The following is a 72,089-nucleotide window of genomic DNA, read 5'->3' as shown; positions in this document are numbered from 1 at the left end:
AGCAAGGATCTACACTACTTATGCATGGGTATCTGTGTAAAGGGGCAATATCGGTGGACTGAACTGCAGAATGCCAGAATAAGAGGGGGATACCTAATCCTGTCGAAGACTACGCTTCTGGGAGCCTCCATCTTGCAGCATGTAGAAGAGAGTAGAAGGTAAGTTCACCAAGTATCATCGCATAGCATAAACCTACCCGGCGATCCTCCCCTCGTTGCCCTGTGTGAGAGCGATCACCGAGTTATATCTGGCACTTGGAAGGGTGTGTTTTATTAAGTATCCGGTTCCAGTTGTCATAAGGTCAAGGTACAACTCCAAGTCGTCCTGTTACCGTGGACACGACTATTCGAATAGACCAACTTCCCTGCAGGGGTGCACCACATTACCCGACACGCTCGATCCCATTTGGCCGGACACACTTTCCGGGGTCATGCCCGTCCTCGGAAGATCAGCACGTCGCAGCCCCACCTAAGCACAACAGAGAGTTCAGCACGCCGGTCTAAATCCTATGCGCGCAGGGGTCTGGGCCCATCGCCCATTGCACACCTGCACGTTGCGAGGGCGACTGGAGAGCAGACCTAGCAACCTCCATTACAAAGGAAGTTGCGTTACGCGGTCCAACCCGGCGCGCGCCGCTCAGTCGCTGATGTCACGAAGGCTTCGGCTGATACCACGACGCCTGTTGCCCATATCTTGTCCCACGTGGCGGTTAGTGCGTATAAGGTCAATGACCCAACTCAGATCAAATACCAAGATCTCGTTAAGCGTGTTATTATGAAGTAACCGCGGACGCCGACCAGGGCCAGGCCCACCTCTCTCCTAGGTGGTCTCAACCTGCCCTGTCGCTCCGCCACAAAGTAATAGTCGGGGCCGTCGAGAACTCAGGCCCACCACTACCTGGATGGAGCCACCTGTCCTTTTAGCCCCCACATCGGAATCACATGCGGGTACTCAACGAGCCGACCCGACTTTAGTCACCACCTGTATAGAATGTATGTATATATGTATATACCCGTGATCACCTCCCTAGTGATCACGGCCCGATAGTATAGCATGGCAGATGGACAAGAATGCAGGGCCACCGATGGAATACTAGCATCCTATACTAAGCATTTAGGATTGCAGGTAAAGGTAACAACAATAGTAGCAAAGATAGGCTATGCATCAGAATAGGATTAACCGAAAGCAGTATCATGCTACACTACTCTAATGAAAGCAGTAGAGAGAAGGAATAGGCGATATCCGGTGATCAAAGGGGGGGGGGGCTTGCCTGGTTGCTCTGGCAAGAAGAAGGGGTCGTCAACACCGTAGTCGTACTGGGTAGCAGCAGCGTCGGTCTCGGTGTCTAGCGAGAGAAGAGGGGGCAGAAACAACAAATATAAAGCAAACATATGCATGACGATGCATGACATGACAATGAACGGTGCTAGGTGTGCCCTAACGCGGTATTAGGTGATACCGGCGAAGGGGGGAAACATCCGGGAAAGTATTCCCGGTGTTTCGCGTTTTTGGACAGATGAACCGGAGGGGAAAAGTTGCGTGTTTGCTATGCTAGGGATGTGTGGCAGATGAACGGGCTGCGTATCCGTATTCGTCTCGTCGTTCCGAGCAACTTTCATGTACAAAGTTTTTCCATCTGAGCTAGGGTTTATTTTATATTAATTCTTAAAGTTTTAAATCACTTTCTAAATTATTATTATTAAATTAATTCGAAATTAGTATTATTGCATCAGCATGACGTTAGCATGACGTCAGCAGTCAACAAAGGTGTTGACTGATCAAACTGACGTGTGGGGTCCGCATGTCATACACTGTTTAATTAGCAGGTTAATTAAACAGAGTTAATTAGTTTACCTAATGATTAGGTTAATCTAAACAGAATTAATTAAGTTAATTAATTAATTAATTAGTTTTTAATATTTATTTTTAATATTTTTTTAATAAAATGTTCTGGGGCGTGGGGTCCCCTAGTCAGTGGCTCTGGGGGAGCCTTAGCGGGTGAGCGGGCAGCGGGCGACGGGCGCCTGGGCGTGGGCGAACCCGCCTGGCGTCGGGGAGCCCGCCCAGGAGGTTGCGGCCGCGGCGACGGGCGCCGGCTGTGGTGGAGCGGAGCGGCGCGGGCTGAGCAGAGGCGAGGCCGCGCGCGAGCGCGGGCGAGGCGCGGTCGGGGCATGGCCTGGACGCGCGAGGGGCGCCCGGTGCGCGCGGTCGGGCGCGGCGACGGAGCGGCCGAGCGAGCAGGCGGGCGGCAGCAGCAGCGAGCTGGAGCATCCAGCGGCGAGCGCGATGAGCGGGAGGGTACGACAACGCGCGCGCGGACAGAGGAAACATGGGGGAGATGGGGTGCTCACGGGGGCCGTAGGGGTTCGGGCAGCGGGGCGTGGGAAGGTAGACCGGGACGACGATGTCGAGGAGGCAGTCCGACGAGGTGGCTGTCGACAAGGCATGCCGCGGCCATGATGTTCCGGGCGGCGGCGGCGGTTCGATCCCATCCGATCCAATCGGGGGCAGAGGAGGGGAGAGGGGGAGGCGCCCGGAGGGAGATGAGGCGATGGCAGCAGGGCGGCGCCGGCGACGGGCGCCGTCGTCGAGGTCGCAGGGCGGCGCGGGATCGGGGTGATCCCGATCCGGATCGTGGGGGGTGGGGAGAAGTGGGGGAACGTGGGAGTGGTGCTAGGGTTCGGGGGAACGGAGAGGTAGGCCATATAGGCCAGGGGCGGGGTGGGCCGGCTGGCTGGCCAATTGAGCCTCACGGCCCAGCGGGGGGGGGGGGCAGGTCTTTCGTTCTTTTTTTTCTATGTTGCTTTCTGTTGCACTTTTAACAATAATCCATTTTTGTAAAATGTGTGGCTGGTCTCAATATTTAGTATTGAACATACCTCACTGTCACTAAAAGTTTGGGAGTGATTAGTAGGTGCTTCGTATTTTTATTAAATGGAAATGAAAAAAATGCGGCGGTCTTGGTTACCGTTTTCATATCCAGGGGCATTTTAAACCTTTAGAAAAATGTTGATTGATGCACGACAATTATCTAAGGAATATATACAACCTAATGAACATTTTTAATTCATTGTTTTATGAAACTATTATTTGATTTGTTATTTGAATTTGTATTTGAACTAATTTTGAAATGAGCGAGGTTTAGCAAAATTTTAATTACGATGACCTGGCATCATTAACAGGGGTTTACTGTAGCTTGATTACCCGGGCGTCACAATTCTCCTCCACTACAAGAAATGTCCTCCCAAGATTTAAGAGGGGAGTAAGGAGGAAGAATAGGTTACGAAATTCTAACGATTCTTCTCGGTCTTGGTTGCTCTTCTCGAAGAGGTTGATCTATTACATTAATGTCTTCATTTCTCTGCTTCGGGTCATCATGATGAAGTCATCACCCTTTCTTCAGGATCTCCGTCGTAGTTAGGGAAAGTTAAGTGGAAAAACTCGAGAAGGACGGAGTTCCACACATGTTAGGTACCTAGGGGCTATCTTGGTGAATGAGGTATAGAGGCATCTCTCGAGTTGACATTCAAGAAAGTCATCAATAGTAGAGTAAGCAGCTGTAATAAGAAGTTTCAAGCAGATAGGCAATCGTTCATTGCCTGATACGAAATGTGAAAGGGGTTGAGAGCAATGGGAATAAGTATTGCGTCTGATACCAGAATAGATTACTAGGCAGGGCCCGTGAATTACATACGAAGTCAAGTTGAAGGAGTATCTTTGGCAATAGGGTCTACAGGAGAGTCAAGTTTTGATCTTGTGGAACTGTGGGTTATGGGCCCACCATGTGGGCCAAAAGTAGGAAGGGCGGTGACGTCTTGCACGATCATGTAAGCAAGGCATGTTAGAGGATAGCCTGTCAGCTATGCTGGCAACAACATCGGTACCAAGGGCGAGGGACGAAGAGAACCATTTCCCTGCTCGTTGAACGAGGCTGACCAATAGGCAAAGTTCTCGTCCATCGGTGGCTACCGGAATGTCATCAATAATATTAATAGGGTCTTACTGACGGAGTGGTACAACGAGGTGCTTACCTAAGCAGGGAAATATTACTGCTTATATCATATAGATCACAAGAAAGGTTAAACAAAACAATGGAAAGGAAAATGTGATCATCAGATTAAACAGAGAAAAATGGAAAGGAAAATGTGTTTAAACACATATTTCAAGGGTATATCCTTCCCAAGGACAAGCAGAGCATGATATCCATGATGGGATAAAAAGTAGAAAACTCTTTAGGTAGGGGAGAGAAATTTCATGACATTACCCATACAACGGTGTTTGGATAATTGATAAGGAAAATTTAGCATTGTGCATCAAATGTTCTTTATTGAAAATTCGAGTACCACAGACATGCTTCGAGATAGCATTAACATGTTCTTCAAGCAAAGGTCGGACTTTCGATACTCAAGGGATTCATTAGGAACAACTTATAGTATAAGTCTTACACTTTCCTCATGGAAGAATGGATAACATTGCTAAAAGGGAACTATAACAATAGGGCCTCCAGCCAGGTGTGCTAGGATCGACATCATCTTACCTGGTCATATAAAGACCAATGTTATAACACTTGGAAATATGTCCCAATCATCATATCTGACCGAGATCCAGATCTGATTGGTGCCAGGATGCCTCGGACTCAGGATGCCTGAGAAGAAAAGGTGCAACACAAAGTGACGAGATGTCATTGTAAGATTCTCGGGAAATGAACTATGGAAGCGAGTTCCAAAACAAGAGTTCATCATTTAACCAAGGAGAGGACGATGAGGTGGCTGATGGACTCAGCGACAATTCCTTAAGATTTCCAAAAGGATGGATTTCCACAATTATGTGAACAAGGGGATAACATTTGTCAGATCAAATGATATAATGATGTATGCTCGAGGAAAACATACACAATTAAACATTGGTTGAAAGGTGCACCCAAAATATGGGCTTAGGTAGCACGATCAATGTTTAGAATGGTGATTCGATAACCAATGGTCTAAGAATGAAATGTCGACCATTAACTTCAAAGCAATAGGGTTGCTAGAAGTTTTAAATTCGCACATCATAGTTCAATTGTCGTTTTTTTATTGGCTAGAAACAACACGGGGACCAAGGAATGAACGGAGATGGCAAGAAGTATCACTTGTATCAAGAATTCTTAAGAGGTGGTGAAACTCTCACGACATGCTTGTCATAAAAGTTGACAATACTTAAAGGTAAGGAAGAACAAATGCTGGATAGCAAGGAACTCAAGGTATAACACAAAACACGAACAATTTTGTGTTGAACGGAAGGCAATAAAATGATCGATGATAAAACAAATCATCGAGGGCAAGGATGGTATTTCTCATCATGAATTCAATTGATATCCAGGAAGGAGTCAAGATGTTGATAATGATCATGACAAATTTTATCGAGAGGCTCCACGAAGAAGCAGTCGAACAACGACTGCATCAAGCATAAGGACTGATGCAGTGAAAGATTATTGGGTCTATGGATACGACACCAACTCGGAATCAAGCTTGTTGTTCGAGGTGAAACGATAAGACAAGGAAGATCGACGTAAGCTTAGCTCATCGCCGAAAGTTATGCTCCGGGAATAAGGACCAGGTAGCATAGTTAAATTCAGCACGATAATGATATAGCCAATTAGGCTAGGAACGATGTGATCGAGTATTAAATTTGTAAATAATGAAGGTTACCAAGAGTTGTTTAATCGCGGTGCGAACTCGATTCAGTTATCGGTGTCTTTGAGTGTTTAATAACTTAGAGCCCGTGAAAAATTTGGAATAAGTGAGAATGTAGTACTTGATGAAGAACTCATAAGAAGTTATGCAGTTCCATGATAATCTCAAGATACCAGGGGGGGTAATACTCGACGACAGATCAAAGTAGAGGTTGGACTGGGGTATTGCTCTACAGAAGACAAGTGCTTAAACTTGCATGGGAAATGGTATTTAAAGGAGAACATAGTTGAAACCACGATTGCAAAAGCCAGATTCCAGATATAAGAGGAACTTATACCAAGGAAACAATTAATTTAAGAGAAGCTTTAATGATAAGATCTACATTGTTTCAATGGGCATGAACACAAGTTCAAGGTCGACTCCCACTACTCCAATGCATGACCATTCATTCACTATTCTAAATAAAAATGATTTCAGTGTCAGAACCTACCTGGTGAATTACCAGAGGAGTATGGCCCGTGACAACTTTCGGGTTCACACAGATTAAGGAAGGCATAGGTTCAACCCATCGGGGCATCTTAGAACATATACCATGAACTTTAGGATCAATTAACACATGCTCGAAGCAGAGCATGGTCGAGAAGAGCAGGGGATACAATTTACCAAAGGCATTATGTATCAGGGAAGGAACTGCTCGAGGTTTTTTTACGAAGGACACTGTCGGATGATATTTCAACAAAGGATCTGGTGGTCCATAAGGGATCTGATGTGAGCATCGGTACTCAACCAGAAGAAGAAAACATGCAATGAGATCAAATGACAGAAACAACTGACTACTTCAAAGCTCAATTGCAAAGGAATTATGAATTCCAAGACAAGGGATCAGAAGCAATGTTCTGATTAGGGATGGATAAGTTGAATAGCTTTAGGGGTACAATCGACGACAATTGGATTGGTTGAGAACCAGCTCACGTTTAAAATGACGTCTGAGCCGGAAGGATAATTTTCAGGGAATAACTGATGATTGCGTGCATTCACACACATGTTGAATCAACAGGATCAGAATGTCAATCACAAGGATTTTAATGGTTATTGCTAGACAAATGGAATTGTCCAGACTGCAAGAAGACAAGTATTTGCAGAGCAATAGTTGGCAGAGGATTACCGAAAGATCGGGTAGTATTTCAATGTATCTAGTGAATCCTATGAACAACTAGTAATGAACGGTTCCGCGATAAGTGTGAAGAAACAAATCGTAGGGATATTTTTGCGGCAAGGAACTGCAAGGCAGTAGGCACAAAGTATGCTCGGAACATTAGAGAGAATTTCGGGGTATGTTGTAATAACAATATTGACTGGGTATAAAGTATGCACGCAAACGTATACGATCAATATTGACTGGGAACGTGGGAGTGGTGCTAGGGTTCGGGGGAACGGAGAGGTAGGCCATATAGGCCAGGGGCGGGGTGGGCCGGCTGGCTGGCCAATTGAGCCTCACGGCCCAGCGGGGGGGGGGGGCAGGTCTTTCGTTCTTTTTTTCTATGTTGCTTTCTGTTGCACTTTTAACAATAATCCATTTTTGTAAAATGTGTGGCTGGTCTCAATATTTAGTATTGAACATACCTCACTGTCACTAAAAGTTTGGGAGTGATTAGTAGGTGCTTCGTATTTTTATTAAATGGAAATGAAAAAAATGCGGCGGTCTTGGTTACCGTTTTCATATCCAGGGGCATTTTAAACCTTTAGAAAAATGTTGATTGATGCACGACAATTATCTAAGGAATATATACAACCTAATGAACATTTTTAATTCATTGTTTTATGAAACTATAATTTGATTTGTTATTTGAACTAATTTTGAAACGAGCGAGGTTTAGCAAAATTTTAATTACGATGACCTGGCATCATTAACAGGGGTTTACTGTAGCTTGATTACCCGGGCGTCACAGAATGTGTTCATGGAATTGGTATATGACGACTTCGGAATATGCAAGAATCAGGGGGAGTATCTTCCGAAATTGTTCCTGTTCAACGCATCATATTATACTCTTTTTCCCTTCATGAGTGTACTATACATGTTCTCATAAAGGTTTTTAATGAGGTAATATCAACATGAGATCATATGTCATATTTTCTGTTTTCCCCACCGGGGTTTTTGGGAAAGTATATACGACATATTTATTGTTCTCTAAACTCTATGAGTTTTCTCGTATTGAGTTAAAAGAGACAATAACCATTATATGTTGCATCATTTTCTCCTTATTTTTCCCACTGGTTTTGAAGGAGTTTAGCAACATATCAAACACTATACTCCTCACATTTTCCCACAGGGTTTTTGGAGGAGAGTTTTCAAGATGATAATATTACATGGACAAGTGTAGATTAGGGGGAGGGTTAAAGCTTAATTAACTTGTGTTAATTATGGGGGAATCTCCCCTTGTACCAACCGCAGGCAGTTTCCTCTAGCAACTGTCGCGTCGGTTCTAGACATCTCTCCTGAATGGATGCATCGAAGAGGCATCCCTTCTGCCTGTATAAATACCTACAATCATCAAATGAAAGGACATCCATTCACTTTTACATCTGTGCCAAGGCTCTCTTGATTGTATCTCGTTTCCCTTTGAACACGAAGCAATTGTTGCCGGTGTCCCCGGTCCGGAGCATGCCCCTCTTCATTCTCGTCACCGTCGCCCGAGTCCCACTGCATCACATTGCTTGGATGCCAATCCAGACGAGTATCCCGCCGGCACCTAACCCATTTTTTCTGGCAAACTTTTGATTTATTTCATCTAACCCATCTTTCCCGGTGAAGTTTTGATTTATTTCATCAGCAATCATGACATTAAAATGAATGGTTGTTTAAATTTTGATTTATTTCATCAAGACAGTACAATGAACAGCTGTTTTGCTCGCGGTGGCGCCGAACCGTTTTGTTCGGCACCACACAGGCACATGTGGGCCCACGGTCAATCACTCTGTGCTGGGATATTTCGTTAGCCCGAACCAGGTAAGAGCGGGCGCAACGTTGTTCACGTGAGACAACTTGGGTTGCGAGAAATGCACCCGAGATGCTGGGTCTGCCAACTAGGCTGGCCCGTGAGGGGATACTCGGGGATGTTGTTGGGCCTGTGCGATTAAAGGTGTGCCGAGTCGTGGTGTTTTGTGGCATTTTGGTTTTCCCTAGGTCAGTTGCATTTTGCTATAAATCCGTTGTTTTACACCGCAGGTCGTGTGCGACATGTTGGAAATATGCCCTAGAGGCAATAATAAATTGTTATTATTATATTTCTTTGTTCATGATAATCGTCTATTGTTCATGCTATAATTGTATTGTCCGGAAATCGTAATACATGTGTGAATACATAGACCACAACGTGTCCCTAGTAAGCCTCTAGTTGACTAGCTCGTTGATCAACAGATAGTCATGGTTTCCTGACTATGGACATTGGATGTCATTGATAACGGGATCACATCATTAGGAGAATGATGTGATGGACAAGACCCAATCCTAAGCATAGCATAAAAGGTCGTGTAGTTTCGTTTGCTAGAGCTTTTCCAATGTCAAGTATCTTTTCCTTAGACCATGAGATCGTGCAACTCCCGGATACCGTAGGAGTGCTTTGGGTGTGCCAAACATCACAACATAACTGGGTGACTATAAAGGTGCACTACGGGTATCTCCGAAAGTGTCTGTTGGGTTGGCAAGGATCGAGACTGGGATTTGTCACTCCGTGTGACGGAGAGGTATCTCTGGGCCCACTCGGTAATGCATCATCATAATGAGCTCAATGTGACTAAGGCGTTAGTCACGGGATCATGCATTGCGGTACGAGTAAAGAGACTTGCCGGTAACGAGATTGAACAAGGTATTGGGATACCGACGATCGAATCTCGGGCAAGTAACATACCGTTTGACAAAGGGAATTGCATACGGGATTGATTGAATCCTCGACACCGTGGTTCATCCGATGAGATCATCGTGGAACATGTGGGAGCCAACATGGGTATCCAGATCCCGCTGTTGGTTATTGACCGGAGAGGCGTCTCGGTCATGTCTGCATGTCTCCCGAACCCGTAGGGTCTACACACTTAAGGTTCGGTGACGCTAGGGTTGTAGAGATATATGTATGCGGAAACCCGAAAGTTGTTCGGAGTCCCGGATGAGATCCCGGACGTCATGAGAGGTTCCGGAATGGTCCGGAGGTGAAGAATTATATATAGGAAGTCAAGTTTCGGCCACCGGGAAAGTTTCGGGGGTTACCGGTATTGTACCGGGACCACCGGAAGGGTCCCGGGGGTCCACCGGGTGGGGCCACCTATCCCGGAGGGCCCCATGGGCTGAAAGTGGAAGGGAACCAGCCCCTAGTGGGCTGGGCGCCCCCCCTTGGGCCTCCCCCCATGCGCCTAGGGTTGGGAACCCTAGGGTGGCGGGACTTCCCCCTTGGCTTGGGGGGCAAGGCCACCCTTTCCACCCCTTGGCCGCCGCCCCCCCAACCCTAGATGGGTTTTGGCTGCCCCCCCCTCCCAAGGGGGCCTATATAAAGGGGGGGGGGGGAGGGAGGGCAGCAAGACACAGCCTTGGGCACCTCCCTCCTCCCCTGCAACACCTCTCTGTCTCTCTCGCAGAAGCTTGGCGAAGCCCTGCCGGAGACCCGCTACATCCACCACCACGCCGTCGTGCTGCTGGATCTCCATCAACCTCTCCTTCCCCCTTGCTGGATCAAGAAGGAAGAGACGTCGCTGCACCGTACGTGTGTTGAACGCGGAGGTGCCGTCCGTTCGGCACTCGGTCATCGGTGATTTGGATCACGGCGAGTACGACTCCGTCATCCACGTTCATTGGAACGCTTCCGCTCGCGATCTACAAGGGTATGTAGATGCACTCCTTTCCCCTCGTTGCTAGTAGACTCCATAGATGCATCTTGGTGAGTGTAGGAAAATTTTAAATTATGCTACGATTCCCAACAGTGGCATCATGAGCCAGGTCTATGCGTAGTTACTATGCACGAGTAGAACACAAAGCAGTTGTGGGCGTTGAGTTTGCCAATTCTTCTTGCCGCTACTAGTCGTTTCATGTTTTGGCGGCATTGTAGGATGAAGCGGCCCGGACCGACCTTACACGTACGCTTACGTGAGACAGGTTCCACCGACTGACATGCACTAGATGCATAAGGTGGCTAGCGGGTGTCTGTCTCTCCTACTTTAGTCGGAACGGATTCGATGAAAAGGGTCCTTATGAAGGGTAAATAGAAATTGGCAAATCGCGTTGTGGTTTTACGTAGGTAAGAAACGTTCTTGCTAGAAACCTATACAAGCCACGTAAAAACTTGCAACAACAATTAGAGGACGTCTAACTTGTTTTTGCAGCATGTGCTATGTGATGTGATATGGCCAGAAGATGTGATGAATGAGATTGATCATATTCTTGTAATAGGAATCACGACTTGCATGTCGATGAGTATGACAACCGGCAGGAGCCATAGGAGTTGTCTTTATTATTTTGCATGACCTGCGTGTCATTGAATAACGCCATGTAAATTACTTTACTTTATTGCTAAGCGCGTTAGCCATAGAAGTAGAAGTAATCGTTGGCGTGACAACTTCACGAAGACACAATGATGGAGATCATGGTGTCATGCCGGTGACGTAGATGATCATGGTGCCCCGAAGATGGAGATCAAAGGAGCATGATGATATTGGCCATATCATGTCACTATTTGATTGCATGTGATGTTTACCATGTTTTTGCATCTTATTTGCTTAGAATGACGGTAGTAAGTAAGATGATCCCTTATAATAATTTCAAGAAAGTGTTCACCCTAACTGTGCACCGTTGCGAAGGTTCGTTGTTTCGAAGCACCACGTGATGATCGGGTGTGATAGATTCTAACGTTCGAATACAACGGGTGTTGACGAGCCTAGCATGTATAGACATGGCCTCGGAACACACGCAATACACTTAGGTTGACTTGACGAGCCTAGCATGTACAGACATGGCCTCGGAACACGGAGGACCGAAAGGTCGAGCATGAGTCGTATAGAAGATACGATCAACATGGAGATGTTCACCGATCTTGATTAGTCCGTCTCACGTGATGATCGGACACGACCTAGTTAAACTCGGATCATGTTTCACTTAGATGACTAGAGGGATGTCTATCTGAGTGGGAGTTCATAATCAGATGAACTTCATTATCATGAACATAGTCAAAAAGGTATTTGCAAATTATGTCATAGCTTGCGCTTTAGTTCTACTGGTTAAGATATGTTCCTAGAGAAAATTTAGTTGAAAGTTGGTAGTAGCAATTATGCGGACTGGGTCCGTAAACTGAGGATTGTCCTCATTGCTGCACAGAAGGCTTATGTCCTTAATGCACCGCTCGGTGTGCTGAACCTCAGCGTCGTCTGTAGATGTTACAAAACATCTGACATACACGTTTTGATGACTACGTGATAGTTCAGTGCGGTTTAGAATTGTGGCACCAAAGACGTTTTTTGAAACGTCGCAGAACATGTGAGATGTTCCGAAGACTGAAATTGGGATTTCAGACTAGTGCCCACGTCAAGAGGTATGAGACCTCTGGCAAGTTTCTTAAGCCTGCAAACTAAGGGAGAAAAGCTCAATCGTTGAGCATGTGCTCAGATTGTCTGAGTGCCACAATCGCTTGAATCGAGTGGGAGTTAATCTCCCAGATGAGATAGTGATAGTTCTCCATAGTCACTGCCACCAAGCTAGTAGAGCTTCGTGATGAACTATAACATATCAAGGATAGTTACGATGATCCTTGAGCTATTCGTGATGTTTGACACCGCGAGAGTAGAAATCAAGAAGGAGCATCAATTGTTGATGGTTAGTAAAACCACTAGTTTAAGAAGGGCAAGGGCAAAAGGGATACTTCATGAAACAGCAAGTCGTTTGCTGCTCTAGTGAAGAATCCCAAGGTTGAACCCAAACCCGAGACTAAGTGCTTCTGTAATGAGAGGAACGGTCACTGAAGCAGTACTACCCTAGATACTTGGTAGATGAGAAGGCAGGCAAGGTCGACAGAAGTATATTGGATATACGTTATATGAATGTGTACTTTACTAGTACTCCTAGCAGCACCAGGGTATTAGATACCGGTTCGGTTGCTAAGTGTTAGTAACTCGAAATAAAAGCTGCGGAATAAATTGAGACTAGCTAAAGGTGAGATGACGATATGTGTTGGAAGTGTTTCCAAGGTTGATGTGATCAAGCATCGCATGCTCCCTCTACCATCGAGATTTGGTGTTTGCGTTGAACATGATTGGATTATGTTTACCGCAAAACGGTTGTTCATTTAAGAAGAATAATGGTTACTCTGTTTATTTGAATAATACCTTCAATGGTCTTGCACCTAAAATGAATCTCGATCGTAGTGATACACATGTTCATGCCAAAAGATATAAGATAGTAATGATAGTACCACATACTTGTGGCACTGCCACTTGAGTCATATTGGTGTAGAACGCATGAAGAAGCTCCATGTAGGTGGATCTTTGGACTCACTCGTTTTTGAAAAGATTGAGACATGCGAACCATGTCTATTGGTATATATGCATGAAGAAACTCCATACAGATGGATCATTTGGACTCACTTGATTATGAATCACTTGAGACATGCAAATCATACCACATGGGCAAGATGACTGAAAGTCCTCGTTTTCAGTGAGATGGAACAAGAGAGCAACTTATTGGAAGTAATACATTTTGATGTACGCAGTCCAATGAGTGCTGAGGCATGCAGTGGATATCGTTATGTTCTTACTTCACAGATGATTTGAGTAGATGCTGAGTGTATTTACTTGATGAAACACTAGTCTGAATTATTGAAAGGTTCAAGTAATTTCAGAGTGAAGTTGAAGATCGTCGTGACAAGAGGATAAAATGTCTGTGATATGATCATAGAGATGAGTATCTGAGATACGAGTTTGGCACACAATTGAGACATTGTGGAAAGTGTTTCACAATTAATACCGCCTGGAACGCCATAGTGTGATGGTGTGTCCGAACATCATAACTGCACCCTATTGGATATGGTGCATATCATGATGTTTCTTATCGAATTACCACTATCGTTTATGGGTTAGGCATTAGAGACAACCGCATTCACTTTAAAAGGGGCACCACGCAATTCCGTTGAGACGACACCGTTTAGAGAAACCTAAGTTGTCGCTTCTTAAAAGTTTGGGGCTGCGATGCTTATGTGAAAAAGTTTCAGGCTGATAAGCTCGAACCCAAAGCGGATAAATGCATCTTCATAGAATACCCAAAAACAGTTGGGTATACCTCCTATTTCAGATCTGGAAGCAAAAGTAATTGCTTCTAGAAACGAGTCCTTCCTCGAGGAAAAGTTTCTCTCGAAAGAATTGAGTGGGAGGATGGTGGAGACTTGATAAGGTTATTGAACCGTCGCTTCAACTAGTGTGTAGCAGGGCACAGGAAGTTGTTCCTGTGGCACCTATACCAATTGAAGTGGAAGCTTATGATAGTGATCATGAAACTTCGGATCAAGTCACTACCAAACCTCGTAGGACGACGAGGATGCGCACTACTTCAGAGTAATGCGTGATCCTATCTTGGAAGTCATGTTGCTAGACAACAATGAACCTACGAGCTATGGAGAAGCGATGGTGGGCCCATATTTTGACGAATGGCTCGAGGCCATGAAATCCGAGATAGAATCCATGTATCAGAACAAATCGTGGACTTTGGTGAACTTTCCCGATGATCGGCAAGCCATTGAGATAAATGGATCTTTAAGAAGAAGACAGACATGGACGGTAATGTTACCGTCTATGAAGCTCGACTTGTGGCAAAGAGTATTTTCACAAGTTCAAGGAGTTGACTACGATGAGTTTTTCTCATCCGTAGCGATGCTTAGGTCCGTCGGAATCATGTTAGCATTAGCTGCATTTATGAAATCTGGAAGATGGATGTCAAAACAAGTTTCCTTACCAGTTTTCGTAAGGAAAGGTTGTATGTGATACAATCAGAAAGGTTTTGTCGATCCTAAGGATGCTAAAAGGTATGCTAGCTCCAGCGATCCTTCCATGGATTAGAGCAAGCATCTCGGAGTCAGAATATACGCTTTGATGGAGTGATCTAAGTTTTTGGGTTTATACAAAGTTTGTTAGAAACTTTTATTTACAATAAAGTGAGTGGGAGCGCTACAACATTTCTGATAAGTATATGTGAATGACATATTGTTGATCCGAAATGATGTAAAATTTCTGGAAAGCATAAAGGGTTGTTTGAAAGGAGTTTTTCAAAGGAAGACCTGGATAAAGCTGCTTACATATTGGGCATCAAGATCCATAGAGATAGATCAAGACGCCTGATGATACTTTCAAAAGACAGCACACCTTGACATGATTTTGAAAGAGTTCAAAATAGATCAGCAAAGAAGGAGATCTTGGCTGTGTTACAAGGTGTGAGTATTGAGTAAGACTCAAGACCTGACCACAGCAGAAGATAGAGAAAGGACGAAGGTCGTCCCCTATGCTTTAGACGTAGGCTCTATAGTATGCTATGATGTGTACCGCACATGTAGTGTGCCTTGCCATGAGTTGGTCAAGAGGGTACAGTAGTGATCCGGGAAAGGATCTCATGACAGCGGTCGAACTTATCCTTAGTACCTAGTGGATTAAGGAATTTTCTCGATTATGGAGGTGGAAAAGAGTTCGTCGTAAAGGGTTACGTCGATGCGAACTTTGACACTAATCCGGATGACTCTGAGTAGTAAACCGGATTCGTATAGTAGAGCAATTATTTGAAATGGCTCCAAATAGCGCGTGGTAGCATCCACAAGATGACATAGATATTCATAAAGCACACGGTTCTGAAAGGTTCAGACCCGTTGACTAATAACCTCTCTCACAAGCATAACATGATCAAACCAGAACACATTGAGTGTTAATCACATAGTGATGTGAACTAGATTGTTGACTCTAGTAAACTCTTTAGATGTTGGTCACATGGTGATGTGACCAGTGAGTGTTAATCACATGGTGATGTGAACTAGATTATTGACTCTAGTGCAAGTGGGAGACTGTTGGAAATATGCCCTAGAGGCAATAATAAATTGTTATTATTATATTTCTTTGTTCATGATAATCGTCTATTGTTCATGCTATAATTGTATTGTCCGGAAATCGTAATACATGTGTGAATACATAGACCACAACGTGTCCCTAGTAAGCCTCTAGTTGACTAGCTCGTTGATCAACAGATAGTCATGGTTTCCTGACTATGGACATTGGATGTCATTGATAACGGGATCACATCATTAGGAGAATGATGTGATGGACAAGACCCAATCCTAACCATAGCATAAAAGGTCGTGTAGTTTCGTTTGCTAGAGCTTTTCCAATGTCAAGTATCTTTTCCTTAGACCATGAGATCGTGCAACTCCCGGATACCGTAGGAGTGCTTTGGGTGTGCCAAACGTCACAACGTAACTGGGTGACTATAAAGGTGCACTACGGGTATCTCCGAAAGTGTCTGTTGGGTTGGCACGGATCGAGACTGGGATTTGTCACTCCGTGTGACGGAGAGGTATCTCTGGGCCCACTCGGTAATGCATCATCATAATGAGCTCAATGTGACTAAGGCGTTAGTCACGGGATCATGCATTGCGGTACGAGTAAAGAGACTTGCCGGTAACGAGATTGAACAAGGTATTGGGATACCGACGATCGAATCTCGGGCAAGTAACATACCGTTTGACAAAGGGAATTGCATACGGGATTGATTGAATCCTCGACACCGTGGTTCATCCGATGAGATCATCGTGGAACATGTGGGAGCCAACATGGGTATCCAGATCCCGCTGTTGGTTATTGACCGGAGAGGCGTCTCGGTCATGTCTGCATGTCTCCCGAACCCGTAGGGTCTACACACTTAAGGTTCGGTGACGCTAGGGTTGTAGAGATATATGTATGCGGAAACCCGAAAGTTGTTCGGAGTCCCGGATGAGATCCCGGACGTCACGAGAGGTTCCGGAATGGTCCGGAGGTGAAGAATTATATATAGGAAGTCAAGTTTCGGCCACCGGGAAAGTTTCGGGGGTTACCGGTATTGTACCGGGACCACCGGAAGGGTCCCGGGGGTCCACCGGGTGGGGCCACCTATCCCGGAGGGCCCCATGGGCTGAAAGTGGAAGGGAACCAGCCCCTAGTGGGCTGGGCGCCCCCCTTGGGCCTCCCCCCATGCGCCTAGGGTTGGGAACCCTAGGGTGGGGGGACTTCCCCCTTGGCTTGGGGGGCAAGGCAACCCTTTCCACCCCTTGGCCGCCACCCCCCAACCCTAGATGGGTTTTGGCCGGCCCCCCCTCCCAAGGGGGCCTATATAAAGGGGGGGAGGGAGGGCAGCAAGACACAGCCTTGGGCGCCTCCCTCCTCCCCTGCAACACCTCTCTCTCTCTCGCAGAAGCTTGGCGAAGCCCTGCCGGAGACCCGCTACATCCAACACCACGCCGTCGTGCTGCTGGATCTCCATCAACCTCTCCTTCCCCTTGCTGGATCAAGAAGGAGGAGACGTCGCTGCACCGTACGTGTGTTGAACGCGGAGGTGCCGTCCGTTCGGCACTCGGTCATCGGTGATTTGGATCACGGCGAGTACGACTCCGTCATCCACGTTCATTGGAACGCTTCCGCTCGCGATCTACAAGGGTATGTAGATGCACTCCTTTCCCCTCGTTGCTCGTAGACTCCATATATGCATCTTGGTGAGCGTAGGAAAATTTTAAATTATGCTACGATTCCCAACAGTGGCATCATGAGCCAGGTCTATGCGTAGTTACTTTGCACGAGTAGAACACAAAGCAGTTGTGGGCGTTGAGTTTGCCAATTCTTCTTGCCGCTACTAGTCGTTTCTTGTTTTGGCGGCATTGTAGGATGAAGCAGCCCGGACCGACCTTACACGTACGCTTACGTGAGACAGGTTCCACCGACTGACATGCACTAGATGCATAAGGTGGCTAGCGGGTGTCTGTCTCTCCTACTTTAGTCGGAACGGATTCGATGATAAGGGTCCTTATGAAGGGTAAATAGAAATTGGCAAATCGCGTTGTGGTTTTATGTAGGTAAGAAACGTTCTTGCTACAAACCTATACAAGCCACGTAAAAACTTGCAACAACAATTAGAGGACGTCTAACTTGTTTTTGCAGCATGTGCTATGTGATGTGATATGGCCAGAAGATGTGATGAATGATATATGTGATGTATGAGATTGATCATATTCTTGTAATAGGAATCACGACTTGCATGTCGATGAGTATGACAACCGGCAGGAGCCATAGGAGTTGTCTTTATTATTTTGCATGACCTGCGTGTCATTGAATAACGCCATGTAAATTACTTTACTTTATTGCTAAGCGCGTTAGCCATAGAAGTAGAAGTAATCGTTGGCGTGACGACTTCATGAAGACACAATGATGGAGATCATGGTGTCATGCCGGTGACGAAGATGATCATGGTGCCCCGAAGATGGAGATCAAAGGAGCATGATGATATTGGCCATATCATGTCACTATTTGATTGCATGTGATGTTTATCATGTTTTTGCATCTTATTTGCTTAGAACGACGGTAGTAAGTAAGATGATCCCTTATAATAATTTCAAGAAAGTGTTCACCCTAACTGTGCACCGTTGCGTTCGTTGTTTCGAAGCACCACGTGATGGTCGGGTGTGATAGATTCTAACGTTCGAATACAACGGGTGTTGACGAGCCTAGCATGTACAGACATGGCCTCGGAACACACGCAATACACTTAGGTTGACTTGACGAGCCTAGCATGTACAGACATGGCCTCGGAACACGGAGGACCGAAAGGTCGAGCATGAGTCGTATAGAAGATACGATCAACATGGAGATGTTCACCGATCTTGATTAGTCCGTCTCACGTGATGATCGGACACGACCTAGTTAAACTCGGATCATGTTTCACTTAGATGACTAGAGGGATGTCTATCTGAGTGGGAGTTCATAATCAGATGAACTTCATTATCATGAACATAGTCAAAAAGGTATTTGCAAATTATGTCATAGCTTGCGCTTTAGTTCTACTGGTTAAGATATGTTCCTAGAGAAAATTTAGTTGAAAGTTGGTAGTAGCAATTATGCGGACTGGGTCCGTAAACTGAGGATTGTCCTCATTGCTGCACAGAAGGCTTATGTCCTTAATGCACCGCTCGGTGTGCTGAACCTCAGCGTCGTCTGTAGATGTTACAAAACATCTGACATACACGTTTTGATGACTACGTGATAGTTCAGTGCGGTTTAGAATTGTGGCACCAAAGACGTTTTTTGAAACGTCGCAGAACATGTGAGATGTTCCGAAGACTGAAATTGGGATTTCAGACTAGTGCCCACGTCAAGAGGTATGAGACCTCTGGCAAGTTTCTTAAGCCTGCAAACTAAGGGAGAAAAGCTCAATCGTTGAGCATGTGCTCAGATTGTCTGAGTGCCACAATCGCTTGAATCGAGTGGGAGTTAATCTCCCAGATGAGATAGTGATAGTTCTCCATAGTCACTGCCACCAAGCTAGTAGAGCTTCGTGATGAACTATAACATATCAAGGATAGTTACGATGATCCTTGAGCTATTCGCGATGTTTGACACTGCGAGAGTAGAAATCAAGAAGGAGCATCAATTGTTGATGGTTAGTAAAACCACTAGTTTAAGAAGGGCAAGGGCAAAAGGGATACTTCATGAAACAGCAAGTCGTTTGCTGCTCTAGTGAAGAATCCCAAGGTTGAACCCAAACCCGAGACTAAGTGCTTCTGTAATGAGAGGAACGGTCACTGAAGCAGTACTACCCTAGATACTTGGTAGATGAGAAGGCAGGCAAGGTCGACAGAAGTATATTGGATATACGTTATATGAATGTGTACTTTACTAGTACTCCTAGCAGCACCAGGGTATTAGATACCGGTTCGGTTGCTAAGTGTTAGTAACTCGAAATAAAAGCTGCGGAATAAATTGAGACTAGCTAAAGGTGAGATGACGATATGTGTTGGAAGTGTTTCCAAGGTTGATGTGATCAAGCATCGCATGCTCCCTCTACCATCGAGATTTGGTGTTTGCGTTGAACATGATTGGATTATGTTTACCGCAAAACGGTTGTTCATTTAAGAAGAATAATGGTTACTCTGTTTATTTGAATAATACCTTCAATGGTCTTGCACCTAAAATGAATCTCGATCGTAGTGATACACATGTTCATGCCAAAAGATATAAGATAGTAATGATAGTACCACATACTTGTGGCACTGCCACTTGAGTCATATTGGTGTAGAACGCATGAAGAAGCTCCATGTAGGTGGATCTTTGGACTCACTCGTTTTTGAAAAGATTGAGACATGCGAACCATGTCTATTGGTATATATGCATGAAGAAACTCCATACAGATGGATCATTTGGACTCACTTGATTATGAATCACTTGAGACATGCAAATCATACCACATGGGCAAGATGACTGAAAGTCGTCGTTTTCAGTGAGATGGAACAAGAGAGCAACTTATTGGAAGTAATACATTTTGATGTACGCAGTCCAATGAGTGCTGAGGCATGCAGTGGATATCGTTATGTTCTTACTTCACAGATGATTTGAGTAGATGCTGAGTGTATTTACTTGATGAAACACTAGTCTGAATTATTGAAAGGTTCAAGTAATTTCAGAGTGAAGTTGAAGATCGTCGTGACAAGAGGATAAAATGTCTGTGATATGATCATAGAGATGAGTATCTGAGATACGAGTTCGGCACACAATTGAGACATTGTGGAAAGTGTTTCACAATTAATACCGCCTGGAACGCCATAGTGTGATGGTGTGTCCGAACATCATAACTGCACCCTATTGGATATGGTGCATATCATGATGTTTCTTATCGAATTACCACTATCGTTTATGGGTTAGGCATTAGAGACAACCGCATTCACTTTAAAAGGGGCACCACGCAATTCCGTTGAGACGACACCGTTTAGAGAAACCTAAGTTGTCGCTTCTTAAAAGTTTGGGGCTGCGATGCTTATGTGAAAAAGTTTCAGGCTGATAAGCTCGAACCCAAAGCGGATAAATGCATCTTCATAGAATACCCAAAAACAGTTGGGTATACCTCCTATTTCAGATCTGGAAGCAAAAGTAATTGCTTCTAGAAACGAGTCCTTCCTCGAGGAAAAGTTTCTCTCGAAAGAATTGAGTGGGAGGATGGTGGAGACTTGATAAGGTTATTGAACCGTCGCTTCAACTAGTGTGTAGCAGGGCACAGGAAGTTGTTCCTGTGGCACCTATACCAATTGAAGTGGAAGCTTATGATAGTGATCATGAAACTTCGGATCAAGTCACTACCAAACCTCGTAGGACGACGAGGATGCGCACTACTTCAGAGTAATGCGTGATCCTGTCTTGGAAGTCATGTTGCTAGACAACAATGAACCTACGAGCTATGGAGAAGCGATGGTGGGCCCATATTCCGACGAATGGCTCGAGGCCATGAAATCCGAGATAGAATCCATGTATCAGAACAAAGCGTGGACTTTGGTGAACTTGCCCGATGATCGGCAAGCCATTGAGATAAATGGATCTTTAAGAAGAAGACAGACATGGACGGTAATGTTACCGTCTATGAAGCTCGACTTGTGGCAAAGAGTATTTTCACAAGTTCAAGGAGTTGACTACGATGAGTTTTTCTCATCCGTAGCGATGCTTAGGTCCGTCGGAATCATGTTAGCATTAGCTGCATTTATGAAATCTGGAAGATGGATGTCAAAACAAGTTTCCTTACCAGTTTTCGTAAGGAAAGGTTGTATGTGATACAATCAGAAAGGTTTTGTCGATCCTAAGGATGCTAAAAGGTATGCTAGCTCCAGCGATCCTTCCATGGATTAGAGCAAGCATCTCGGAGTCAGAATATACGCTTTGATGGAGTGATCTAAGTTTTTGGGTTTATACAAAGTTTGTTAGAAACTTGTATTTACAATAAAGTGAGTGGGAGCGCTACAACATTTCTGATAAGTATATGTGAATGACATATTGTTGATCCGAAATGATGTAAAATTTCTGGAAAGCATAAAGGGTTGTTTGAAAGGAGTTTTTCAAAGGAAGACCTGGATAAAGCTGCTTACATATTGGGCATCAAGATCCATAGAGATAGATCAAGACGCCTGATGATACTTTCAAAAGACAGCACACCTTGACATGATTTTGAAAGAGTTCAAAATAGATCAGCAAAGAAGGAGTTCTTGGCTGTGTTACAAGGTGTGAGTATTGAGTAAGACTCAAGACCTGACCACAGCAGAAGATAGAGAAAGGACGAAGGTCGTCCCCTATGCTTTAGACATAGGCTCTATAGTATGCTATGCTGTGTACCGCACATGTAGTGTGCCTTGCCATGAGTTGGTCAAGAGGGTACAATAGTGATCCAGGAAAGGATCTCATGACAGCGGTCGAACTTATCCTTAGTACCTAGTGGATTAAGGAATTTTCTCGATTATGGAGGTGGAAAGGAGTTCGTCGTAAAGGGTTACGTCGATGCGAACTTTGACACTAATCCGGATGACTCTGAGTAGTAAACCGGATTCGTATAGTAGAGCAATTATTTGAAATGGCTCCAAATAGCGCGTGGTAGCATCCACAAGATGACATAGATATTCGTAAAGCACACGGTTCTGCAAGGTTCAGACCAGTTGATTAATAACCTCTCTCACAAGCATAACATGATCAAACCAGAACACATTGAGTGTTAATCACATAGTGATGTGAACTAGATTGTTGACTCTAGTAAACTCTTTAGATGTTGGTCACATGGTGATGTGACCAGTGAGTGTTAATCACATGGTGATGTGAACTAGATTATTGACTCTAGTGCAAGTGGGAGACTGTTGGAAATATGCCCTAGAGGCAATAATAAATTGTTATTATTATATTTCTTTGTTCATGATAATCGTCTATTGTTCATGCTATAATTGTATTGTCCGGAAATCGTAATACATGTGTGAATACATAGACCACAACGTGTCCCTAGTAAGCCTCTAGTTGACTAGCTCGTTGATCAACAGATAGTCATGGTTTCCTGACTATGGACATTGGATGTCATTGATAACGGGATCACATCATTAGGAGAATGATGTGATGGACAAGACCCAATCCTAAGCATAGCATAAAAGGTCGTGTAGTTTCGTTTGCTAGAGCTTTTCCAATGTCAAGTATCTTTTCCTTAGACCATGAGATCGTGCAACTCCCGAATACCGTAGGAGTGCTTTGGGTGTGCCAAACGTCACAACGTAACTGGGTGACTATAAAGGTGCACTACGGGTATCTCCGAAAGTGTCTGTTGGGTTGGCACGGATCGAGACTGGGATTTGTCACTCCGTGTGACGGAGAGGTATCTCTGGGCCCACTCAGTAATGCATCATCATAATGAGCTCAATGTGACTAAGGCGTTAGTCACGGGATCATGCATTGCGGTACGAGTAAAGAGACTTGCCGGTAACGAGATTGAACAAGGTATTGGGATACCGACGATCGAATCTCGGGCAAGTAACATACCGTTTGACAAAGGGAATTGCATACGGGATTGATTGAATCCTCGACACCGTGGTTCATCCGATGAGATCATCGTGGAACATGTGGGAGCCAACATGGGTATCCAGATCCCGCTGTTGGTTATTGACCGGAGAGGCGTCTCGTTCATGTCTGCATGTCTCCCGAACCCGTAGGGTCTACACACTTAAGGTTCGGTGACGCTAGGGTTGTAGAGATATATGTATGCGGAAACCCGAAAGTTGTTCGGAGTCCCGGATGAGATCCCGGACGTCACGAGAGGTTCCGAAATGGTCCAGAGGTGAAGAATTATATATAGGAAGTCAAGTTTCGGCCACCGGGAAAGTTTCGGGGGTTACCGGTATTGTACCGGGACCACCGGAATGGTCCCGGGGGTCCACCGGGTGGGGCCACCTATCCCGGAGGGCCCCATGGGCTGAAAGTGGAAGGGAACCAGCCCCTAGTGGGCTGGGCGCCCCCCCTTGGGCCTCCCCCCATGCGCCTAGGGTTGGGAACCCTAGGGTGGGGGGACTTCCCCCTTGGCTTGGGGGGCAAGGCAACCCTTTCCACCCCTTGGCCGCCGCCCCCCAACCCTAGATGGGTTTTGGCCGGCCCCCCTCCCAAGGGGGCCTATATAAAGGGGGGGAGGGAGGGCAGCAAGACACAGCCTTGGGCGCCTCCCTCCTCCCCTGCAACACCTCTCTCTCTCTCGCAGAAGCTTGGCGAAGCCCTGCCGGAGACCCGCTACATCCACCACCACGCCGTCGTGCTGCTGGATCTCCATCAACCTCTCCTTCCCCCTTGCTGGATCAAGAAGGAGGAGAAGTTGCTGCACCGTACGTGTGTTGAACGCGGAGGTGCCGTCCGTTCGGCACTCGGTCATCGGTGATTTGGATCACGGCGAGTACGACTCCGTCATCCACGTTCATTGGAACGCTTCCGCTCGCGATCTACAAGGGTATGTAGATGCACTCCTTTCCCCTCGTTGCTAGTAGACTCCATAGATGCATCTTGGTGAGCGTAGGAAAATTTTAAATTATGCTACGATTCCCAACACGACACACATTGGTCTTCCTCTCGTTTCGCTTTGCACGGGCTTCTTCGAGCTTTCTCTGTGCCATCCGTGCTTTGTTGCCGGAGCCAGCGGCCGATGCCCCGTGGCTTTTGCTTCCAGGTCAGATTTGTTAGATTTGTGTTTAGGCTCTATTTGCCATTGTCGGTAGCTTGGCAGTGTTGGTTCTTCGCGCTAGCTGAGGTTTTGAATTGTTTCCCTATTCGCTATAGTGTTTCTTTTCTTCTCGCTCACCGTCATTCGCTTTCCTAGTAGTTGCAGCTTTGCTCGGCCATTTTCTGACATTACACCAACCCAAAACCGATGCCTGCGACTAGTGGTGTATGGCGTCGAACACCATGCACGGCGTGTGGACACGCTGCGGTGGACCCGGAAGCCCCGAGCAACTTCCACGCGCCCGTGACCTAGGGCATGATGGAGGATGGGGTTTGTGGATTTTAAACTTCATCTTCGTCATCATCATCCTCATCTTCTTCACTCTCTAAAGATGGAGAGCAATGTGATCGTGTGGTGGTGTAGGGTTTGTAGTTCTTTGGACAAGAATAGGGCTTGGGTCTCCTACATCATCTTTGTGAGACACTTGGTATTACTACTTGTTAGTTCATCATCTTATTGACCACTTAGACTTTGAGTTGGTCCAAGTTAATTAATGTTCAAACTGAAGTTTTAAAATAAATGTGGGACATATATCGAGAAATGAACGAATAGTAGCAGTGTCTACTATCTGGTTACATCCAACCCCAATGACAACATGAGTCTGGGTAGGCAAAGCTCAGGCCCGACCCGGGAGGGGGTGGGGGGTGGGGCGAGCGGGGCATTCACCCCGGGCCCCTAGTTCTGCTCTTTCATAGGCCTAGCGCCCTGGTCAAGAATGCCTATGTATTTGCAAAAACTCGAGAGAATGGGAGTCCAAATAATGTATTCCGTGATTTCCTTGCCTTCCTTCCTTCATGCTGCGATTGATGGCCCTTGCCGTGGTAATTAGGTTGATTAAATAGATCAGTCATTGCATCCGATCAAATAGACATTGTATGAAAAATTCTACTCTTAATGTCCTTCCTTAATCTACAGAACAAGTGCACCCAATTTGTGAGAAAAACATGACTAGTGGGAAGCCACAATACCACAAGCGAGTGAGAAACTGATAATAGATTGATACGTCTCCAATGTATCTAATTTTCCTAACGCTTTTCCTCTTGTTTTGGACTATAATTTGCATGATTTTGAATGAAACTAACCCCTGACTGACGCTGTTTTCAGCAGAACTACCATGGTGTTGTTTTTGTGCAGAAATAAAAGTTCTCAGAGTGGAACGAAACTTTGCGAGGAATTTTTATATAATATATAAGAATTTCTGGAGCCAAGACCTACAAGAGAGGGGCCCCTGGGTGGGCACAACCCACCAAGGCGCCCCCACTCCTGGCGCGCCCAGGTAGCTTGTCCCCACCAGGTGGCCCCACAAACCCTGAAACCGACGCTATAAAATCCTATTTTTCCAGAAAAAATCAGGGAGAAAGAATTATCGCGATCCACGAGATGGAGCCGCCTTCACCTCCTGTTCTTCATCGGGATGCCAGATCTGGGGTCCGTTTGGGGCTCCGGAGAGGGGGATCTTCGTTCTTCGTCATCACCAACCCTTCTCCATCGCCAATTCCATGATGCTCCCCACCGGGAGTGAGTAATTCCTTCATAGGCTTGCTGGTCGGTCAGGAGTTGGATGAGATTCATCATGTAATCGAGTTAGTTTTGTTAGGGCTTGATCCCTAGTATCCACTATGTTCTTAGATTGATGTTGCTATGACTTTGCTATGCTTAATGCTTGTCACTTTGGGCCCGGGTGCCATGAACTCAGATCTGAACCGTTTATGTTATCATCATTATATCCATGTTTTAGATCCGATCTTGCAAGTTATAGTCACCTACTACATGTTATGATCCGGCAACCCCGGAGTGACAATAACCGAGCCCACTCCCGATGATGACCGTAGTTTGAGGAGTTCATGTATTCACTATTGTGTTAATGCTTTGTTCCGGTTATCTATTAAAAGGAGGCCTTAATATCCCTTAGTTTCCAATATGGACCCCGCTGCCACGGGAGGGTAGGACAGAAGATGCCATGCAAGTTCTTTCCATAAGCATGTATGACTATTTACGGAATACATGCCTACATTATATCGATGAACTGGAGCTAGTGCCGTATCGCCCTAGGTTATAACTGTCACATGATAAATATCATCCGACAAGTCACCAATCCAATGCCTACGAATTTATCCTATATTGTTTCTGCTAAGTTACTACTGCTATCATCACTGTTACACTTGCTACAAAATTACTGCTATCACTGTTACCGTTACCGTTACTGCTGTCACTACTATCAAAACTATCATATTACTTTGCTACTGATTACTTGCTGCAGATAATTAATCTCCAGGTGTGGTTGAATCGACAACTCAGCTGCTAATACCTTCGAATATTCTTTGGCTCCCCTTGTGTCGAATCTATAAATTTGGGTTGAATACTCTACCCTCGAAAACTGTTGCGATCCCCTATACTTGTGGGTTATCAAGACCTTTTTCTGGCGCCGTTGCCGGGGAGCATAGCTATATTTGTTGAGTCACTTGGGATTATTATCATATTATCACTATGAAGAATCTGAAGGATCCAAAGACTAAGATTTATCCCTCTAAGACGAGGGGAGGTAAGGAACTGCCATCCAATTCTACTTTAGATTCACCTTATGTTATGAGTAGACTTGCAACACCACCACATGCTATCAATTCTAATATGTCGCAAGTTATTGATGATGCTACTTATACTATGAATGATGCTTATGATGATGGTAGTACCTTGCTTGATAATGATGATGTGCCACTTGGTGAATTTCTTGATGAACAAATTGCTAGAGTAATAAAACATGATGTTGTTGAATCTGATGATGAGCTTGAAACTGAAACTCTTGAAACACCTGCTAGAACTAGCCTTCCTAGATATGAACTGCCTAAGGTACTAGAAGGTTATGTTATGAATTAGGAGACAACTAGAGATATTCTTGCTTGTAGGGATAGAGATGATCTAGAGAAATTATTATGCAAGTATAAAGAAAAATCTCTGAATGCTAGAATGAAATGTGATCCTAAGTTTGCTACTTCACCTATCTTTATTGATGATAAGGATTATGAATTCTCTGTCGACCCAGAGTTAATTACTTTGGTTGAATCCGATCCTTTCCATGGTTATGAAACTGAAACTGTTGTGGCACATCTTACTAAGTTGAATGATATAGCCACCCTTTTTTGCTCATGATGAGAAAAATAGCTATTACTTTATTCTCAAATTATTTCCTTTCTCATCAAGGGGTGATGCTAAAGCTTGGTACAATACTCTTACTCCTGGTTGTGTGCGTAGTCCCCAGGACATGATTTATTACTTCTCTGAAAAATATTTTCCTGCTCATAAGAAACAAGCTGCCTTACAGGAAATATTTAACTTTGTGCAAACTAAAGAAGAGAGTCTCCCACAAGCTTGGGGGAGGCTTTTCCAGTTACTTAATGCTTTGCATGATCATCCTCTTAAGAAAAATGAAATACTTGATATCTTCTATAATGGACTAACTGATGCTTCTAGGGACTTCCTAGATAGTTGTGCTGGTTGTGTTTTCAGGGAACGAACTGTTGGACAAGCTAAAGAATTATTGAATAACATATTGAAAAATTATGATGATTGGACTCTTCCTGAACCATCGGCTAAACCCACTCCGAAGAAGAGGGGTATATTATATCTCAGTCCTAAAGATATGCAGGAGGCAAAGAAATCTATGAAGGAAAAAGGTATTAAAGCCGAGGATGTTAAAATTTTACCTCCTATTGAAGAAATACATGGGCTTAATACACCACCACTGCCTAAGGTGGTAGAGGTAAATTCTCTAATGAAGTTCAATGATAATGACAATCCTCACAATATTCATCCTAGCCAATGCCTTTATGAGTTTGAAAACTACATTAGAAAACAAGATCACTTCAATGCAAATGTTATGTAACAATTGAAATATAATTCTGGTATGATTGCTCGCTTGAGTGACTTGTTATTTAGAATATCAAATGATGTTAGAGGTGTTGGAAAACATGCTTCTATGGTTCAAACCCAGTTATAACAAGTTGCTAAATCTCAAAGAGAATTGCTTGATGAAATGAATCATAATATGCATGACTTTGCTATTAGAGTTGCAACTAGAGGAGGTAAAATGACTCAGGAACCACTTTATCCTGAGGGACACCCTAAAAGAATAGAACAAGACTCACAAAGAAATAACACTAGTGCACCTAGTCCTTCTAGAAAGAAAAAGAAAAAAATGATAGGACTTTGCATACTTCTAGTGAACCTAAAATAGAAAAACCTCCTGATAATGAAAATGAAACTTCTATCTCTGATGCTGAAACTCAATCTGGTAATGAACACTCACCTAGTGATAATGAAAAAGATAATGATGAGGTTCATGAAGACACTCAACCAAATAATAAAAGGGAACCAGATAATGATGTTGAGATAGAACCACCTGTTGACCTTGATAACCCACAACCTAAGAATAAAAGGTGTGATAAAAGAGACTTTGTGGCTAGAAAACACGGTAAAGAAAGAGAACCGTGGGTTCAAAATCCTATGCCTTTTCCACCAAAGTCAACTAAAATGAAAGATGATGTAGAATTTGAACGCTTTGCTGAAATGCTGAGGCCAGTCTTTTTGCGTACTCGCTTGACTGATATCCTTAAAATGCCTCCTTATGAAAGTATATGAAAGACATCATCACTAATAAGAGAAAAATACCAGAAGCTGAAATCTCCACTATGCTTGCTAATTACACTTTCAAAGATGGAGTACCCAAAAAACTTGGAGATCCGGGAATACCAACTATACCTTGCTCTATCAAAAAGAATTATGTGAAAACTGCTTTGTGTGATTTAGGAGCTGGTGTTAGTGTTATGCCTTTCTCTTTATATAAAAGACTTGACTTGAATAAACTCACACCTACTAAAATATCTTTGCAAATGGCTGACAAATCAACTGCCATACCTATCGGTATTTGTGAGGATGTGCCCGTTGTTGTTGCTAATGTTACTATTTTGACTGACTTTGTTATCCTTGGTAGACCCTTCTTGTACTGTAGGGGCTGTTATTGATTGCAATAAAAGCAAGGTCACTTTTCATATCAATGGTAATGAGCATACGGTGCACTTTCCGAAGAAACAATTCCAAGTGAATGGTATTATTGTTATTGAAAAATCTCCGACAATCACTATTGGAAGTTTTCAAATACCTCTACCTGCTGTCAAAAGGAACTATGCTTATTGTTGGGGACATTCATATCCCCATTCAGGTAACTTAGTGATTTACGAAAGTTCTTCGGTTTCATGCTAATCGAAAGTGGTTGTTAATAAGACCTGATCAACCTTATTAATGAATCATTTTTGAGCGGTATGAAGTTGATGAATTTAGTAAGCACTACCTTCTGTCCCTACCTTTTTATTTTCTATTTTTATTAGTTAAATAAAATAAAATGCCATGTTTTGTCTGTTTTCTAAATTTCCCGTGCAATTAAAAATGACCCAAAAATAAAAGTTCTCAGAATGCTCTGAAAATTTAATAAGATTTTTTTCTAAATTTTTCTGAATTTCTGGTGCAAATAATATTAGAGGGAGGTGCACCAAGTGGGCACAACCCACCTGGGCGCGCCAGGACCCCCAGGCGCGCCCTGGTGGGTTGTGGTCCCCACGTGGGCCCCCTCACTTATCTCTTTAGCCCACATCATCACTTACCTCCAGAAGAAAATCTCCATTGCTCTCTCTCCCGTGTTCTTGCTCTCAAACCTGCGGATTTCGATCTCTTTGCTCGAAGCTCCGTTTCCGAAACTGTTTCGGGGGATTGTTGCTTGGTACATGACTCCACCGTTTGTCCAATTAGTTTTTGTTTTAATGGTTTATATTTTGAATAATTAGCTACTCTTGGTGCTGCTGTAGATGAGCTTGCATGTTGAATTCTTAGTGTTCTAAGTAGTTTGAATGCTTGCTATGGCCTCTATGTATCCCTATGAGTAGTTGCTATCAATTTAATTGTTGACAAATTTTTGTCACCCCAAAATTGTTATTTTCAGAAAATTGTACGCGGACATGAATATCTTCAGGAAGTTTGGCTCTAAGAAGAACTCCAAGGGTGTTATTGGGGAGTCTTCTGACAATGATCTCCACCCTCGGAGGTTGGCGGAGGTATGGCCGTGCGAATGGCCGCACACCCCGTTCCTGGAAGAGGCTGGAATTGTTCAGGAGTTCACACAATATGTTGCCAAGGCCGGCCTCACCGACTTCATCGCAGATGAGTGTGACCAGCATCAAATCCTCACAAACATCTTTTTTCAAAGTTTTACTTTCCTGCCTAGGAACAATCCTCCTGAAGTGAGCTTTGATTTATTCATCAGATACCACTTACCGTATTTTGTGACATATGCATGATCCCTTCTGATGGGAGCTTAGCTGAGCCTTGGCCGGTTGGGTTTGAGGCCTTTTATCGCACTTTGACAGTGGGAGATGAGAGAGGGGTGTTAGCCACCACGGCTACTAGCATACACTTTCCTGCCGTACATTATTTTGCTTTATTTGTTGCTAAATGTCTGCTTGCTAGAAAGAAAGTAGGTGCGCTCAGCGCACTAGACTTTGCTGTTTTACGCTGGGCACTAGAGGGCGACAACACTCATAGCTTGGGAGCTATTGTGGCTCGTCGCCTCCATCTTAATAAATCCCAGGGTGAAATACATGGTGGGATTTTTGCTACTCATTTGGTGGCTCGCTTCAATGTTGAGATACGCCCTCATGATTACCCCCTGACCAAGGTTTACTTAGAACGTGCAGCCATGGAACACCATCATTTTCTTGCACAAGATTATCCTAACATCCCCATTCCTTATAACCTAGTCTTTAGCGTTAAAACTTGTGATATTATTCCCTTGCCTGCACCTGCTTTGTTTGATTCTGCTGCCAAGGGCGGATATATGATTATGCCTGAGGACATCATCGCCTATCGGAACGCTCAGGCTGCTGCAAAGGCACAGGAGGAGCCTCAGCAGTGGGATGAGTGGATGCCTGCTCCTCAGGATCCCTACTACCCTCCAGGCTACTGATTGATTACCAACTTAGGCCAAAATCCTAAGCTTGGGGGAGTACGTGTTTCTCACCGACATTACATTCATGTCTACATATCATTCTATTTGTCGGTGTTCACGCTTTTTAATTGTATCATCCATGCTTAGGTTTATTTCCTTGCTTTCTTCTTGTGTGTTTGAAAAACTTTAGAAAAACCAAAAAAATTTAGTTGCAGTAATTTACTTTCTATGCATGCTTAGTAGTAGTATTAAAAAGAAAACCCAAAAAGATTTCCTTGTTCTTCTTTTGCTTGTTGGGAGCTTTCCCGTGTAAATAGTTTTTCTCGTTTTTTGCTTTTCCCTTTTATTTGCCTGTTCAAGAAAACCAAAAACTCCAAAAATATTTCAGTGTGTTTCTCTAAATTTTTTTCTTTTTATTCGAGTCTTACCAAGGAGAAGACCATGATGAAAATGTTGAGTGGCTCTCATATGAATAACTATTGAACTAATAAAGAGCACATTTTACCTTGTCTTCTCCTGTTGAATAAAATATTTACAGATTCCAGCTTAGTCCACGACACTCTTGCACTGGTATGAACTCGACTTGTTCTGTTTTTGTAAATATGTTTAACCTAGGCTTCCCCTCTTTTTTTAAGAATACCGAGTCGGGTTCTTCTCCTTGCAGTTCATCCAACGATAAAACAAATTCCAACTATAGAACTATGACACAATCATCCATGATTCAACCCATTATGATTAAACATGTTTGCAATGACAATTAGAGATTATAGTTTCTCATGCCATGCATAAGTAGCTGGGAGTTGATAATGATTTATCTTGGATATCAACATAGGTTAAAATGATTGTGATGTAGTATGATGATATGGTATCCTCCTCTGAATGTTCGAGTGGCTTGACTTGGCACATGTTCATGCATGTAGTTGAATCAAAACCAACACAACCTCTATGATATTTATGTTCATGATGTTCATATCCTACTCATGCTAGTGTCCAATGTTATTTATGCATAATGCATGGTTATGATGGTTGTTGCTCTCCAGCTAGCCGCTTCTCAATCTAATTGCTAGTCTTCGCCTGTACTAAGTGGGAACTCTGCTTGTACATCAAAAACCTTGAACCGAAAGTTATTCCAGATGAGTCCACCATACCTACCTATATGTGGTATTACCCTGCCGTCCTAAGTAAATTTGCATGTGCCACCTCTAAAAACTTCTAAAAATTATCCTTTTTGTGTGCCTGGATCGTTCATGGAACGATAGGAGGTGGTCGGTATCTTCCATGCTAAGCGGGTTATTCTCAGGTCGAGTGTTTATTCACTCGCCATCGCACGAGAAAAGGGCGGTAATAGGGATGCCCAGTCCCAAACTGCAAACATGAAAAAGAGTTAATCTCTTATATAATCAAACAAAAACTCCCAATGGAGTCAAAACCTTTACTTTTATCGCTTGGAACCGCCACTAGCGTGATTAGCATGGAAGATATTGATAACTGATGGTTGTGAAGTAAATGAGAAGGGTGCATGTCTCAAAAATATCATTTACCTCTGTTTTAAAATTTGAGCTCTGGCACCTCTGCAAATCACTACTTCCCTCTGCGAATGGACTATCTATTACTTTTATGTTGTGTCATCACCTTCTAAAACAAGCGCCAGAAACTGAGAGAGCACAACTGTCATGATTTATGCATTGTGTGTAGCTAATTTTGGGTGCATCATGACTGGATCTTTTCTACCATGAATTACAATGTTTAGTCGCTGCTTGAACTTTGGAGGTGCTCTGCATTTATGTTTTGCGGTCTCAGAAAGGGCTAGCGAGATACCACTATTGTCATATTATATCATGGTTGTTTTGACAACGTGTTGTCGTTTGAGGTATCTTATTATTGCTCGCTAGCTGATTATGTCATTGATATGAGTCATTATAATATTTAAGGGTTATTGTCGACATGGTTAGTTATAATGTTGGCTGAAAACCTGGGTGCTGCTTAAGCTTATTTATGCAAACAAGAGCAAAATAGTTTGTAATTTTTTTCTTTTTCACTTTTAGTTTATCAACTCAATTGCTTGAGGACAAGCAAAGGTTTAAGCTTGGGAGAGTTGATACGTCTCCAACGTATCTACTTTTCCTCTTGTTATGGACTCTAATTTGCATGATTTGAATGAAACAAACCCCGGACTGACGCTGCTTTTAGCATAACTACCATGGTGTTGTTTTTGTGCAAAAATATAAGTTCTTGGAATGGAACGAAACTTTGCGAGGAATTCTTATATAATATATAAGAATTTCGGGAGCCAAGACCTACAAGAGAGGGGCCCCTGGGTGGGCACAACCCACCAGGGCGCGCCCCCTCTCCTGGCGTGCCCAGGTGGGTTGTCCCCACCTGGTGGCCCTGTAGACCCTGAACCGACGCTATAAAATCCTATTTTCCAGAAAAAATCAGGGAGAAAGAATTATCACGATCCATGAGATGGAGCCACCGTCACCTCCTGTTCTTCATCGGGAGGCCAGATCTGGAGTCCGTTTGGGGCTCCGGAGAGGGGGATCTTTGTTCTTCGTCATCACCAACCCTTCTCCATCGCCAATTCCATGATGCTACCCACCGGGAGTGAGTAGTTCCTTCGTAGGCTCGCTGGTCGGTGAGATGTTGGATGAGATTCATCATGTAATCGAGTTAGTTTTGTTAGGGCTTGAACCCTAGTATACACTATGTTCTTAGATTGATGTTGCTATGACTTTGCTATGCTTAATGCTTGTCACTTTGGGCCCGGGTGCCATGAACTCAGATCTGAACCGTTTATGTTATCATCATTATATCCATGTTTTAGATCCGATCTTGCAAGTTATAGTCACCTACTACATGTTATGATCCGGCAACCCCGGAGTGACAATAACCGAGCCCACTCCCGATGATGACCGTAGTTTGAGGAGTTCATGTATTCACTATGTGTTAATGCTTTGTTCCGGTTCTCTATTAAAAGGAGGCCTTAATATCCCTTAGTTTCCAATATGGACCCCGCTGCCACGGGAGGGTAGGACAGAAGATGCCATGCAAGTTCTTTCCATAAGCACGTATGACTATTTACGGAATACATGCCTACATTATATCGATGAACTGGAGCTAGTGCCGTATCGCCCTAGGTTATAACTGTCACATGATGAATATCATCCGACAAGTCACCAATCCAATGCCTACGAATTTATCCTATATTGTTTCTGCTAAGTTACTACTGCTATCATCACTGTTACACTTGCTACAAAATTACTGCTATCACTGTTACCGTTACTGTTACTGCTGTCACTACTATCAAAACTATCATATTACTTTGCTACTGATTACTTGCTACAGATAATTAATTTTCAAGTGTGGTTGAATTGACAACTTAGCCGCTAATACCTTCAAATATTTTTTGGCCCCCCTTGTGTCGAATCTATAAATTTGGGTTGAATACTCTACCCTCAAAAACTGTTGCGATCCCCTATACTTGTCGGTTATCATAGATCAACACTCCAACACTTGGCATCCATCTGATGTGCGTGTGTGGCGCTACCTCGAGTTAGGCCACTCTAACGCGTGACCGCATTTGGCCTGTCTATGTATGTTTGGGCCGAAATAGATAGAAAATGCGACCCAACACGCCGACACAAATGGGTGAGCGTCTATTTTCTGTCCATCTGTGACCCATTTTCTGGCCTAACTTTGGGCCACGTTTGCGTTGAAGCGAACAGGGCGCGGATGCGCGGGACGCATGCCCTTGCCCTTCCCCTGGCCTGTTCGTCGAGGGCACAACGTCCCCATTTCCTTCTGTCCCAAAAAACCCTCTCGCCCTCCCGCTCCCGCCATGGCCACCGCCCCAAAGGACACCGACGCGGCCATCCCAGCCTCCACCGTCGCCCGCTCTGCGGACCCAAAGAAGAAGAAACCCAAGAAGGTGCTCAAGCCATAGCAACTCGCCTGAGAAATGGCAAGTGCCATGAAGAGGAAAGCCCAGGCCGTCTTTGAGGCCGCCACCGCCTAGGCCGCCTTCGATGTCGCCGCCGCGCAACAAAAGGCCGTCGTTGAGGACAATGAGGCCCTCGTCGCCAAGGACAAGCAAGCTGCAATGCAACATGCGCTCCTCATGCTAGGGTTCAGCCGCCTGCGCCGACCATTCTTACCGTCACCGCCATGTGACAGTGTCCTGAATTAGGGGTTACTCACCACGTCGGCCTATCATTCATGGGCCGGGCTGAGGACCACCGGCAACTGAAGAATGGGCCACGTAAGCTATGGTCCTCGACGTACTCAAGATGGAATCCTCCGAAGACTTAGCGTATCCTTCAAGACATATTCAAATATTCAGCATGTTTATCTCTAGATGCAACCGACCATGTGTAACCGTAGGTACCCCTGAGTCCCTATATAAGTCGAGGGTTGTAGTCTATAGAGGCAGGTTAGATTCATCACACAATCTCAAGGTAGATCATCCTCTATTTTGTACCCCATTCACAATCAATACAATACAAGTAGGACATAATGTTTTACCTCTTCAAGCTCCCAAACCTGGGTAAATACGGTGTCTCCTTCATGTTACCATCAAGCCAAGATCACTAGCTCGGGACCCCATACCTGAGATCTACTGGATTTAGCTCTGAGATTCACTAGTGCATACGCCTCCTATGCAAACATTTTTTTACCCCCTTTGCGCGACAAAATTTTAAACCATTGCCTTTCCTATGTGGGCGATAGGGGGCCATTCCACACGACCTAGATAAATCATCGGCGATAGGTCCTCCGGTCACACATGCGGTGCAAAAAAAGCTCGTGTGTGATCAGGTGAGACATCACAAACAATTACGCGACACAAATCGTGTGAGGCGATGTGCTTGGCATCCCACACAGTGAATCCCAAACATACGTTTCCGTTCGTATTGTACATCACACACAATTTTATGCACAACATCGTCTATGATAGGGGTCACCATCTTAGACGGTATTTATGATTTCATCATTTCCATTATTCAACTACATCACATAGTGTCAAGAAGAAACTGTATGACATTGGGCTGTCCATCACACACACTTTTTACTATGGAAATGTTTGTGCAAGGTGGCCTAACGCAAACGGTTGTCGGGCAAAAGTCGTGTGTGATTGTGCATTGATCTCACATGCGTACTTTCTAGGAACTGTGTGGGTTCTTTGATGTCATCGTCCACAAAATTGTTTGAGAAACCAGCTGCAATAGAAAAACCCAATAAGCATAATAATTAGTCTATTGTTTTTAATTCATTTAGTAATCAAATTTTCATTTCATATCAAACACACAATATATTTCATATTCGTATTACGGCAACCAGCATTACATAATTAAAATACATCAGAGTACACAATCATATAGCTAGTTTCAGCACTCAGTTACACCATATAGGCATATAGCTAACCCATTATAGAACAACACCAAGTTTCACATGCAACATCTAAAACCTTTAAAAGTAGCATCATATATAGTAAATAGATAGATGAACTTCATCTGGAAAACTGCTGAAGCGAAAAGTGAATATTGAGCCTTCAACGATGTTGAAGATCCTTGCAACTTTAGGCCAGTGCCCGTGGATGATTTCTCGCCCATCCTTTGTCCTCTTGGGGAAGACTTCAATATTATACCATCGGTTTTGTATGAACACCTTCCTCGCCTCTTGACCATACACGTGGTTTGAGAGGTAATCATCGGTGAACTTCTTTGGAAAGGACTGAAAACAGAGATATGCATAAATATCTTTTCTAAATTTTGAAATGGCGCAAAGAAAAAAAAGGGTGAAAGAGTTAGTACCATCCTATAGTTGACTGGAGTCTTATTCATTATGCAGACAAAGATCTTGTTGTTTTTTGTCGCTATTTTCTTTATCCTAACAATTTTCCTGAGTTTCTTGACTTGACTGATATTCATGGACATCTCATTTCCCCATATGTAAAATGGGTCGAACAGTGGGTCTAAACCTTTGATAGCAGGGCCTACATGTGCTAGACCAAATTATTAAAAGCCTAAATATTAGAATGTTTCTTGCAATTGTACAATGATGTGGTATTAGCTAAAGGACCATGCATGTGCAGACCTCGATCGTAAACCTGAGTGTTTCTCATTGTTACCCTGCAACATATATAAGGTAGATATTGACCAGGTTAAGTGAGAGTTGGCATACTATCAGTAAAATAGGTTAATGAAACATAAGCACATTGCAGATCCAACAGATTAATTCAAGCCACATGGCAAAGCCACTTAACCAACCAAGCATGCTTAACAACTTGGAAATATAGCAACTGTATATGTTTCTCATGTATTTAATTAGTACATCCAAATTCAATTTCTTTCTCACATGCATAGCAATACAAAAATGTTCCCACAACAATTGAACATCACATTGCAGAATTGAACCAAACAGTTAACTGAACATCACAACAAATGAACCAAACAGTTAACTGGGCACCACATTGCACAATATATAAAACATACTAGAAGATCAGATTGCATAGCAACATTACATTGGACAATTCACTAGAATTTCTAAAGGAAAGTTAGGAGCAACACATGAAATAGGTAAACCGAACATGCTTAACTGGCATAGCTAGCTGAACCTAGGTCCTTAGTAAGCTAAAAAAACAAGCTACTCCTCGTTGTTGGAGATATCAATGATGATGGGCTCCTTAAACTTGGAAGAGGGCGAGGCCTCCACATCATGGGTGCCCTCCTCATAGTGGTTAGTCGCCTGAACCGTCCGGGCACCAACCTGCTGGCTTTGGAGTTGAGGCAAGAACGAGCATGCTGAGAAAAGACCTCGTAGAAGGCACCGATGGTGGCCTCAAGAAAACACCACGAACTTTCATTTAAAGTAGCCAACCGCATGGAGGCGTGCACGCACAAGGAGTTGACGGTGGCGTCGACAATGAGGTGCTCCTCCAAGATCTAGGGGTCGTCATGCATGGCAGCCATCGCGACCTCATCCGCACGTGCGGCCGTGATTTGCTTCTCCGCTGCCAAATGCTCCTTGAGCTCTTGCTATACTGCGTGAACCATGGCTTTGGCTTTGGGCACCGATTATTTGGAGGATGGGGCCGTGATTTGGGTGGAAGGTGCCACACCGGCGGTAGGGGCATGTGGGATGGAGGAGGACAGGATGCCACACCATCGCGACCTCATCCGCGCGTGCGGTCGCGATTTGCTTCTCCGCTGCCAAATGCTCCTTGAGCTCTAGTTTGTTCCTCAACAAGAGAAGTATGATCCTACTTCCTTCAAGGGGACACAAGCTCAAGATGATCTTCCACCACAAGACCACAAGCAAAAAGGGAAGGACAAGCTTCAAGAGGAGATTGATGCATTTGAAGAAGCTCCTAAGGCCTTGGTCAAGTGGGTTCCCAAGACTACATCAAGTTGTAATTCATCAAGTACGGCTACAACTCCAAGGATTCCCATCAAGTTGATGTGGATCGCGAAGAAGAAGAACTAGAGAGTTCTTGAGGGTGACTCCGCCAACATATTTCACTCATATCATTTTGGCAAGAACAAATGAAATCAACTTCCACATCTTGCACTAGTTCAAGGAGTCACAAACCCTCTTGTTGGTAAGACAAGGGACAAGGTAACCTAATGCTTTCATGTACATGATCTTGTGTGTACTTCACTCTATGTCTAAGGATATCCTTGTTTGTTCCTTGTGGGACTAACCCATGTAGGAATTGAAAGTGCAACTCACTCCAATGGATTGCTCCAAATGATCTACATCAACATTGAGCATCCACATCTTCAACATCTACATGAAGTCATCATCAACAAAACCCAAGGTTAGTTTGTCCCTCTTAGGGGGGATATCACATCTAGGGGGAGCTTTACTCTAAGAATTGAGCTAAAGCAACTCTAATGGTGTGAACACAACAATGCTTTATGTAAAAGTGGTAACCGCACTTGTGCTTAAACGACGAGTATGACCTACGATCAAATGTTCTCATTTGACTCCTCAGTCAATATACCCATATATAGATGACCTAGTCATCGCCAATTGCTTGATAAATGCTAGAGTGTTTGTGCATGCTTTGTCACATATTTCATTTGCCATCTTATTGTGTGAGCATGTTGATTGCATATTTTTCTCATTCAAGGACATCCATTTGTTTCTTTGATTGTTTGGCTCTTTGTCCTTTGCCAAATGGATGGACAAGAATGCCTAAGAACTTCCTCTAGCTATCTATGCTTTTCTCTTCTCAAACTCTATTCATGCTACATCACAAAGTTTGATCAAGTCAAATTCGAACCCTCTGGGTGAGGAGCACTCGGAGTCACCGATTCGTCATAGACTTAAACTTCCAAAACCTCTCTGTGTATTTCGGTCTGACCGATTCATACCTTTCGGTCATACCGAGTTCACTGAGTTGATCTAGGTTTTCAATCTCGGTGCAACCGATTAGAACAATTCGGTCACACCGAGTTGCAGTAACCGCTTGTGATTCTGCATCTCGGTGCCACCGAGTCGTTCCACTCGGTCACACGGACAAGGTCAGGATATAAATACCCACGGGTCAAATTTTGGAAATTTCTCTGAAACCCTTCGCCCGCGCGTATCCTGCTCTGCCGACTTGGGTCTCCGGATTGTCCTCTCATCACCAGTGACCCCCTGCCGCTGGTCTCCGTCGCCGTCAACGGGAACCTTCACCACCGTTGCCGCCATAGCGAGCTCATCGCCAAGTTAGGGTATGAGTTCGATCCTTTGTGCAATCTTTACCTCTGATTCTTAGCACAAAGTCAATGCCATGATTCTTACCATGTTTGAGATACTTCTATCCAATAAAAACTTCCTTTAGATTAGATTTGATTCGAAAATTTAGGGTTAGGTTTCCGCTAAACTCATCTTGGACCGACCGAGTTGTAGAAATCGGTCTCACCGATTTGGCCTATGCCATTGCACTTGTAACTTTCGGTCTGACCGAAACTTGCAAATCGGTGTGACCGAGTTCAACTCTCAGTGAAACCCTAGCAATCTCGGAGTCACCGAACTGTGTCTCGGTCTGAGCGATTCCACTAGTTTAGACTCGAAAGTTGCTTCGATGTCACCAAGTTTAACAAATCGGTAGCTCCGAAATGCTTTATGTGGAAAACTAAAACTAAGTTTTTGACTCAATTGTTTTGCAAAATCTCTGCACTTTGTGATGCTCATCCAATCTATCTCAACTACATCTATTCACAGGGTCAACTTTCAGTTTGCAGTGTCAGTTATGTCAAAGCAGAGTGATATCCAGAACAAGTCTGTAGAGCAAGTTAACCTGAGTGAGGGCACTAGTCCCTCTGGCAGTTATGATGAGGGTAGCAGAAGCACCCCAAGCAACTTGCCCAAGGCAGCAACAAGAACAAGGAGAAAGAGAAACTCTGATTCAGAGGATGAAGACTATGTTGCTGTTGAGGAAGAAGTCAGCTCTAAGAAGAAAGTTGTCAAGAAGGAATTTGGCAAAGCAGCTTCAATTAAGCCAGGTCGAAACAAGAAGGCCCCTGCCAAGAGAGTGCCTATGTCTAAGGGCAGAGCCTCAACTTTTGAAGCCTCCAAATCAACTGTTGGAGAGGCTGCTGGCCAAGGCAAGAAAAAGAAAGAAAGGAAGAGAGGGAGATGGTGCAAGCGAGTAGATCCCATGGCAAAATTTGAGAAGCACTCTTCTAATGAGGAAGAAGATGAAGAAGAGGATGCTGCACCAGCACCTAAAGTTCAGAAACTGATGGAGGATGCCGTCAAGTCTGGGGCTGCATCATCAAAGCCCAAGACTGCCCCAAAGCTACTGCTCAAGCCTCCAAGACTGCACCCAAGAGAAGCACCAAGAACATACCTGCTGCAGAAAAGAACAAGGCCCCAGTGCCTGAAATAGAAGAGGAAGAGGAAGCCCAAGTGCTCAGAAAGTTGAAGCCCAAGATCCTAGATCATGATGATACACATCCAGTGGCTGAAAACATGAAGATCAGAAAGGATGCAGGTCTCAGACTCTGGAGACAGTCAGATCCCTATGCTGCAAGAAGGAGAACTGCTGTAGACTACAGGTTCCACCCCAAGGAACAACAGGACTCCTATGAAACTGTACTCCTAGATAAGTAGCCCATAGTCAGTGACATGAAGTGGGTTGATTGGAAATATATTGATGAAAATGAAGATCACTTTCCTAGAGTACATGAGAGCTTCAGGATGAATGGCGTTGATGTCTTTGTGGGTCAGAAATTGACCAAGTGGAATGATGACTTATCATGAAGTTTTATTCAACAACTCATTTCTATCCAGATGGAAGGATTGCCTAGATGACTGAAGGTACAAGGTACCAGTCTACCATTGCTGAGTGGGCAAAGCTAATCAATGCCCCTGAAGAGCATGAGGATGATATAGATGTCTATGCAAAGCCTAGGAAAGGACACAACTCCATGGCACATATGTACAAAGAGATTCCAGATGCAGCCTTGGAACATCACAAGTATGGATCTGTCTACTATCTTCTGTCAGGACTGCCCACAATCAATACTATTCTGAGGCACACATTGTTGCCCAAGTCTAGAGATGATAGGATGATAAGAGGACATTCCATCAATTTGCTGCATATGTTTGATGTGCCAGAAAAGTTCAAGGTGATGACACTGATTGTAGAGACAATCAAGAGGACAGGCGCTGATCAAAAGAGATCATGTGGGTATGCTCCACACATTCAGATGCTCATCAACTCCAAGATGGGCAAAGTCATATATATGTTGGACAAAGAGCATCTGCCCTTGAGGCCTGACTTTGAGGACAACACAGTTGTCATAGATGCCACAGATCCTACATCAGTAGTGGCTCAAGAGGAGAGGGAAAAAGCAAAAGTAGAGAAGGCAGCCAAGATGCCAAGTGTTGAAGAGGCATCTCAAGTTTTTCTCAAGTCAAAACAAGATCAACCTAGCTATCTTATTCAAGCTACTTTGAGTATTGAGAAAGGATTGGCCACCCTGACTAAGAATCAAGAGAGTCTTGAGAGAATCTTTGAGACAAAACTTCATGACATGGATGTCAAGGTGACTGAGATTCAGACTTCTGTGGAGAAGATCCAAGAAGAGCTTGAGGATAGGAGTGACAAGACCACCACTAATGCATATCAAAGGGTGCCCAGAAGGCAGAGGTCTGCAGAAGTGCAAGTAACAGATACTAGAGTAACAACTTCAGCTCCTGCAGCCACAACTTCAGTTGCCCTTCAGTTGCCACTCCACCAGCTCCTACAACCTCTTTAGATGCATTTGTTGCAGGACTCCACTCCATGCCACCTCCTGAACATCAAGCTTAGAGAGCCGCATAACACTATGCATTTTCAAGCTTTTTGGTAACTTGTTGCCAAAGGGGGAGAAAGTGTATAGATCATAGGCTTCGAGAGAGAGAGAGAGAGAGAGAGATAGCTTTGCTTCTTTTTGCCTCTTTTGCTGCTACTTATTTGCTACTTATTTTCTACTTATTTGTGTACTTGCTTGGATGATACTCTATATTTATGTGTGTGAGATACTTGTGTGGTCATGTGTTTGATCATATCATACCTTAATATTTGTGCTTGGATGATGATATTATCTATCTCTGATGTATTATCATTCACTTTGTATTGGTGATGAGTGTATATTTTATATTCTATCATTTTGAGCGCTCACCAAGATGCATGTGACATGGAAGAGTAACCCATGATCCTAATCGATTGTGCATTTGCATTCAAAAGCAAATTTTAAATAATGCACAAATTTAGGGGGAGCTCTTGCTTATCACATACTTCTCAAAGCGACGATGTATTTCATTCTTATTATCATTTGTCGAAGCTTTGATCTATATGTTGTCATCAATTACCAAAAAGGGGGAGATTGAAAGTGCAACTAATCCCTGGGTGGTTTTGGTAATTCCTAACAACATATAGCTCATTGCACTAATACTCCTTCAAGATGATCATTTCAGAAAGTTCAATGATTGGCATGGCACGGACTAGAGATGTGGACCCCTCAAAATGCTAAGGACACATATTGACAAAAGCTCAAGACTCTACATTTTCATTTTAAGTGATCCAAGATCACATTGAGACCATAGGAAAAGCTAATACTATTAAAAGGGGATGAGGTGTTGCTTAATGGCTTGCTTGCTCAAAATGCTTAGTAATATGCTCCAAAAGCCCTCAACCACTCTTTCATTTCCACATATGCCCTAAACCTAAAGTCAAACTCGGCCCCACCAATTTGATCTATCTGGCGCCACCGAGTTCATTTGACATAGCCATAGCCAGAAACCCTAATCAGTTCGGTCTCACCGATAGGGATCTCGATCTCACCGATATGGGATTACAAACTCTCTGTTTCCCTTCATAACGTTTCAAAAAACCTAACCCTAGCGCATCATTCCCACCGAGTTGATCATGTCGGTCCCACCGAAAAACCTAACGTTCACATTTTGAACTAAATCAGTCTGACCGAGTTTCACTATTCGGTCCCACCGGGTTTGGTAAATTGTGTGTAACGGTTAGATTTTGTGTGGAGGCTATATATACCCCTCCACCCTTCCTCCATTCATGGAGAGAGCCATCAGAACGTGCCTACACTTCTAGCATTCATTTTCCAAGAGAGAACCGCCTACTCATGTGTTGAGACCAAGACATTCCAATCCAACCACAAGAATCTTGATCTCTAGCCTTCCCCAAGTTGCTTTCCACTCAAATCATCTTTCCACCAAATCCAAATCCATCAGAGAGAGTTGAGTGTTGGGGAGACTGTCATTTGAAGCATAAGAGCAAGGAGTTCATCATCAACACACCATCTATTACCTTTTGGAGAGTGGTGTCTCCTAGACTGGTTTGGTGTTACTTGGGAGCCTCCGTCAAGATTGTGGAGTTGAACCAAGGAGTTTGTACGGGCAAGGAGATCGCCTACTTCGTGAAGATCTACCCTAGTGAGGCAAGTCCTTCGTGGGCGATGGCCATCGTGGGATAGACAAGGTTGCTTCTTCGTGGACCCTTCGTGGGTGGAGCCCTCCATGGACTCGCGCAACCATTACCCTTCGTGGGTTGAAGTCTCCATCAACGTGGATGTACGATAGCACCACCTATCGGAACCACAGGAAAAATCTTCGTGTCTACATTGCGTTTGCTCCCTCCAAACTCCTCCCTTTTACCTTCATATGCAATGATTTACATTCCATTGCTATACACTTAGAATTGCATGTGTAGGTTGATTGCTTGACTTGTGCTAAGTTGCTAAAATCTGCCAAGACTTAAAATTGGGAAAAGGCTAGACTTTTATTTGGTCAAGTAGTCTAATCACCCCCTCTAGACATACTTTCGATCCTACACACGCGGTCGTCAAGATCAGCCCCCCCTCCGCGGTAGGCCCTTGTGAGTGTGACAGGATGCCATGCATTCACCCCGGACCTGCGCCGCGTCGTCTGGCCCGACAAGTTCAAATCGGATCTGCCTCCATGCTACGACAGCACCCCCGACCTTGTTGAGTTCCTCCAACTCTACGAGCTGAGCATGGAGGCAGCGAATGGCAACGAGAAGGTCATGGCGAACTGGTTTCCCATGGCCCTCAAAGACGGCGCACGCTCATGGCTCCTGAACCTCCCGGTGGGATCGATCTCCTCCTGGGACGAGCTGCGCGAGCGCTTCATCGCCAACTTCCAGGGTACTCGCGACCGCGCCCCTGCTGTAGCTGACCTGCAGTGCATCAAGCAGCAGCCAGAGGAAACCCTGCCCAAGTACATACAACGCTTCACCAACGTTCGCCTCAAGATCCCTAAGGTGTGGACGAGGTCATCATTTCAGCGTTCACTGATGGCACCCGGGATGTCAAGATGAAGGAAGAGCTCGCCATACATGAGGACCTGTGCTCGGCTCTAGAGATGTTCAACATGGCAACTAGATGCACGAGGGCCGAGGAAGGTCGCCTCTCCCTCCTTGAGCTCCCGGAGGCCGATCCTAAAGACAAAAAGGCCAAGGCCAAGGACATGAAGCGCAAGGGCCCGACTGTACTCGCGGCCGAACCTGAGATGAAGCGCGGCTGTGACCACCGCGAATCCTCCAAGGGTAGCCGCCCATTCTGCATCTTCCACAACGTCCACAACCACAACACCAAGGACTTCCAAGAGCTCAGGGCCATCCGCGACGGGAGCCTTCGCCACCGCCCTAAGCACAATGACCGTGGCTACGGCCACGGAGGAGGCCGTGGTGGAGGCCGTTGGGACAACCGCGACCCCCACCAGGACTGGCGTGATCAACCTCGTGAGGACCGCTGGCAGGGCCAGGCTCGCGACGGCCCCTGGAGGGGCCAGCCTCGTGAGGACCATCCTCAGGGCAACGCCGACCTTCCTCCGCTGTCGCCGCCGCCATGGAGGAACGACGACCACCGCCAAGATGATGGGGCCGGGGGCTTCCAAGAGCCTCGCGCTATTGCCTGCTTCCTGGGTGGCACTCAGGCCCCCTCCTCCCAACGCACCTTCAAGAAGTTCACTCGTGAGGTAAACGCGACCCTCCCAAAGCTCGAGGCATCGCGTCCCCTCAGGTGGTCCAAGTACGCCATCACCTTCGACTCTACGGATCAGCTGAAGTGTGCGGCCACCGCAGGCATTCATATAGAGTCTTTTATTCTAAGTATCGAGTTGTAATTCTTGAGTTGTAAGTAAATAAAAGTGTGATGATCTTCATTACTAGAGCATTGCCCCTTGTGAGGAAAAATAAAAGAGGCCAAAGAAGCCACTACAAAAAAATGAGAGAAAAGAGAGAAGGGGCAATGTTACTATCCTTTTTCCACACTTGTGCTTCAAAGTAGCACCATGATCTTCATGATAGAGAGTCTCCTATGTTATCACTTTTATACTAGTGGGAATTCATTATAGAACTTGGCTTGTATATTCCAACGATGGGCTTCCTCAAATTGCTCTCTCCGTGAGCAAGCAAGTTGGATGCACACCCACTTAGTTTCTTTTGAGCTTTCATAAACTTATAGCTCTAGTGCATCCGTTGCATGGCAATCCCTACTCACTCACATTGATATCTATTGATGGGCATCTCCATAGCCCGTTGATACGCCTAGTTGATGTGAGACTATCTCCTTCTTTTTGTCTTCTCCACAACCACCATATTCTATTCCACCTATAGTGCTATGTCCATGGCTCACGCTCATGTATTGCGTGAAAGTTGAAAAAGTTCGAGAACATCAAAAGTATGAAACAATTGCTTGGCTTTTCATCGGGGTTGTGCATGATTTCAATACTTTGTGTGATGAAGATGGAGCATAGCTAGACTATAAGATTTTGTAGGGACAGCTTTCTTTGGCCATGTTATTTTGAGAAGGCATGATTGCTTTATTAGTATGCCTGAAGTATTATTTCTTTTATGCCAATATTAAACTTTTGTTTTGAATCTTATGGGTCTGAACGTTCATGCCACAATAAAGAAAATTACATGGATAAATATGTTAGGTAGCATTCCACATCAAAAATTCTATTTTTATCATTTACCTACTCGACGACGACCAGGAATTAAGCTTAGGGATGCTTGATACGTCTCCAACATATCTATAATTTTTTTATTGTTCCATGCTATTATATTATCTGTTTTGTATATTTTATATGCATTAATATGCTATTTTATATTATTTTTGGGACTAACTTATTAACATAGAGCCCAGTGCCAGTTTCTAATTTTTCCTTGTTTTTGTGCTTCGCGGAAAAGGAATACTAAACGGAGTCCAAACGGAATAAAACTTCACGATGATTTTTCTTGGACCAGAAGACACCCAGGGGACTTGTAGTGCAAGTCAGAAGAGCCACGAGGCGGCGGCAAGGGTGGAGGGCGCGCCCTCCTTCCTTGTGGGCCCCTCGGTGACTCCCTGACCTAGATCTTCCTCCTATATATTCACATATATTCCAAAACCCTCAGAAGCATCCACGAAAACACTTTTACACCGCCGCAACCTTCTGTTCCCGTGAGATCCCATCTTGGGGCCTTTTCCGGCATCCCGACAGAGGGGGACTGGATCACGGAGGGCATCTACATCAACTATATTGCCCTTCCGATGAAGCGTGAGTAGTTTACCACAGACCTACGGGTCCATAGCTAGTAGCTAGATGGATTCTTCTTTCTCTTTGATTCTCAATACCATGTTCTCCTCGATGTTCTTGGAGATCTATCTGATGTAATCTTCTTTTGCGGTGTGTTTGTCGAGATCTGATGAATTGTGGATTTATGGTCAGCTTATCTATGAATATTATTTGAATCTTCTCTGAATTCTTATATGCATGATTTGATATCTTTGTATTTCTCTTTGAATTATCGGTTTGGTTTGGCCAACTAGATTGGTTTTTCTTGCAATGGGAGAGGTGCTTAGCTTTGGGTTCAATCTTGCGTGATTTCACCCAGTGACAAAGTAGGGGTAGTGAGACACATATTGAATTGTTGCCATCGAGGATAAAAAGATGGGGTTTTTATCATATTGCTTGAGTTTATTCCTCTACATAAAGTCATCTTACTTAAGGCGTTACTCCGTTCTTTATGAACTTAATACTCTAGATGCATGCTGGATAGCGGTCGATGTGTGGAGTAATAGTAGTAGATGCAGGCAGGAGTCGGTCTATTTGACACGGACGTGATGCCTATATTGCATAATCATTGCCTTGGATATCATCATAACTTTGCACTTTTCTATTAATTGCTCGACAATAATTTGTTCACCACCGTATTATTTGCCTTCAAGAGAGAAGCCTCTAGTGAAACCTATGGCCCCCGGGTCTATTTTCCATCATATTACTTTCCGATCTACTATTTTGCAATCTTTTATTTTCAGATATATACACCAAAAAACCCAAAAATATTTTATCTTTTGTTTAGTTTTATCCATCTCTATCAGATCTCACCTTTGCAAGTGACTGTGAAGAGATTGACAACCCCTTTATCACGTTGGGTGCAAGTGTTTGATTGTTTGTGTTGGTGCATCTATTGGGGACTTGCACGTTTCTCCTACTGGATTGATACCTTGGTTCTTAACTGAGGGGAATACTTATCTGTACTGTGATGCATCACCCTTTCCTCTTCAAGGGAAAAACCAACGCAAGCTCAAGAAGTAGCATGCGGCTGCCACCTGAAGTTCGACCTCCACTATCCCGCCATCGACCACGATGGATGTGCTCCAATCACGCCGCCGCTGACCTTGATGGTTGAGCTCCTCCTATCTCCCGCTGCAGACCGAGGATTGACCTCCTATGATGCCGCCACTGCCCATCGACTGAGGATTGACCTCTTATCTGGTAGCCACCACCTAGGCCGCCGCCATCTCTATTTGCAGAGCGGCTGTTTTATTTTTTGACGGATATCCACAGAGCGGCTGTTTAGACGGTATCACTATAACTCAATTATATGTACAGGCTCACATACGGTTATGTAACGTCAATCGTGTCTCACCTACGTTGTCTTCTCACATGGTTTGGTGCAGAAATCATGTGTGAAGTTGTAATACCTAACACAAATGACATGTATAAACAATGTGTCATATACAACATATAGTGCCATAAGTACTTCCCGACCGTTAGGTTATCCCCATAGTTTCCCCATTTCCCCCAAATCCCTAGATAGCCTGCAAAGTCCCTCGCGTGGCGCTGACATTGGGGGAATGGGGATGAATGGTGTTGATGGTTTCGGTGCGGCTACTCCTGCTCGTATCGCCGCTCTCGGCAGCGCCGCCATGATGGCGGTCGCCGCCGAGCACTGCCTAAGGTCATCAGAAGGCAAGTGTACTACAGATCTGAATCGTCCTGTTAAGTTCCAATCTATCCCGATCTTTCTTAGCATGTCCAAAGTAGCTCCTTGCTAAATCCGTCCAGAATGACCCCCCACCAAGAAAGCGATCTATCGTTGGATTCAGAGCATGACTCTAGACTCCCGCAACACGAGTTCGACTCCGAGTTTTGCGCCACCGAGAAGTACCAAAAGCTGAGTTGTGTGCACGGGCACACTCCCGCTCGACGTGTATGCATGGAGGGATTCGACATTGGCAGGCGGTTTCTCAGTTGCCCCTTAGAGGTTAGTGCTAAGTTCATCATTTTACTTGCGTTAATGCCACCGCTCATCCTAAATACTATTTAACATTGGCAGGGATATGAGGCTTGTGCCTTTGTTAACTGGCTGGATGAAGAAGGGCATGGCAGGGCTCGGAGTGTTATCACCAAGCTCGCACAAGATAACGTAAAGTTGAAGAAGAAACCGGCTGATCTGGAATGTACAATCAGTATGATGACGCAAGGAAGAATCAATCACAGGCAACAGATGAAAGCAAGAGATAAGAAGGAACTAGCATGTGTAGTTGTGGTTGTCGCATTAGCCATGTTCTATGCACTATTTGCAATGATGATTAGGGGTTTTGTTTGACAGTATTGCTAAAGCACATCTACATGTGCTCTAAGTAATGCACATCTAGGTCCTATGCCATTGATGTTACGCGAAGATTCGTGTAGATATTTTCCTTTGTCTTTTTTCTTTTCCTTTGTAGTTTGATTATTATTGGCTTCATCAATAAGAAGAGCTCAATGTATTGCTTGCCAACTGTCCTACTCCGTTCGTACCGGTACCGGTGCATAATCCCAAAATTTGTTCCTTGTTTTGTCCTAAAAAATAAATCAGCCAATAGGAGTCGTGCGGCTAGTATGCATTCAATGACTTCAGACTACTTAGCATAACATGCAGGCAATGGTCAATTCTCTGCATGCAATGGTATTGATTACCAAATAGTAATCATCAAGTTATCTTGTTATCCCCCACCTAGGTCGCCGGTACGGAGGGAGTAGAAGTACTACGAAAAATGCTTGTTTCATATTTGGACGCTCCAACGCGTGTGCTTAATTAATTATCACATTGAGAACTACGCAACCCCGAGAATTTGGAGCGACTGGGTATAAATAATTACGGTTGATTATATCAGCGGTTAGATAATACGTCAAACCCTGCTTCAATTGGCATTTCCTCTTCTCTGCATACCCCGCTTAAGTGTCCACCATCTTCATCGTCCCCGGCAGGCCGCGCTACACACTTGCACACATTCTGCAATCTTGCTTTCTCGCGGTTTTTATACAACCGAAGCCATGTCGAGCGATAGCGAGGATGACAGTTCGGCCAGCAAACTGGCGCCCGATGATAGGTCAACATCAGAATCATCTTGCTCGTCTTCCATGAGTCCAGCGTCGAGCCCAGACCTCGATTATATCCGGATCATGGAAGGGACGCCGCCTCTGGAGTCGTCAGACGGCAACTAGATGGATGGGGAGCTGTCGGAGGATGAAGAAGAGGATGAGATGAGGAGGAGGAATGGTCGAACGAGGAGGAGGAGGATGACGACAACAACGATGATGACGACGGCGGCGGCGATAAAAATCCAACGGTCAACGGCAAGAAGCATCCTCGCCAAGATGATGTCGCGGGGCCATCCAACAACAACAACAACAACAACAAGAAGGACTAAATTAAGCAGATTGTATGTATCTCTGTTTCTGTTCGCTCATATTAATGTGTTATCTCTGTTTATCCTGTCAATCTCACCGCAGACGGTTAGTAATACTTATTCGACAGAGATCCTCTACATTATCGCCCACAGGTTGGTTTGTTGAACCGTGTGCCCTAACAAGCACACAATTCACAAAAAAAGACCGTACGAGCTGTCTATAATGATTGCACACAATTCTGATTACCGACCTGTTTGCCGGGTATCACACACATCTTGTTACGCCAAATCGTTTGTGTTCACCTCGATCATCGCAAACGGTTCATCAGAGCGAACTGTATGCCGTATATCGCACACACCTTGATCCGGTTGCCCATTTCTGTTGTTGTCTCATCGCAAATAGTTCGTGTGGATCAACCATATGCCCCGCATCGCACACGTAACTAAAATTGGAACCGTGTTTAATGTATCATTCATCGCAAACATTTTTCATCTTTTTTGATGGTTTTTTTACATCACCGTTTGTGATTAATGCATTGCACACAGTTTCGTCAAAGGGTCTCTGATCGTAGTGTCGCGTTAGTAGCATCCTGCAGTAGTGAACCTTCAATTTAGAACTTGAACATAGTGATTTCCTAGTAAGGATTCACTCGTGCCACATCAAGTAAATCTTATTAATTTACTTCCATGTTTTCTTACTTTTGCTGCAATTTTACGATGCATCACTACAAAAAAAAGACACATCCGTGACATCTTGGGCGGAACGAATTTTTTTCCTGTCATACTTATGACACTTCTATGACGATAATTGTGACAAAACCCGGTATCATCATGTATGTGGTGGGCTCCTACTTCTATGCCAAAAAATCATGACAGAAAATGGGCTTTTCGTCCTGGGCGGGCCGGAGACGCAGCTGCATAACATTCTTTTGGCCGTCCATGACGGAAAAAACCGTGGTAGGAGCGAGGGCGAGGAAAATATCAGGGAGTTCTCGGTTATGGTGGGTGGTCGGGGGCCAAGCGATGCACGTTTCTCTCATACACGTACGCGCGTGTGCGAGGCGTTGCGCTCTGACTGAACCCGAGCGAGGCGTTGGGCTCTAACTGAACCCGAGCGACTGCACTGCAGGCTATGCGTTACTGAACTCGAGCGATCAATCGATGGCTGTTAACTAAACCCGATTGAGCGATTCCTTCGCTACTGCTGCTAACTGAAGCCGATCGAACCTGCTGCCTCTTAATGAACAGTGAGCGTTGTTGGGGGTTTGGATGAACAGTTCCCGGTGGGGGGTTGGATGAACATGACCACGTGGTAGTAGAGGCCGTTTCCGCTGGATGAACAGGACCCCGATCGATCGAGCCAGTGGAGGGCTGGATGAACAGAACCCCGTGGAGGGCTGGATGAACAGGACGACCCCGTGGAGGGCTGGATGAACAGGACGACCCCGTGGAGGGCTAGTTGAACAGTAGCCGGTGGAGGGCTGGATGAATAGTAGCCCGTGGAGGGGTGGTTGAACAGGACCCCGTGGAGAGGGCTGGTTGAATAGTAGCCGGTGGAGGAGCGCGCGGTGGAGGCTGGATGAACAGGAGCCCGTGGATGAACACTCGCAGGTGGAGGCTAGAGGAGGTCAACGGTGGATGAACAGTAGCCCGTGGAGGCTGGAGGAGGTCGACGATGGAGATGAACAGTATCCCGTGGAGTCCCGTTTTGCCATACGCTACACCCCTCCCGATGAACAGGACCCCCGTTTCGACCGTAGCGCTCCAACACAAGTCCGTTTCCTCTGTTTTGCGGTACGCCACACCCCTCCCGATCAACAGGACCCTGTTTCGACCGTAGGAGGTCCAAGAGAAGTCTGTTTCCTCCGTTTTGCGGTACACCAGACCCCTCCCAATGAACATGATCCCATTTCGACCGTGGCCGGCCGAACACAAGGCCGTTTCCTCCATTCTGCGGTACGCCAGGCCTCGTTTTAATCGGCTGTTCCGTCCAAGCCGGTTGGCTCCCGATGAACACGACGACGCATTCCGTTCCGACCCAGCCGGTCGCCTCCCCATGAACACGACGACGACGTAGTTTCTCTGTTCCGACCCAGCCATGTACACGAGCCCTGGCCGTACGTATGCGTGTGTAGGTGTTCGAGACCCCGCCCGTATGTACATACGTGGCCGTATTTTCTTTCTTGCACCATGGCTGTACGTACGTGTACATGCTACATGCGCGCCTCTACTACGACACGTGCACGCCTCTACTACAACACGTGCCCTTCCTTACATGGCCACAGTTCATTGTTGTAGCCTGCAGACAGGCTGATCGTATGTATGTACACGTTCGCGACCAGAATGACAATGCTACGTACGCTTCGACCAGGTGGGTCCCGACTGTCAAGAACTTCCTTGCGTGCGAAGATGTAGTTGGTGGGTCCCAGCAGTCAGGGGGCGAGTCATTTTTTTGCCCGTAATATGGACGCACTTCCTTGCGTGCGAAGATGTAGCTGGTGGGTCCCAGCAGTCAGGGGGCGAATCATTTTTTTGCCCGTAATATGGACGCACTTCCTTGCGCGCGAAGATGTAGCTGGTGGGTCCCAGCAGTCAGGGGGGAAATGTTTTTTTCATGAAATACGGTGGCCCATCCGGTGGGTCCCTGCTGTCAGGTGGAGGAATCATTATTTTGCGTGTAATAAGGAGGCATTTCCTTGTGTGCGTCCGTGGACCCAGCTGTCAGCCTCTCCACATACAGTCCACCTCCGATGGATGTCATTCATTGACCATGTTAACCACGGCGCACCGAGAGCACCAGGGCGGTGGACGACGACGAGGCCTAGGAAGGGAATGACACGGAGCTAGGGAAGACTCGGCAGTGGTTGCCCACGCGGTGGGGAGTACGAGGGTTTACTGGTCCAGCTGCCGTTGCCGGAAAATAACAGGAGGTGTGGGTGAGTAGAGTAATGGCTTGGCCAACAATGGAGTAGGGTGGGGCGGTGCGACCTGTGCGGTAGCATAGCCGGCCACGGGAGGCGGGAGCAGGCAGTCCCACCGGTGCTAGTTTGGGTGGCTAGAGCAAGAAGACCAGAGGTTGAAGAAGCACTACGGCCGTTGGATGAACATCGTACGGTCTCTGCAGCTAGAATCGTTTATATTGACTAAGTTGACAAAGCCCTTGGTACGCGTCAACTTAGTAGGCCCACAGGCCAGCCTCCGAAACGGTGCGCCCTAGATGTCAGGGGGAGGAATCATTTTTTGGGCGGCAGAAGCTAGAATATCCGAGATTGAAGAAGAAGAACGACATCCGTTGGATGGACATCCAACGGCCACTGCTGCTAGAACCGTGTGTTGACTATAAGTTGACAAAGCCTTGCATACGCGTCAACTTACTTTTTTTTAGGGGACGCGTCAACTTAGTAGGCCCACAAGTGTGTGGCAGAGAACTGATAGCCCATTTGTGATTTGTAAGAATGTACAACCCATTTTTGAATTCTAATGGAATTTACTACAGCCCATTTACAGTTTGTTAAAAGTACAGCCCATTTTCTAGCTAGGACAACGATTAATAATTTCAACCAACCGTTCAAAACAGAATTCAATAAAATTTCCCACATTTTGATGGGATCCGAAATATTTTTATCCCAAAATTTTTAGTCAGATTAAATACAATTTCAAATATATTTGTATTACGTAAAAATCCAACGAAACATTGCGCGCGCAACAATTAATGAAATTAAAATTTTCAAAATCCTAAAATAATGTTTTATAAACTAATTATGTGTTTGGTGCATTTTTTTATAGTTACTGCCCAGTTTTTATAATTACATCCCATTTATTATTTCTTCAAGCCCATTTTCTTGTTAAGCCTAATGCATCCCTCCTTGGAAAGATTTGCAGCTCAGCGGGGCGGAGAATAACAAGTTGACCTTGCCTGGCTATTCCTCAAAAAAAAGTATAGTTGGGCTAGCCATTTTCAGCTTGAAAAAAATTAATATCTGGGCTGGATATCTGGCCTGGGCTAGACGGGCCACAACCCGCATAGTTAATACCCTGCTCTCCTCTGAACAACAACGAAAACATCGCTCAAGAAAAACTCTGCAGTGCTCACCCTCAAAAACACAAATACTGCTCGAGCTGCTTGGTCCCAGCTGTCGGCCGCTCCTTGTGCAATTCTCGCATTTATTGACTACATAGGTTGACAATGGTGTGGAACCGTGATGTCAGGAAACCAGGAGGAAGCAAAAAAAATTGTAGTTGTATATAATAAGGAGGCACTTGCGTACGTGCAGCTATGGCCCTGGTGGGTCCCCACTGTCATCCTCTCCCAGTAAAGTCATCTCCTCATTCCTCATGTCCGTTGACAATGCGAGACGGCGGCGCCACAGCGAGCGCAACAACTCGAAGGACGACGGAGAGGGCCTCGCGGGCCCTATGGATGGTCTGATACTGCACCCGCTGCTCATTCGGGAAGCCAGGATCATAGGGCCACATGTCCGCGATGACATTGTCGTTCGCTTGTTCACCGGTGCTCGTTGAGGAGAAGGAGGTTGCAGCACAGGTCCTCCTGCGCTGGTAGCTCTTCCACCATTAGGGCGTCGAAGTGCGGCCGCACATGGTCTATGGTGAACACGACATGAACCGGCTTGGACAGTGGCGCCGGCTCCTGGTCGGAAGCTACGTCCATCGTCTGATTGTCGACGCTCAGCTCGGCGAGCTCGCTGGCGAGCCAACATGTCCGGCTGCTGGACTAACCCGCTGCCAAACACGAGTTTGGCTGCCCTTGCCCACCCAGACCACCTCCCTCACCCGCGCGCGCTTTCTGCCCGAATTGGTCAGCATCGCCCGCCCCGCTTCCCGGTGCAGGCGATTGCTCCGCCTTCAAATGACACAAGTGCCGTCCGTCTGTCTGCCGCCCACATTAATGATACGTGGTTGCCGAGGCGGCTACTTCGGCGCCACACGTCCGTCCCTTCGCCGCCCACCATTGCTATATAAACTGCTGCGCCGACCATAGCTGCAGTCATCCGCCTCCGTTCCCTTTCTCCTGTCCACACCACTACTGCCCACCATGGCTTCCTCGCGCTCTAGCGCTCTTCGGGATAGGCGGACGACGAACCACAAGGAGATGGCAGCCATTGCTGCCGACTGGCTGGCCGCCAGGCAGCCGAAGGACGACGATGTCCCAATGGATAACATGGTAGTCGACGATCCAGCGCCAACCCCTCCTCCGCGCCATCCTCGCTAGTGCATTGCACCATGACCATCGGCGAGGCCCGTGCCCAATACATGGACACGGTGAGCCAGAAGCGCCAGGAGCATTTCCGGGAGGCGCAGGCCGACGCCGCCTACAACCACCATCTCCTCCAGGAGCACCTGCAGGTAGAGGAGCAGATCACCGCGGAGCGGGCGGAGCAAGAGGCGCTGATCGACTCATACCGCTCCGCCCGTGAGGGCCGCCTCGAGCGCTGGCGGTACCGCATGCGGGTGGTGGAGGCTGCGGCCGCCTACAAAGAGGGCGATGAAGCGGGCGAGGCGTTGTTTGGCGAGACTAAGGATGAGGCAGAGGACAATGCCGGCTCCGACGAGTCCCCGCTCCGCTGGAGTCGACGAGGCCCTGCTCCGCCGAGGCCCCGCGGTGCCAACTACAAGGCAGAGGACACCGCCGGCTCCGCCGAGGCCCCGCCCCACCGGCACCGAGGCGGAGGACCTCGCCGGCTTCGGTGAGGCCCTACTCCGCTGAGGCCCCGCCCCGCCAACAACGAGGCAGAGGACATCGCCAACTCAGCCGAGGCCCCACCCTGCTAGCAACGAGGGGGAGGATTTCCCCTGCTCCGTCGAGGCACCGCCCCGCCGGCAACGAGACAGAGGACATTGTCGGCTCCGTCGAGGCCCCGGCCCACTGCCAACGAGGCCGCGCCACACAGAAAACAAGGAAGAGTAGAACACGGTAGGTCGCCGCCGCTCGGGTCCAAGTAAGGCCATCACTGCTACCCTCCGGTTGAAGCCAAGCTAGGCGGGTTGACCATTGACGGCCGATTAGCTTCTTGGCGGCGACGTGGAGTCAGAGAGCTATGTTGGAGAAGGACGCTGCTTCAGTTACTTAACTATTGGTGCAGTTGGGTCACTGACACGTGGGCCCAACAGGCATCTGGGCCACATGTCAGTTACACAACTGCACCTGCAGTTAAGTCACTGAAGCTCAGTCCGCTGGAGAATAAACTTCTGTTCGGCTCAACCGGACACAGGTGGGTAGATTCGGTTAATTAATTATACCTCAAGCGCACCCCTTTTTAGTTGAAGAATGTATGAACTGTAATGAAATCCGGCATGTTTATATGAAATCCGACCATGTATGAATGAATTTAGTTCGAATTCTTGTATCACTGGCATTGGATGAACATGCAAAATAATACGTACTAGGATTATTCCCAGGGTGATCACCTCGTTTGCAGCAGTTTCACATTTACTCCATCCGGTCCTTTTTAGTCTGCATACAAGTTTTGTCTGCAGTCAAAGTATCTCTACTTTGACCAATCTTTTAGAAAAAAGTATGAACATTCACATTGTAAAATCAACTGACTTGAAAGAAATCTAATATGCGAAGTAAAAAGGAACAGAGGGAGTACAAAGAGTTAGAGCTGCTTTTTAGCGTTCCTGTACATTGCAATCAAACACACAGGCCTGACAATTCATAGAGAACACTCAAAACAATTGATGATTATGCATCTCAGCGATTCACATGTCAGAGCCAATATTTACTTCACAACTAAACAATAAAGAAAAATCGATCGATGCTGCTGATAGCAAAGGGCGTCCCATTCAAAAATATCAAACGCATGTCTTCTTGCTAACATCAATGAGCAAATTTTGACAAGGTTGACCCATTCCAAAATGTCAAATGCATGTTGTTTTGCGTACATCAATGAGCAAACTTTGACAAGGTTTTCCCATTCCAAAATATCAAATGCCTACGATTGTGGAATGGGCAGGGTTTGCCATCAGTTCGGACGTTGACATGGCACCTCGTGCTAAATAAACCAGTTGTTCTTTTTGTGCAGTTCCAGCAAAATCAACCAAATTCGCGCGTAGCTTGTATGATTTCGCCTTTATATGTTGCAACGCCTTGAACATATCGGCACCTCCTTTCTTGTGGTGGAAATGAATTATTCGATGTATTCATGAACATTTTGTGCAGTTCCCATTGAAATCAAGATGAGCACCCCTGTTTGCACAAATACAAAAAAAGTGATTAGTATAAAGCAAACTGTACTATGAATTGACAGTTTAAACAAGCACCTACATGGTCCATGTAGAGCACACTTTAAAAAAAATGGAACTCACCGGAAAGAATCCTAGAACAACATTGTACTTGCGCATCACAGCAAAAAAGATGGAGATCTGTCGGTCCTTCTGAGCTGAAGTTAGTTTGGTATTGTGGGGATTAATGTAACCATCCTTCAACTGCTCCTTCTGATGAGAAGATAGACATGGCTTCTTCATCCTGGCATAATCGGAACTAGTCACTTCACGTACTACATATTCTTCTTCAAAGGAGGATGATCCTGTTGTGCAAAGACAAGAGGACAACTAAATGCTAGCATCCCCGTTTGCTTGAAAAAAGGAAAGGAAATATTTAAAACAACACCGATGAAGCACTTCTCAAGGACAATACCACTTTCTCATGACAGTATCTAAACTGTAGCACAACACCAATAGAGATGACAATGCTCAATCATATGGATGAAATCCGTGGGCGAGTACCAACCTTTGTCAGGAGGCTTATTATGTAGAGCATACAGATCAAGCACTTCTCCGGAACCATCTGTTGTTATCTACTATGGTTGCCATGCTTACTATATACTCCTCGATTAGTTTAATATTTCCAACGTCTTCTTGTGTAGTTCCACTAAAATATATGGTATCTTCAAAGAAGATCCCTGTTTGCACAAGTAGAGATAATTACATATTACATTAAGAGTGGCATCAAATCAGTGGCAAAACAATTGCTCGTTCCAGCCATAGCAATAAATTAAGATGCAAAATTACATCATTACTTGTGTCATCACAGTTCCAGTGCTTCATTACAGCATCGGGAGTTAATTTTTGTTTTTCTTCCGCTTGTTCTTCCCCTTCATCACTTGGTTCAATAACAGACAAGCTTCACCTTCAATGTAAGATTTGGCATGTCAATTAGGGAGCACAAGTATATCACTAAACAACGACATTAATTTTCTGATGAAAGTGGCAAAATACAGGCCAAAAGTTGTGAAATATCCTTATCTTACCTCAATGGGATATTACGGTGCACATACAGATTGGAAATCTTGTCTCCATTTGTGCAGTTCACTAAAATCAAGCAACATTACCGTACAAGTAGCACAACATATGAAAGCACACTGCACAATCATGTGAAAGAAGGCTAGTACTGACCTCTCATGACGCGGAATTCAAACAACTCACAGGAAGAAGATCTGAACCAAATTTGACAACAGGGATAGGAAGTAAGATCTCCTCTTGTGCAGTTCCACTAAGATCAAGCAATCAAGCAACATTGTCGGTGTGACATTTTGGTTGAACTGCAAAAAACACTCTTAAAACAAAAGTGTTTTGTGCAGTGCAACAAAGGTCACCATAGAAACGAGGTGAAGTAGATAACCCTGTTTACACAGAGGTGCAAAGGAAACAACAAGTGGTCAAAAATAGTGGATGACACAGAAGCCAACCAAAAGAAGCATCTAACTTATCTAAATGGGAAAGAAAGCAAGACAGTAGCATTTCTCAAAAGGTGGCGTTGATTCATATTAACAGAGAGATTATATTAACAATAAAATTCGTTAAACATGTAATTTGATTTTAACTGTGGCATTGCATCAATTTTCCAGCGGCATTATTAGAGGGTGTTTGTTTACAGGGACTTTTGGTGTAGGAACTAAAAAAAGTCCCCTTCAGTCCCATCTAAACCAAACAGGAGGGACAATTAGGGACTAAAAGTGGGCATTTGGGACTAAAGAAATAAGACCCCGAGGGAGAGTCTTTTTGGGACTTTTTCCAATAGTTGCCCCTGCCCCGCATCGCACCTTATCTCTATTAGTTCATTACTAGGGATAACATGGTCTTTTAGCATGTCATTTAATAACCTCTAGTCCATGTTTAGTCCCTGGAACCAAGCAGGTAGGGACTAGGGACTTTTTAGTTGGGACTAAAAAAAGTCCTAGGACTTTTTAACCAAACAGGGCCTTAGATTAACAACAGCTAAAGAGTTGCACGGGACAGTGGACGCACCAACACCATGTGCATCTACCGATGTATGAAGGGGTGATGCACAGTCTGTTGCAACAAAGAACAAACAACAAAGGAGCATATTTGTGTTGGTCCCAGTTTTGTTATCTTTAGACACCTTTCCCTATGTGAGCGCAACAAATCTAGTCCTGCTCAAACTCTACAGCCTTGTCCCCCAAAACTAAAAGATCAGCTTGTTACAGATGTGCGTACTGCGTTTGTCATTGTTTTCCCTTTTCGACCAACGTAGGTGCTGGATAGCCAGTCTGTACTAGTACTTTCCCCCTTCCTTTCCTCTTTGAACCACGTCCTAGATTCACGCTATACAACTTTCCCCACTACTTTCCCCCTTCCTTTCCTATTTGAACCATGTCCTAGATTCATGCTATACAACTTTCCCCACTACTTTCCCCCCTTCCTTTCCTTTTTGAACCACGTCCTAGATTCATTCTAGACAACTTTCCCCACTACTTCCCCCCATTCCTTTCCTCTTTGAACCACGTCCTAGATTCATGCTATACAACTTTCCCCACTACTTTCCTGTTTGATCCAACACCTAGATTCAAGTGCATAAGCGGAAAAACCCCACATGCAGCTAGAGCAATGCACGTGGAATAAGTAAATTATACCTTAAGGTTCTTGGGGTGTGGTTTGGTGGCCGACCGCAGGCCGTTCTGCCCACACTATGTACGACGGCGAGGAAGAAGGGGTCGGAGGCCCTCCCGCGCCGCCGCTGGGTGAAAGAGAATAGCTGCGCCGGTAGTGGATTCCCTCCCTCGCTGACGGGGACAGCGTTAAGCCTCGTTCCCTTCCCGGCAGACGGATCCTGCTGGCTCTTTGACCAGCAGTGGGGGGGGGGGGGAGAGAGGCCAACGGAGTCTTGTTTAGATCTGGAGAGGGTGAGAGAGTGTGAAGGGAGCAACTACAAGAACTGAGGCTCCAACGTATATATATAGTGGAGAGAGAGAGTGTGAAGAGTGCAAACCCTAGAAAACAAGTGCCGAGGCCGAGATCGTATAGCTACGTATCCATCCATTTTGACCAGTCAAAGAATCCTCCTGGCACCACCCTAGATCAATTTCTCTCTCTGTCATGCGGGGCCTACCTGTCATTGGGTGGAAGAAAGAAGTCGAACAAAAACAAAATTACGCTCAAGTGTGGTTATCGAACCCGAGACCTCAAGTTTGATGAGCGAACATGCTAACCAGCTACACCACCCTCACGTTATGTTTAACGAGAGGAAAATAACCTTTTATACATTCCTGCATTCGTGTGAAAAGCATGCCGTGTTTTTTTTGCGTGGGAGTCATTGGGATTTAAATCATAATCGTGTCATGTGGCTTTGGTTGTAAGGTCTTTTGGGATTTAAAGCAGTGTTGGTAGTACAGAAATAATGCAGCCTTAGTCACCTTACCTCTCTCCATGTAGTACGTTGGGTCCCACCAGTCAGAGGGTGAAACAAACAAATTAATAAGAAAAATTAAAAGCACCAGCGGTGTATCTTACCTCACACATCTCGCTACTGCTCGTGAACACTGTCCAATTGATCCCTCTATTCGCTCACGTATGATTTTAAGTGAATCCTTATTGTAACATGCACACAAGTTTCGGCACTTGTATTCGACCTAAGTCAGTGTGCCACCGTATCTCGTACTACTCCCTCCGTCTAGGTGTAATAAGTCACGTTAGAAGGTGCAGCGGGACCAAGGTGCAAGCAGATTGGAGGAGGAGAAACTTGACCAGTCCTTCCTCCAATCAAAGCCCTGATTTCTGTCTCTAAATGCAACAATTAATCACAACAACTAAGAGATGTTGTTTTAGCTACTCCCTCTGTTCCATAATGTAGTGCCTATAGATTTTTGCAGAAGTCAAACATTACAAACTTTGACCACATTTATAAAGAAAACTAGATACATCTAGAATACCAAATGCACATCACTGAATACATCATGAGTTATATTTTCAGAATGCACATGTTTGGTATTGTAGATGTAGACAATTTTCTCTATACAGTTGGTCAAACTTGGCAAAGTTTGACTTTCACAAAAATCTATAGGCACTACATTGTGGAATGGAGGGAGTACCATGCAGGGCCACGTATTAACTCACATGCAAGCCGACTTTGATTTCTTGAATGATCAACGCGTAGTTGCGCTCCATGCATTGGGTTTCTGGGGGAGATAACAAGGCAGAGTAAGGAGCGTTTGGTTACATTGCTAGGCTGGTCATAGTGGTGAGTAACTTGGACTAGTAACATGCATATGTTACTAGTCTATGTAACTACCTTCATAGTGGGTAGTAACATATGGATGGTAACATGTAAGTCTTTATTAATTGAGATATAGACTCATTTTACCTAGGTGTGTGTGTGTGTGTTTACCAGCATGTGTGTGTTGGGGAACGTAGCAGAAATTCAAAATTTTCCTACGTGTCACCAAGATCAATCTAGGAGATGCTAGCAACGAGAGGGGAGGAGTGCATCTACATACTCTTGTAGATCGCGAGCGGAAGCGTTCAAGAGAACGGGGTTGATGGAGTCGTACTCGTCGTGATCCAAATCACCAATGATCCTAGCGCCGAACGGACGGCACCTCCGCGTTCAACACACGTACGGAGCAGCGACGTCTCCTCCTTCTTGATCCAGCAAGGGGGGAGGAGAGGTTGATGGATATCCAGCAGCACGACGGCGTGGTGGTGGAAGTAGCGGGATCCCGGCAGGGCTTCGCCAAGCGCAAGCGGGGAGGAAGAGGTGTCACGGGAGGGAGGGATGCGCCAGGGCTTGGGGTGCTGCTCCCATGCGCCTCCCCACTATATATAGGGGTGGAGGGGGCTTGTTTCTTGCCCTCCAAGTCCATTGGGGCGTTGGCAAAGGTGGGGGAAAGAAATCCCATAATTTCCCTTCCCCACCGATTGTTATCCCCCTTTTTTAGGGATCTTGATCTTATCCCTTCGGGATATGATCTTATTCCTTCTGAGGTGGGATCTTTGTGCGCCTTGACCAGGGGTGTGGGGCCTTGCCCCCACTACCCACGTTCATGTGGGTCCCCCATGCAGGTGGGCCCCACTTCGGAACCTTCTAGAACCTTCCCGGTACAATACCGAAAAATCCCGAACATTTTCCGGTGGCCAAAATAGGACTTCCCATATATAAATCTTTACCTCCGGACCAGTCCGGAACTCCTCGTGACGTCCGGGATCTCATCCGGGACTCCGAACAACTTTCGGTTAACCGCATACTAATATCTCTACAACTCTAGCGTCACCGAACCTTAAGTGTGTAGACCCTACGGGTTCGGGAGACTTGTAGACATGACCGAGACATTTCTCCGGTCAATAACCAACAGCGAGATCTGGATACCCATGTTGGCTCCCACATGTTCCACGATGATCTCATCGAATGAACCACGATGTCGAGGATTCAATCAATCCCGTATACAATTCCCTTTGTCAATCGGTACGTTACTTGCCCGAGATTCGATCGTCGATATCCCAATACCTTGTTCAATCTCGTTACCGGCAAGTCACTTTACTCGTACCGTAACGCATGATCCCGTGGCTAACTCCTTAGTCACATTGAGCTCATTATGATGATGCATTACCGAGTGGGCCCAGAGATACCTCTCCGTCATACGGAGTGACAAATCCCAGTCTCGATTCGTGCCAACCCAACAGACACTTTCGGAGATACCTGTAGTGCACCTTTATAGCCACCCAGTTACGTTGTGACGTTTGGTACACCCAAAGCATTCCTACGGTATCCGGGAGTTGCACAATCTCATGGTCTAAGTAAATGATACTTGACATTAGAAAAGCTAGTCAACTAGAGGCTTACTAGGGACATGTTGTGGTCTATGTATTCACACAAGTATTACGGTTTCCAGTTAATACAATTATAGCATGAACAATAGACAATTATGATGAACAAGTAAATACAATAATAACCATTTTATTATTGCCTCTAGGGCATATTTCCAACAGTCTCCCACTTGCACTAGAGTCAATAATCTAGTTCACATCACCATGTGATTAACACTCAAAGTTCACATCGCCATGTGACTAATACCCAAGAGTTTACTAGAGTCAATAATCTAGTTCACATCACCATGTGATTAACACTCAATGAGTTCTAGGGTTTGATCATGTTATGCTTACGAGAGAGGTTTTAGTCAACGGGTCTGCAACATTCAGATCCGTGTGTGCTTTACAAATCTCTATGTCATCTTGTAGATGCAGCTACCACGCGCTACTTGGAGCTATTCCAAATAACTGCTCTACTATACGAATCCGGTTCACTACTCAGAGTCATCCGGATTAGTGTCAAAGTTTGCATCGACGTAACCCTTTACGACGAACCCCCTTTCCACCTCCATAATCGAGAAAATTCCTTAGTCCACTAGATACTAAGGATAAGTTCGACCGCTGTCATGTGATCCCTTCCTGAATCACTATTGTACCCCTTGACTAACTCATGGCAAGGCACACTTCAGGTGCGGTACACAGCATAGCATATTGTAGAGCCTACGTCTAAAGCATAGGGGACGACCTTCGTCCTTTCTCTTTCTTCTACCGTGGTCAGGTCTTGAGTCTTACTCAATACTCACACCTTGTAACACAGCCAAGAACTCCTTCTTTGCTGATCTATTTTGAACTCCTTCAAAATCTTGTCACGGTATGTATTCATTTGAAAGTACTATTAAGCGTTTTTGATCTATCCTTATAGATCTTGATGCTCAATGTTCAAGTAGCTTAATCTAGGTTTTCCATTAAAAACACTTTTCAAATAACCCTGGATGCTTTCCAGAAATTCTACATCATTTCTGATCAACAATATGTTAACAACATATACTCATCAAAAATTCTATAGTGCTCCCACTCACTTCTTTGGAAATACAAGTTTCTCATGAACTTTGTATAAACCCAAAATCTTTGATCATCTCATCAAAGCATTCATTCCAACTCCGAGATGCTTACTCCAATCCTTAGAAGGATTGCTGGATCTTTGCATACTTGTTAGCATCTTTCAGGATTGACAAAACCTTCTGGTTGTATCACATACAACCTTTCCTCAAGAAAATCGTCGAGGAAACAATGTTTTGACATCCTATCTGCAAGATTTCATAAATAATGCAGTAACTGCTAATATAATTCTAACAGACTCTTAGCATCGCTATGAGTGAGAAAGTCTCATCGCAGTCAACTCCTTGAACTTGCCGGAAAACATCTTAACGACAAGTCGAGCTTTCTTAATGGTGACACTTACCATCATTGTCTGTCTTCCCTTTAAAATCCATCTGTACCCAACAACCTTACGACCATCAAGTAGTTCTTTCAAAGTCTATACTTTGTTTTCATACATGGATCCTCTCAGATTTTATGGCCTCGAGCCATTCGTCGGAATCCGGGCCCACCATCGCTTCTCCACAGCTCATAGGTTCATTGTTGTCTAGCAACATGACTTCCAAGACAGGATTACGTACCACTCTGAAGTAGTACGCATCCTTGTCGTCCTATGAGGTTTGGTAGTGACTTGATCTGAAGTTTCATGATCACTATCATAAGCTTCCACTTCAATTGGTGTAGGTTCCACAGGAACAACTTCCTGTGCCCTGCTACACATTAGTTGAAGTGACGGTTCAATGACCTCATCAAGTCTCCACCATCCTCCCACTCAATTCTTTCGAGAGAAACTTTTCCTCAAGAAAGGACCCGTTTCTAGAAACAATCACTTTTGCTTCCAGATCTGAAATAGGAGGTATACCCAACTGTTTTGGGTATTCTATGAAGATGCATTTATCCGCTTTGGGTTCGAGCTTATCAGCCTGAAACTTTTTCACATAAGCGTCGCAGCCCCAAACTTTTATGAAACGACAGCTTAGGTTTCTCTAAACCATAGTTCATACGGTGTCGTCTCAACAGAATTGCGTGGTGCCCTATTTAAAGTGAATGCGGTTGTCTCTAATGCCTAACCCATAAACGATAGTTGTAATTTGATAAGAGACACCATGCTATGCACCATATCCAATAGGGTGCAGTTATGATGTTCGGACACACCATCACAATATGGTGTTCCAGGCGGTATTAGTCGTGAAACAATTTCCACAATTTCTTAATTGTGTGCCAAACTCGTAACTCAGATATTCATCTCTATGATCATATCACAGACATTTTATCCTCTTGTCACGACGATCTTCAACTTCACTCTGAAATTACTTGAACCTTTCAATAATTCAGACTTGTGTTTCATCAAGTAAATATTCTCAGCATCTACTCAAATCATCTGTGAAGTAAGAACATAACGATATCCACTGCGTGCGTCAGCACTCATTGGACTGCACACATCAAATGTATTACTTCCAACAAGTTGCTCTCTTGTTCCATCCTACTGAAAACGAGGCCTTTCAGTCATCTTGCCCATGTGGTATGATTTGCATGTCTCAAGTGATTCAAAATCAAGTGAGTCCAAATGATCCATCTGTATGGACTTTCTTCATGCATATATACTAATAGACATGGTTCGCATGTCTCAATCTTTTCAAAAACGAGTGAGTCCAAAGATCCATCAACATGGAGCTTCTTCATGCGTTTTATACCAATATGACTCAAGTGGCAGTGCCACAAGTATGTGGTACTATCATTACTATCTTGTATCTTTTGGCATGAACATGTGTATCATTACGATCAAGATTCAATGAACCATTCATTTTAGGTGCAAGACCATTGAAGGTATTATTCAAATAGACGGAGTAACCATTATTCTCCTTAAATGAATAACCGTATTGCGATAAACATAATACAATCATGTCTATGCTCAACGCAAACACCAAATAACAATTATTTAGGTTTAACACCAATCTCGATGGTAGAGGGAGCATGCGATGCTTGATCACATCAACCTTGGAAACACTTCCAACACATATCGTCATCTCACCTTTAGCTAGTCTCCGTTTATTCCGTAGCCTTTTATTTCGAGTTACTAACACTTAGCAACCGAACCGGTATCTAATACCCTGGTGCTATTAGGAGTACTAGTAAAGTACACATTAATATAATGTATATCCAATATACTTCTGTCGACCTTGCCAGCCTTCTCATCTACGAAGTATCTAGGGTAGTTCTGCTTCAGTGACCGTTCCCCTCATTTCAGAAGCACTTAGTCTCGGGTTTGGGTTCAACCTTGGGTTTCTTCACTAGAGCAGCAACTGATTTGCCGTTTCATGAAGTATCCCTTCTTGCCCTTGCCCTTCTAGAAACTAGTGGTTTTACTAACCATCAAAAATTGATGCTCCTTCTTGATTTCTACTTTCGCGGTGTCAAACATCGCGAGTTGCTCAAGGATCATCATGTCTATCCCTGATATGTTATAGTTCATCACGAAGCTCTAATAGCTTGGTGGCAGTGGCTATGGAGAACCATCACTATCTCATCTGGAAGATTAACTCCCACTCGATTCAAGCGATTATAGTACTCAGACAATCTGAGCACATGCTCAACGATTGAGCTTTTCTCCCTTAGTTTGCAGGCTTAAGAAACTTGTCAGAGGTCTCATACCTCTTGACGTGGGAACTAGTCTGAAATCCCAATTTCAGTCTTTGGAACATCCCATATGTTCTGCGACGTTTCAAAACCGTCTTTGGTGCCACAATTTTAAACCGTTAGCACTACACACTGAACTATCACGTAGTCATCAAAACGTGTATGTCAGATGTTTCGTAACATCTACAGACGACGCTCGAGGTTCAGCACACCGAGCGGTGCATTAAGGACATAAGCCTTCTGTGCAGCAATGAGGACAATCCTCAGTCCGCATAATTGCTACTATCAACTTTCAACTAAATTTTCTCTAGGAACATATCTTAGTAGAACTAAAGCGTAAGCTACGGCATTATTTGCAAAGACCTTTTGACTATGTTCATGATAATTAAGTTCATCTGATTATTTAATGAACTCCCACTTAGATAGACATCCCTCTACTCATCTAAGTGATACATGATCCGAATAGACTAGGCCGTGTCCGATCATCACGTGAGACGGACTAGTCATCATCGGTGAACATCTCCATGTTGATCGTATCTACTATACGACTCATGTTCAACCTTTCGGTCTCTTGTGTTCCGAGGCCATGTCTGTACATGCTAGGCTCGTCAAGTCAACCTAAGTGTTTTGCTTGTGTTCCGAGGCCATGTCTGTACATGCTAGGCTCGTCAACACCCGTTGTATGCGAACGTTAGAATCTATCACACCCGATCATCAAGTGGTGCTTCAAAACAACGAACCTTCGCAACGGTGCACAGTTAGGGGGAACACATCTCTTGAAATTTTAGTGAGGGATCATCTTATTAATGCTACCGTCGTTCTAAGCAAATAAGATGTAAACATGACAAACATCACATGCAAATCATAAAGTGACATGATATGGCCAATATCATCTTGCGCCTTTTGATCTCCATCTTCGAGGCGCGGCATGATCACCTTCGTCACCGGCATGACACCATGATCTCCATCATCGTGTCTTCATGAAGTTGTCTCTCCAACTATTACTACTACTACTATGGCTAACGGTTAGCAATAAAGTAAAGTAATTACATGGCGTTTTTCATTGACACGCAGGTCATACAATAAATTAAGACAACTCCTATGGCTCCCGCCGGTTGTCATACTCATCGACATGCAAGTCGTGATTCCTATTACAAGAACATGATCAATCTCATACATCACATCCTTTTGCCATATCACATCACATAGCATACCCTGCAAAAACAAGTTAGACGTCCTCTAATTGTTGTTGCATGTTTTACGTGGCCGCTATGGGTTTCTAGCAAGAACGTTTCTTACCTACGCAAAAGCCACAACGGTGATATGCCAATTGCTATTTACCCTTCATAAGGACCCTTTTCATCGAATCCGATCCGACTAAAGTGGGAGAGACAGATACCCGCTAGCCACCTTATGCATCAAGTGCATGTCAGTCGGTGGAACCTGTCTCACGTAAGATTACGTGTAAGGTCAGTCCGGGCCGCTTCATCCCACAATGCCGCCGAATCAAGATAAGACTAGTAACACTAAGAAAATTGAACAAATCGTCGCCCACAACTACTTTGTGTTCTACTCGTGCATAGAATCTACGCATAAACCTGGCTCTGATACCACTGTTGGGGAACGTAGCAGAAATTCAAAATTTTCCTATGTGTCACCAAGATCAATCTAGGAGATGCTAGCAACGAGAGGGGAGGAGTGCATCTACATACCCTTGTAGATCGCGAGCGGAAGCGTTCAAGAGAACGGGGTTGATGGAGTCGTACTCGTCGTGATCCAAATCACCGATGATCCTAGCGCCGAACGGACGGCACCTCCGCGTTCAACACACGTACGGAGGAGCGATGTCTCCTCCTTCTTGATCCAGCAAGGGGGGAGGAGAGGTTGATGGATATCCAGCAGCACGACGGCGTGGTGGTGGAAGTAGCGGGATCCCGGCAGGGCTTCGCCAAGCGCAAGCGGGGAGGAAGAGGTGTCACGGGAGGGAGGGATGCGCCAGGGCTTGGGGTGCTGCTCCCATGCGCCTCCCCACTATATATAGGGGTGGAGGGGGCTTGTTTCTTGCCCTCCAAGTCCATTGGGGCGTTGGCAAAGGTGGGGGAAAGAAATCCCATAATTTCCCTTCCCCACCGATTGTTATCCCCCTTTTTTAGGGATCTTGATCTTATCCCTTCGGGATATGATCTTATTCCTTCTGAGGTGGGATCTTTGTGCGCCTTGACCAGGGGTGTGGGGCCTTGCCCCCACTACCCACGTTCATGTGGGTCCCCCATGCAGGTGGGCCCCACTTCGGAACCTTCTAGAACCTTCCCGGTACAATACCGAAAAATCCCGAACATTTTCCGGTGGCCAAAATAGGACTTCCCATATATAAATCTTTACCTCCGGACCAGTCCGGAACTCCTCGTGACGTCCGGGATCTCATCCGGGACTCCGAACAACTTTCGGTTAACCGCATACTAATATCTCTACAACTCTAGCGTCACCGAACCTTAAGTGTGTAGACCCTACGGGTTCGGGAGACATGTAGACATGACCGAGACATTTCTCCGGTCAATAACCAACAGCGGGATCTGGATACCCATGTTGGCTCCCACATGTTCCACGATGATCTCATCGGATGAACCACGATGTCGAGGATTCAATCAATCCCGTATACAATTCCCTTTGTCAATCGGTACGTTACTTGCCCGAGATTCGATCGTCGATATCCCAATACCTTGTTCAATCTCGTTACCGGCAAGTCACTTTACTCATACCGTAACGCATGATCCCGTGGCTAACTCCTTAGTCACATTGAGCTCATTATGATGATGCATTACCGAGTGGGCCCAGAGATACCTCTCCGTCATACGGAGTGACAAATCCCAGTCTCGATTCGTGCCAACCCAACAGACACTTTCGGAGATACCTGTAGTGCACCTTTATAGCCACCCAGTTACGTTGTGACGTTTGGTACACCCAAAGCATTCCTACGGTATCCGGGAGTTGCACAATCTCATGGTCTAAGGAAATGATACTTGACATTAGAAAAGCTCTAGCAAACGAACTACACGATCTTGTGCTATGCTTAGGATTGGGTCTTGTCCATCACATCATTCTCCTAATGATGTGATCCCGTTATCAATGACATCCAATGTCCATGGTCAGGAAACCATAACCATCTATTGATCAACGAGCTAGTCAACTAGAGGCTTACTAGGGACATGTTATGGTCCATGTATTCACACATGTATTACGGTTTCCAGTTAATATAATTATAGCATGAACAACAGACAATTATCATGAACAAGGAAATACAATAATAACCATTTTATTATTGCCTCTAGGGCATATTTCCAACAGTGTGTGTTAGAGAGAGTGACACATCGACCTACTCCTACAGAGAGATGGTGTGTAGTGTACGATTTAGCCGCGAGAGTCGATGCATCCTCTCGTTTCCTGGCGTCCGGTCGGGACAGGCGGACAGCTACCACGCCCGCTCCTGACCAGCCTGGCCCAGCCAATGCCCCTCCATCGCCCGCGCGTGCTTCCCACCCGAAACGGTCAGCGCCGCTCCAAAGAATCGGTGCCGCATTCATGCCTAGGCAGAGCAGATGCGACCTCTCACTGGCGCCTGCGTTGAAGGAGAAGCGGATTCAAGAGTGATGGTTACTTCGTCCGTCCAACTTACTGCTGGGTCTATGTGATTTGACGGCTCATTGGTCATTATTACTGAGGTGGTACGGCTGCTGGATGTCCCATGCTTTCGGCGAAAGGAGGTACTACTAGATTACTCCCTCCATTCCTAAATATAAGTCTTTTTAGAGATTTCAAATGGACTACAACATACAGATGTATGTAGACATATTTTAGAGTATAGATTCACTTATTTTGCTCCGTGTGTAGTCACTTGTTGAAATCTCTAAAAAGACATATATTTTGGAACGGAGGGAGTACAATTTTCTCCATTCTTACGGCGAGAAGTGCGAAAGCAGTGAAAGCACGCAGGCTCAGTGATTACATGGCCCATCTCACACTATCACCATTGTCGGAGTAATTGGACACGGGTATCCCGAAGACGGCAAGACAATATTTCAAGACATCGGGGCTAGCAACGCCCCTCAGTCCGACTACCCGGCCGCTCCTGCCGGCTCCCCGTCCGACTGCTCCACCCGACCGGCTGCCCGGCCGGCTGCCAGCTGACCGACCGCACCGACTAGCCGGCTGCCGACTGCAGTCCGACCCGGCATCGACAAGACCCCGACGAGACGACCATACCGCGGACAAGACAACCGTACCGCAACACCATCATGTATAGTGTCACTTGTCCCCTGGCACTATTCATGAAGTGACCTAGGGGACAAGCATGACATGCACCATGCCTT

The sequence above is a fragment of the Aegilops tauschii genome, chromosome 3 (assembly GCF_002575655.3).
Source record: "Aegilops tauschii subsp. strangulata cultivar AL8/78 chromosome 3, Aet v6.0, whole genome shotgun sequence".
NCBI classification, from domain to species: Eukaryota; Viridiplantae; Streptophyta; class Magnoliopsida; order Poales; family Poaceae; genus Aegilops; species Aegilops tauschii.
Note: the sequence above shows the minus strand (reverse complement) of the source record.